Below are 63,646 nucleotides of genomic sequence, written 5' to 3'. Positions count from 1 at the left end.
GTATAATAAGGCTTAAAACGTCATAGTATAGTAAGTCATAAAATTTTCAAAAAAGGTCATACTATAGTATGTTACAAAATTGTCAAAAAAAAGGTCAGAGTATAATAAGGCTTAAAACGTCATAGTATAGTATGGCATAAAATTGTCAAAAAACGTCATAGTATAGTAAGGCTTAAAATTTTCAAAAAACGTCATAGTACAATAAAGCTTAAAACGTCATAGTATAGTAAGGCATAAAATTTTCAAAAAACGTCATAGTATAGTAAGGCATAAAATTTTCAAAAAATGTCATGGTATAATAAGGCTTTAAACGTCACAGTATAGTAAGGCATAAAATTTTCAACAAAGGTCATACTATAGTATGTCATAAAATTGTCAAAAAACGTCATAGTATAATAATGCTTAAAACGTCATAGTATAGTATGGCATAAAATTGTCAAAAAACGTCATAGTATAGAAAGGCTTAAAACGTCATAGTATAGTAAGGCATAAAATTTTCAAAAAAGGTCATAGTATAGTATGGCATAAAATTGTCAAAAAACGTCATAGTATAGTAAGGCTTAAAATTTTCAAAAAACGTCATAGTATAGTAAGGCTTAAAATTGTCAAAAAACGTCATAGTATAGTAAGGCATAAAATTTTCAAAAAACGTCATAGTATAGCAAGGCATAAAATTTTCAAAAAAAATAATACTATAGTATGGCATAAAATTGTCGAAAAAGGTCAAAGTATAGTGAGGCTTAAAACGTCATAGTATAGTATGGCATAAAATTGTCAAAAAACGTCATAGTATTGTAAGGCTTAAAATTTTCAAAAAACGTCATAGTATATTATGGCATAAAATTGTCAAAAAACGTCATAGTATAGTAAGGCTTAAAACGTCATAGTATAGTAAGGCATAAAATGTCAGTATAGTAAGGCAAAAAACTTCATTGTAAAATAAGGCTTAAAAACGACATAGTATAGTAAGGCATTAATAGTCATAGTATAGTAAGGCGTTCAAAACATCAAATAATGTCATATTAGTGTAAGGCATAAAATTTTCAAAAACCTTCATAGTATAGTAAGGCATAAAATGTCATAGTATTGTAAGGCGTAAAAACATAAAAAAAACTTCATTGCACAGTAAGGCATAAAAATGTAAAAACATTTCATAGTATATTAAGGCATTAAATTGTCAAAAATGTCATAGTATAATAAGGCATGATAACATCAAAAAACATCATAGAAAGGTATAAGATGTCAACATAGGCAGAGGGAGAACATGCAATCTACACACTGAAGGCTTGCCCCAGATTGGGGTTTGAACTCATAATCTTCTGACTCTGAGGCAGCAGATCTGACCACTGCACCATGATGTTGCCCCCATGGCATAGTAAGGGATAAAAAGTCATAGTATAGTAAATCATTAAAAAAAAAGTCAGATAACATAATACTAGTTAGGCATTAAAATGTCAGAAAACGTCACAGTATAGTCAGGCATAAAACATCATAGTATAGTAAGGCATAAAAAAACATCAAAAAACATCATAGTATAATAAGGCATAAAACGTCAAGAATATAACTTCATTCCAAACATAGTGTGGACGAGTTTACTCGAATATTGGTAGGGACAATTCTGTCCTCACAAAATTTTGGTAGGTTCATGTCCCAACCGTCCATATGCAAACCCAAGCCCTTGAAATAAACATGACATGTAACGATCTCCAGCAGTATGCATAACTGCAACCTATACTCTAATCTACTTTATTGTTAGCAAGACCAAGAGTCTATAGCCACAACATTAGCATGGCCTGTTAAGTCTAGCAGTGCTTTGAGCTAAATGGTAACAACATGTTAAAATGATAATGTTTTACCAGAGTTGGTGGCTCTAACTCTGGGGACCATGAATACCTGAACAAAATTTCATGGCAACTACTTCTAAGACATTTCAGTGTATAAGTGCTTACATTATCTTCATGATAAGGCTTGAAGAAATAACACACAACACACTTAAAGTAGTCATTTTCATATATTTGTATATATTCATATATTACACATTTAATACAGGCACAATGAGAAATCAAAGTAAAGACAAAAAGTGGCTGAGATATTGGTAAAAATGTACAATTTATGAGAATCATTTACACAATTTTGCTCTTTTTAAACTCTGTTTAATAGAACATATAAAGACAGGAAGTGAAAGTGACCGAAAAAGGAGCCTTGAAAATTTTATTTTGGAAGTTATGTGGGAACAGCAAGAACCAGCTTGCTAATACTGAATATAATAACAGAATCTGTGTTGTCTTTTTTTTCCTTTTTTTTTTTTTTTCCTATTTTTAAAAGCATTTGGTTCATTTTACCAAAACCATTGATATAATTAATTAAGAGAAAACACAGAGTAACATGTTGATTTCTTGCTGTACAAATGTCTGGTGCTACAATTTCAGGATTTCATGTAAACTCATTCATTTCAGCTACCTTTCAGCATTTGGCTGATTAAAGTTCAGCGTCAAATGCAAAATTTAAGTTCGACAGACAGTAAGTGTCTGGCTCTAAATTGTTATTAAAGGATTGAGTCTTAAACCAGGTACTAGAAGAATCATACAAAAGATTAAAAACATTAAAAATTTGATGATTACATATAATTACCCTGGCCAGATATGATGACTGAAATCAAATGAATCATGGGTTTCCAACAGCTTTCAAGTGAGACAATAAAAGAATTAAATATGGATATGATTTTAAATCACCTGTAGCTACTAGAGCCCTGTTTAATAGCACTGAGGATAAAACATAAGCCTGATGTGAAAGGTTGTTTCCTTAAAGTCTTATTTCAGAGGTCAGTTGGCCACATGATGCACAGTGTATGAAACTCCTGCCCTTTTCAATCACAGCTTCCAGGCCACTTATTGCATCTCCAGACATCATCACATACCAACACATCAAGGATCATCGCAAGGATGAGGTCAATGAAAACATGTCCTGCACAACAGAAAATACTCCATCTGGAAGTACAACAGCCTGGACAGCAGCAGCCCTCATTTAGAAAAAGACAAGAATAAAGCACCAAGAGTGAAACCATTCATTATCTATATCTGCTTGTGCTGTTTATAGTTACAAAAGGCTGAAAAGTATCCCAGCATGCACTGGGTCAAAGGCAGGACAGGTTGCTTATCTATCACAGGGCATTGGCAATACTGTGTTACAATATCTAACCACAGTCAACAACACTGGATTACTCAGTGTAGAGTAGTTGTGATGAGGCATTTCAATCATTAATTTGGCCTTCTTGTGCTACTGTTCACTAACATCATCTACTGCACAGTGAGTGTATGAGAGGTTGAGGTCTATTGATGAGTATTGAATAGAAAAAGACAATAAAAAAAAAAAGAGTTCAATGATCAAACTCAACACAGAAGGCAAACATGACTAATTCGTTTCTGGAAGACAGTTGGCTTTAAAAAGAGGAGACTTTTTCCCTTCAATATCCAAATAAAGGTGTAAAAAAAAAAAAAAAAAAAAAAAGACAACTGGCACATTGTTGGTGCTATGCTCATTGACTGTGCTGTAGTATACAAAAAAAGTAGAGAAAAGTTAGATTCAGGCACATTTCTCCATTAGTAGGGCACAGAAGTATGATTAAAAAAACTGCCAGTTAAAAAAACAAAGGCTACAAGTTTTGGGGTAATGTCCCTTGATTTCTTTTTTTTTTTTTTTAAAGCATCTAACATTTGACACAACATTTTACAGTCAAGATTTCTGAGCTTTTTTTTTTAAATTTTTTTTTTTTATGAAGAATAAAAATTAAGGGCTTAAAATGTAAAAAAAAAAAAAAGACAAGCCATGACCAAATGGAGAATTTACAAGGGGAAAAAAGTTCAATTTTAAAAAGACCACACTGATCACAGACCCCATTTGGGGTGATTGTTAAAAAAAAAACTCCATGCATTATACCACAGAGACATGTAGCTTAAATCTGGAAACCCAAATCTGGATTTTTTTCAACATTGATGCACTTTTGTTGCCTATTGATCCACAGTATAAGATGAGGCACTGAGGTCAGATTTTTGCATTTGTTTGAAAGCACTTCAATGTTCTTTTAAAGATCAAGCTTGTGCCATAAGAGTGTGAGCGAGGATTCACACCGTTTAAGACAGATTCACCTTCATGGCTTCATTGCACATGATCAAAAACATAAAATTGTGAGAAGAAAAACTGATTTGAGAGCTGAGTCAGAGCTGGTCAAGAAGAATATTCAGTGTTATTATTTACAGTTCAGACGGAGAGAGAGAGAGAGAGAGAGAGGGAGGAACCTTCTCTTCTCTTCCACACAGATATGGGTTTGTTTGATATTCATTATTGGCTCTTGAAAAATGAGTATAAGAGGAAAAAGAGCGTCTGAAAGATTGTTAGTGCACTTTTTTTTTCTTTTTTTTATGATTTCAAATACAATATAGATTTATATCTAATCCATAAATTGTTTCTGACTATACAAAAGTGAATTGATCAGAAATCATTATTAGACTTCATATCTACACAGTTCCTGAAAGCTCATCTTAGTTTTCTTTTATTTATTTTTTTTAACAGTGTTCAATACTCAGTGCTGTTTTATTGTAGTGAGATTCTCGCCTCCTGGGGCAAAGCACAGCTGATGGATCCAGAGGTTCAGGAGGCGTTGCAGAGTTGACAAGTTTTGTGTTTTTCTTTCTTGAGAACCAGAGTGGTGGGTCACCTCAGCAATCTGCCATGTAACGTCCTGAAGGGAAGAACACAAAGGATGTAATTCCAGTTGTTGATGCATTAAATAAACCAGAGTCTGGTGTGTGTGGATGATGAAGCAGCCTACAAACCTGTGGCAAATCTTTTCTTGCTGAGAGAGAGTCTGTATCCAGCCCCCTGTAGCTCCATGTCCACTCCGGACAGGGTGCTTCCCTCACTCATAAACTGCACTGCCAGAGTAGAGGGGTTTGATGGACCGTTTGACAGCTCAAACTTGGCCCTCAGAGATCCGGCTCCTGGGGAGCAAACAAATACACTCAAATTCCACTGAGTGATGCAGCTCTCTTCCTCACCATCCACTATCAAAAAAAAAAAATCCTTACCTTCATTTTCCGACTTTTCTGAGATGTCACTCAGCTTCCACAAACACTTATTCTGCTCTGAATTCCTAAAGGAAGAGACAGAAATATCACCTTAAGCTCCATCTGTTTACCTCAGACAGAAATGTTCTTCAGGGCTTCACACTTCTGATACAACGAGCGCCAACATCTCACCATATGGAGTTGGGCAGAGACTGCATGTTGGTGACTCCTCCGTCGACGGGCACTAAGATCTGTACGTTGCTGAGCGGCCAAGGAGAGAACATGGAATCTGGGTTGTAGCGGTAGTCGACCCTCAGGTCTGTTGTGCTCGGTGTACACTTCCAGTACACGGCCAGGTTTAGAGGAGTGGAATGGATCCCGTCAGACAGCACCTGGACGCAGTAGAGTCAAATTGTCCAAATTTAAATATGAACAGCAATTAGAGCAATTACAGTGATTTTCTTAATATCCTCCCTCACAATGAGACTATGTAACCATGGCTAGAGTGTAACACAGCAGTCTTTGGTTTGCTGAAAACAAATGTTTCTCCAAAGCTTCCTGGAAAGCTGCTTGAACACCAGCTGTTGTCCAGGACAAACACTAATTCTTCTCCCATCGCAGAAAAATTTACGGATTTCTTTTTACACTTATATTTAATCTGTTCCTACATTTCTTGATCCACCTAATGTAAAATAAAACTCAATATTTATTTATCAAGAGAAAAGAAAAAAAAAAAGTCTGGCCTGATTATGGGGTGGCAGGACCAGGACGGCCTTTAGTGGTTTGTGAGGTTGTCTATGAAACTGGAGGGCCAAAGCTTGATGCTTGATGACAGCGTGGCCAAACCAGCTGAAGAATCCCTGACAAGATATTTAACCCCTGCCTCTTCTAGGGCTGCAGCATTTTCCACATATCAAAATCATCCATGAATTAGAAACATTAAAAACAGTTACAAATACCTCAAATCTCCAAGAGTTTGATGATTTGTTTCATACATCCAGTGAATACTGACTAAATAATGCAGAATCACTGCTCTTTCTTCTCTTGTCTCACTCTCAGTGGCATCAGCTAGTAATGACAGGTCCTGCTCAGCTCATGATGTGTGCAAGACGTTCAATATAGTATCACAGACAATTTGGACTCTCTACTTTACACTTCCACAGTAATATTTCTTATGCATTATTATATTAAAGATAAATATAATAAATAAATGATAAATAAACAAGCAAGTTTGAAGAAGCTTTTTTTGTTTGTTTGTCTTTTCCCAAGGCCTTTTTACATTGTGTGAGGCTACATGATTTTACATTTTTAACCCAGATTATCACAGTAAAACAAATGAATGTAATTCCAATCAGGTCCCAGAAAGACCACACCACAAAGTTAAAAGTATTGGATTATTACACAGACTAGAGCTGGAGGATCAAATAAACTTCTGACAGAACACAAACAGAACAATGAAAATACTGTGATATCTTTTCTCCTTAACTTTGGTGCATGGCCGTCAAGATAGTGAAGTACTCTAGAAATCATTCTTTAACTGCAGTTATTTTATCTGGATCATGTTCCGACCTGGTATTTCAGGATGTCCACGTTATAGTAGGAAGCTGAAGGATTCTGATCTGAGGCTTTTCTGAGGTAGGACGTCAGTGCTTGCATGTTGAACCAGAAGTCCTTGGAATTCGAGTCACTCTGGGAAGGATCACTAGATAAAAGACAAACAGTTAGAAAGAGAGACGCACGCACGCACGCATACAAGGAATAATAAGAGGCTCAATTATTCATTGCGCTTCTTGGCTTTGTGTGTAAAGCTCAAATAGCTTGGAAAAAATGACCGTGTTATATCCAACCAGCTACTAAATCATGAATTCCACTTGATTCAATTAGTCTAGCCATGTGGTCTATGGACAACCGTGAGGAACCAGAACGAGAAACATTTTTTAAAAATAGAAACAGATGTCATCTTTCTTTAATTTTTGTTAAAAGATGCAAATTTGTCACATAACGCTCGCAGTTTTAAAACGGGACCAGAAACTTTCACTGCATGTGAGGTAAAATATTCACTAAACACCTTCGACTGAGACAAAAGAGGTGAGAGATACAATGAAGTGTGTTAAATGAAGCAGCTGTTATATAAAGTTTGCTGTTCTTTGCTATTTTAGGGCGAAGTATTTCAGAAAAGACATGGGCTGTTGAGAACCTGGCTGTTAAAGTCTGGTGGAAAATACTTCCCTGACAACTTAATGATGGGTTTATGTCAGATTACTAATTGAATTTCCTCTCACTGACGCAGACTACATTTCCTCCATCCTTGCTCGTATCATCCCGTCCAAATCCCTCTTTGACTCAACCACAAGTTATCAGCTCTGCGAAGGTCTTCAGTTGTGGACACGCCTGTTTGTGTTTTAGCTGCTTCACTGATCATGTTTTCCTGGACACCTCACCTGTATAAAAGCTGTTGGTTGGGTAGGATCTGCTCCAACCTGCTGGTGTTCTTCAGTTTGAAGGTGAGGACGGCCGGGGAAGGGTTGGTGGTGAACACCTTGATGATGCCCATGGGGAACGACAGAGTCATGTCTCCTGTGATCTTCACAATGCACCTGTGGAGCGCAGCCACATGAATATGAATTATGTGTTGAGGGGGGTCTCCAACTAATGATCCTGTCCATCATGACAATTTTTAACAAATGTCCCATTAGTTTATAAAATGTCACAAACATAAAATTCTAATTGCTTTTTCTGTCTGAGTAACAGCCCCATAAACTCACAGATGTTCAATTTTATTCGATTAGTAATTATATGAAATAGAGGAAAGCATTAAATCCTCACATCTGAAACGGAAACCAGAGAATGTTTGGCATTTTTTTATTAAGAAATGACTTAAACAATTAATCTGTTATCAAAATTACTGTTAATTTTCTTTTGCTACACTTTTCTTTTCATCACTAAAACTGAGTACAAAGCCACATTTGACATAGTTGATCTTCTTACGTACCGTACTTTAGCTCACTGATCCGCTCTTTATGTAAAGTTTTAACCTAGGCCGATTTAAAGTAGATATCCAACCTGTTTTAGACTTCTGCTTCAATCTAAACACTTTGGCTTTAAGTTCTAGGTGTAACACATCTACGCGTTTGTAAGTCTTAATATATATCTCTATGGTTCTACAGTCTAATATTGATCCAGTTTCTAAACGAGAAGAGTCTTCCTTCATTCGGGGTGCAGTCGAGTGCTGTGGTGGTTTACGGCCCACAGCGGGTCTCAACCTCGCACCGTGTCTCTACTGCATTGCTTATGAAATGTTCCATTTGCTAATCCCTGCAAAAATAAGCTTTTTTTTTTGCACAGCGGCAATTTAACAGCAGTTAACTAATAAAAGGCTGTATATTTTCTCTGCCCCAGACTATAATCTGCTCCATGTAGGTTATCCACTCTGAAAGAATGGTGTCAGACTAACGCAAAACATTCCACACATGCAAAGCGAGAGGGAGATACACTCTGCAAAATACGCAACCTGGGTCTAGTGTACGTTGGCCGGGGACCATGAAGTACAACACCATGTAGTGTATAACTTATAGCGTCATATGTGTTATTGTTTGAGTTCAAATATGGACAAAAATGTGTATGCGTGCAGCTCCATGTCGGGGGCCTTTGAGCAGCAGGAGGTCATGTGAGACTCACTTAGTGGGATCAGCTCCTTTGAAGTAAGCATTAACCGACTCTGTGAAGGCCACAGCAATGGGCAAAGCATCCTGGGATGCCAGGGTCACAGGGCTGGGACCGCGAGACGTCCCTGAGAATGAGAAAGGCACAAAGATTCAGGTCTGTTGACTCAGCTGCAGATCAGACTCTCATAACACTGGGCTCCAAAGCTCACATCAGAATTAGGCGGGTTTGATCATGCAAAGATGCATTATATAATTAAGACTATTTCATGAGGTCAGTCATTCATACATTGCAAATCAGTACATTCTGTTACTTTTCAAATAAACAGAAATAAGATACAGTTTTAGAGCGCTTCGTGCTACAGCTGCTTTAGTTATAATTAAGTACAATTACACAGAATGACCTCAGACAGCATTAAAACTAAAGTTAACAAAAGACGTAGCAGTCATATCATTCATTACTTCAGTATTGTAACAAATAAACTGTTAGAAGTTGATGCTTCTGATCGAAAGAAAAATGTGAAGAGGTGACAGTGAAGAGCACACAAGACAGAGAAATGCAGTCACTGCAAAGCAAAAAACAATCCAGTTGACCATCCAGCTCATTCAACTTGCTGCTGTTAGTTTCAGTTAAATACAGAGGAGAGTCCTCTTGTATGAACTTCAACCATACCTGCTGGTGTTTCACACCGCTTCTCAAAGGTAGGCAGCTTCGCTATGAACACATCATCCTCTTTACGCCAAATTAAAAGGCATAAAAGAGGAAAGGAGGAGATAAACAAACCCAGAGAGCACAAATGTGAGGAGAGATGATGCTGAGCACAGTTGTAAGCTGTTTCCTAAAACGTGTGATGGTGGCAGGTGAGACCTAAGCTGACGAGGCTGATACGACTGCACAGAGATGAACAAAGAGCTAACAGACCCTGATGATGACTTTCTTAAGCATCAGTGAAATGTATGCACAGTAGAGATGATGACTGTAAGCACCGCAGCAAAGGAGCGTCTCTAAAGGGAGACGAGAGGTTGGAGAAGGCAGACTCACTTTGGCTTAGGAGAAAGAAAGGAGAGAGGGAGAGCAGCTCTGGCTCTGGGGAGGAGAGGGGGTGAGCAAAGGTGAGCTCAGCTCCTGCAAGGAGAGGAGTGAAGCAAGGAAGGAGAGAGGAGTGAGGGAAGAGGGGACAAGGAGAAAACAGCACATTGTGGTGCAGAGACAATGACATGTGGCACATTGGTGAGGAGCTGAAGAATAAGGAGTCCAAGAATAAAGAGATTCTCTGCACACAGAGGAGGCTGAGGAAGCTTACCGACGGTGGGGGTGTTGCCAGCGCTGAGTGAGGCGTTCGATGACAAGGAGGAGGAGCTCTCTGCCCGGGCGAGTGGTGCACTGGGAGGAGGACTGGCGTTGGATGTTTTGGGTGGGCTGAACGGCCGCACCTGAGTGAAGGGAGTAGATCAAACAGGATGGTATTTTTAAGTCAGAGTAGATTTTAAAAGCAAATGTTGAGTTGCACTTATAGAGAGGTTGCAATTACTCACAATCTCATTGATTCCTGTGAGTTTTCCAGTGGGGAGTTTGGGCCTGGAGGAGGGTCGTGGTGGGGGCACCAGGGCTCCAGCTGTCAGCGGGGTCGTAGGTCGGTTCGGTACCGGCACTACACAAGCAAACACATGTAAGTTTTACTGGTTAGCGACAATTTAACATTGTGAACAGGAATCAGTACAAGCAAACATGTACGTACACAACTAGGCTTCACTGCAAAACCATCATGCATCAAGAGCTTTAATATGTAAACCATGACAGCAAAACATCAGACAGAAGACAGAAAAATCATAACAGGAAACAAGAAAAACACATTCCAAATTAAATTTCACAAAAAGAAACTCAAAGAGAAACATGTTGCAAACCAGGCAGTGAGTCAGATAAACAAGTCTGCAAAATAAAATAATGAAAAAACTAAATAAAAACACACACAAATAAGTAATCGCCAACTCCAAATATGAAACTAATGCACAAAAATAACAAGATAACTCAAAATACACAAATCAAACTCCAAACCTCAGGCATAAAACACGTCTCTGACGTCAGTGATCATGTTACCATTGAATACTTTGCTTGATGGAGCTGCAGCCATCGCCCTATCTGTAATTCCAGCGAAGACATCAGGGAGACCGGAGCTGCCGTCCTCTCTGCTGCCCGGTGCTTTGCAGTAGGTGTCAGCAGAGTCATCAGAGAGGAAGCGGCTTGACCTGCAGGGGCCGGACTGCAGCCTCTGGAGCTCCTTCACACTCGGCCCTGAGCCCTGACGGCGAGCTGGAGCAAAATTATCACTGAAAGCGATCCACTGGCTCTGGGACCAGGACACAGAGGAGAAGGAGTCGACGCTCTTTGGAGGGCTGCCGGCGACCGGGCTTTTGATGGGGTCGACTGGCTCAGTCGGCAGGGTGATGGGGGCGCTCTGGGCCCGCGCCGGTACGGGCTTGAGTGCTTGGAAAGCGTTTTCTGGCGAGTCCCAGGGGGAGGATGTGGACGAAGAGAAAGAGGAGGCATCTTTGGATGGTTGGCTCTCTGCCAAGGGAGGAGTGCGCTCCCTTTGTGTCACCGGCTCAGCTGAAGGAGGTGATGTGATTGACAGAGGCAATAAACATCACAAATACGAAGTATAGACAGTAACCCCTGAGACATTCAGTCACATATCTATAGTTCCAGTGAAATCAGAAAGCATCCAGTCAGCAGCAACTTATCATCTCAGACTGTCTCAATATACATAGAAAGCCAATTCAAAAAGAACGAGTCAATATGTGAACGACTTCATTCACAGTTTACAAAATAAAAACCAACACTAAAATACTAGACTCATACTATTGGTGTTTTTTTTAAACATTAAAATTAAAAGTACGTATTAATTATTAGAATTTGGGGTTTAATGACTACAAACACAATTATAATCAGCTATGGACCAACATATCTAAATCTAAATAAATTTATCTGTAAACTAACACTACGGCATCAGCAGTCACAGTGTTTGGAACCAGACGGATGAACCAGCATGACATTACTGAGTGTCAGATCACTGGGTAATGTTCAGAACTGATCTGTATTGGGTGACATATAAATAGTGCACCTGCTTTTACACGCTGAACCCTGTATCATATACGGAGGGAGCTGAATGAGGCTCTTTAGATTTATGATGACTTAGCCTGATGTCTCCTTAAGACACCGTTTCCTCGTTAGTGCAGGAGCTAAAATGATAAACTAACTTATCTTACTTAGTGTCTAATCCACCAATGCAAACACTGGTACAAAGGCAGGTCGTATAAGGTTTCATGCCTTCCATGATTTACATTATCTTTTCACATTTAAGCTGTTGCACAACAATTTCTTATCAGAAGCAGCATCTACAACATACAAGCCCCTTGGGATAACATTTAATTGTGCAATTAAAATTTTATACAGGAATTAAATATATCAAGTTTTGATCATTTCATTAAATTTGCTGTTATTAAACTCCTTCATAAATCAATTTTTATTTTAGAGGCCCATCTATGGAAGAGCACTGCAAACTATCTTGGACTATAAATGCTGTGGCATGTGGTATTGGTTCATGCTAGATAATAAAGTTAAAAAAAAAAAAAAAGCCAATTTATGCTATTATACACAACATATTGTACATGTCCATCATATTGATTTTGGTTTGTTTCAGCTTGTGGCCTCTCTGCTGATGCTGTCATGACTTTTCAGGCTGTTCTTGACAGATCAAACAATTCTTAATCGATTCTACAGTTTTGTCTCACATCGATGCAGCAGCAGTTTGAACTCGATGATCTTTCCTGTGTTGGATCTCTTTTCGTTTTCTCATGCTGCATTGCTGATTGCCAGACTTTTTATAGCTGACAAAATCTGCTGACTGGCTTTCAACCAAATATGAACCACCAGTGTCGCTGTCTGTAATTGTACTGAGTTATAATGGTGTTTTTGTCCTCGTTACTCTGTGTAACAATAGTTTTAGTGTCATGTCCTTACCGGATATCATGCATATTGTGCAACCATAATGTATCCTCTTATCAACGACATACAAATCCTGATTTTAGACATGCAGAAGGACATGTCCTGAAAATGTAAGTATGTTCACACGCATTTAAAATAAAGAATTCTCTAAGGTTTACATAAAGGCAAACAAAAATTCATAAACATAAACACGATGCTAAACAGTAGCTGATGAATGCTTCAAGTTCTTTTCATTTAAATCACTGTGTGATGAAAGGGGCACACACATTTTACCTGATGCCTCTGGCAGAAAGACGTCTGAGTCATTCATCAGAAAAGATGGAGATGGAGGGATTGAAAGGAAAACAGAGGCAAGGTCTAACGAGAGAAGTTAAAACAAACACATCAAACCAAGAAAACATCGAGTGATTCCAATTCAGACAATGACGTTGTAATAAAACAAAGTGAAATAAAATTAAAAAAACATGTAAAACCGAATGAAAATGTACCAAAAATAAATAAATAAATAAAAATCAGTGAACCCAAAATAAATAAATAAATACAATAAATACAATAAATGCCAAAATCCATACATTGTTTCAGTCTCTGTTTCATTCAGTCAGAGTTTAATCTTTCTAATACCTCACAGACTCGACTTGTTTCATGTGTCATGTGTGCATTTGGAGCTGGTAACACTGCCACACTGTACACAGGGAGATTTAACAGGCTGTGCGCGGGGACTTAATTCCCATCACCGTATCTTAATCAGGGCACTTTTCGATGCTCTTTTGACTTTTAAGTCACGACCTTTGACAGTAACAAGACACTGTTTGACAACATACGTGCCAGAGGGCTTTATAGCCAACCCTCTGACCTCTACTAGGTGCCAATTAACTGTGGATTACGCTTAGCCTAGGCAATGGGTCACTGCTAATGTCACTCTGTTTAAACACTGGTGTCATGCACGTAAAGCCGTGAGAATCACACTTGTTGTGCAACAAAAACCTCAAAAGTCAAATGCCTCTTAGAGTAGTGCGACTATAGACACTTCAGGAAGATGTTTAAGGAAAAAGAAAAGCTGAGCTACTTGAAACAAACTGGGGGGAAAAAAAAAACCTACAAACTGGGATAGGAAAAGGCTGCTGTTTTAATTCCCTAAAGTCCAATATTGTGTTGACTTCAGGGGTCAGTTCCTCCATCTGGGACTGCCCTGAGAGGAAAGGCTTCCAACTGAGAAGCTTGGAAAAAGAAAGACAGGGGAAGGGAGACTATATACTGCATAGAGAGATGGTGAGATCAAAGAAGTGAAAGGGTGAAAATGACTGCATCACCGGCTCAACTGAGTGAATGAGTTAAAATCAGCATGCTCGTTCTTTAAAGTCACAATCCTTCGGACCTTTGTTTTTCCTCTTGGTGTATTTACACTCCATACGTCCCTCTCTGAAGAGTACAGTAGTTTTTATTGGTAGCAGTGAAGTCCAGCCTTCAGACTGCCTACCTAAGCACAAAGGACTGACTGAAAACGATGGATGATGTAATCAAACGCAATTTTATCTCATTGGTAACAGCCTCACTGTTCACTCTTCACTCTCCTTACACCACATCAGAGCTGTTTTCACTTACTGCCAATGCAAAACCAACACTTCCCGCTGCTGCTGCTTCATATTAAAAGTGTTCAACTGGCTGAACGTTGAAGCGGTGTAGTTCATCACCAACTATGGAGATTCACCAAAAATGCATTTTGTTGGGGCACATTTCTAACAGAAGATCATCTTTTACTTTTGCAGGTGACACGCTGTGCAACTACAACTCCTCAGCAAAGTAACTAACTTGATTGTAGCATGAAATCAGATTCAACTGAAGTTATTTCTGACTGAAGTCTTACGGACTACAATTTTAAAGGAATTCAAGTGACCACTTGTTGGTGAATACAAAATTTCTTGACAACACAAAGTAAAGATAAAGGTAAAATCTGAAATAGTGGAGAGAGGTATGCACACAGAAATCCAGATAAAACATATTGATGTTACCTGTTGATGATGACACAGAGGAGGAGGAGCCTGCTGCGAGGGTCGGGCTGAACGGGTCCAGAGACAGAAGGTCGTTGTTAAGTCTGATAGGGGAGAGAGTGAGTCGAGTCAAACTTTCTTACACTTTCAAGCAAATAACTGCACGATTTTCCTCTCACAGACTATTTAAAGCGCATAGATGCAGTAAACATTAAAAAAAATCCTTTGAACATTGAACAGACACGAGTTATAAATAAAGTTTTCACGTTTTACTCTAATACTCACTCGTACGATGTTGGCACTCTGGGTTTTGCCAGTTCATCACCTGCAGCGAGAGAAAAACAAACACAAACTGAGACCCAGAGACCTGCACTGGGCGATGACAGCAAATACACTTTCACAGCAAGTAAAAAATAAAATAAAAACCCGACACGAGAGGTTTTCACCATCAAGTATTCAAAGACATTTGCCAAAAGTACATCACACCTTAAACCAGAAATATAAACTGAGGTTTTGATGGAACAAGTGAGAACCACCATCTGCCATGAAAAATCATAGAAATGTATTTGCAGTAAGATTTAGGTTTAGATACAATATATTTCTTATTTCTGCCTCTAAAACCTTACTGCAAAAACGGTTAACTCAACCAGCTAATGTGTTTTTAATGCGGTGGTAACACTTTACAACAGGGGAAGAGGTGATTTAGCAGCTGAAAAATAAAATCAGGCATTGCTTTGTTATTTTTGTGCCCCTGTCTAAAGTGTTACAATAAATTGCTGAGATTCATATAAGCAGAAACTTAAGCACCAGAGGTAAGAGGATGCAGCTGAGAGGACCCAAATTTACAACCATACATGTAAGTAAATCCTTCAAAATAGGATGCTGAACGTTTGCAGTGAGAGAAAACACAGTGTCAGTGGTGTTAGCTGGTGTCAGCTGGCTGCAGCAGCTGTGTGAAAGGCTCCTATGAGGGGACAGAGATGAGAGCTGTGGCAGATACTTTGAGGGGAGGGGGGGGGGGGGGGGGGGGGCAGGGTTGAAGGGTAACTACTGTAGTGAAAACATACTCACCAGGACCCTTAAAGCCTTAGAGCTTAATGTGGATACTCCTGTGATCCCTGAGCGTACGTAGAGTATACATCTATCAATGCCATTACCTTGTGTAAATGGATCTCAACTCAAGAATGTGAAAACAAGTACCATTTAGCATCATGTCAGTGCTGAATGTGAAGGTTTTGAAAACTTTTAGCCCATAAAAAAGAGACCCTCTGGATTTAAAGTGTGTGTTTTTTTTCACATGTGCATTAAGACCTCCTGGAGCATGATAGATGACTGTCAACACAGTCAACACACACTAAACTGTGCCAGTTTGCAGAAGGGAAAAGATAATTTCTGACATGTCAAAATACAAACAGCTAATTAAGCAATTAATCGTATTTGTACCACAGAAGGGAAATATCCCTCAAGCTTACATTGACAGAAAAGAACAGTTATTTACTTTTTCCTGGGATATGTTGGTTTTGGCCAGGTTTCTGGATTTTCCTTTTTTAAAGACAACCTCTTTACAAACATCCCAGGCCAAGAAAAACGTAGCTGAGAAGCTGTACAGTCAAACCCCCCCCCCCCTTTTGCAGTCATCCAGCAACACACAGATACAGAGAGGTCAGACAGAGAAAATACTCACTGGACTGGTTCCTTCGCATCTGTCCCTGAAAACAAAAACAGACATTAATTAATCAAAGACGCATGCGGCCGAAACTTTGCCCAATTTGTTAGAAAAAATAAAAAAATCCAAAACAAGACTAAAAAGACTGACACGACAGAAATGTTCATTCCCAACACAGGACACATAAAACTGACCGACACGCTTTTTAAAGAGAGAAACCAAGTATTTTAAGGGTCATTATGTGCAGCTTTTGGAAGCACAGTCCTTTTTATATGTCCAACAAGTTAAAACTTTAAGCCTTAACAAGTGTTTATGTAACAATATTTAAGATTTAAAACATATAAAACAATGAAAATAGGGTAAAAAAAAAAAAATAGCTTTAAGGGGTTGAAAACTATATTATTAATTATTCCCAGTGGCAGAGGGAATTTTCCACTTCAGAGTTAAAGACAGTAAATCACAGGACTACTCTCGACTTACACATACCAGACGTTAAATGTAGGGTGAAAAAATTCAGCAGCGCAAAACCGTGCATCTAAGCCCGTACAACGATCAGTCAGGGACAACAGAGCACGTGCCCCCAACACTTCACCAACTTCCTTCACAGGGACTTTTCTTTTTTTTTTTTTTTTTTGTGGGACATAAATCTGCCATGTCATGCTGTGTAACATAAAATATGCAAGATACGCTCTTGAGGGCCACCAACCCAATGGAAACTCGGAGCATCAATTTCAATAAAGAACTTATTCGTACGAGGAGAATGGTTGGGGGGGGGGGCTGTCGAGGGAGGAGGGGAGAAAAAGAAACAAAATGGGTTTAAGGAACATAGCAAAAGCGTTTAACCACCGTAGAGCTGTGAGGCCAGGGTTTAGTCCCACAGGCGCTAAGCGGCAAATGGGTTCAATTACGGCTCTTGCTGGCCACACACACACACGACTTCCATTGCTATTTCAATAAAGGGAACACCGTGGAGGGCGAACCAAACAGGAGAAGAAATGAAAAAGACAGAAAAATGAGCACTGAGAGAAAAAAAGAAAAAAGAAAAAGAAAATCTCTCAGTAATTCACACCAGATGATGCAAGGTTCGTCATCACCTTTAACTTTAATCCAGAACTTTCTGTGAATATGAAGCGGTGGAAGGATATGAAAAATCAGTCTGAACAGATAGAGCGGATGGCAAAGTAATGTAATGACTGTTCTGGTATTTAAATGCAAATCAGTCACACACACAAACAGTGTTTTTTTTCGTACTTTTAGGATGTGAAAGTAATTGTGGGTTTGAGTCTCAACAACAACTGAACCCAAATTGCAGTGAACAGAGTCAAAGGTTTAAAAGAGAACATCTTTCCTCCTGAATCTTGTTACATTAAATAGAAAAAAAACACATCCTCTATAAACTTGTAACTTATCTTTATCATTAATTCCTAGGGCGGAAAAAAAAGAAAACATTTGTAAAAAACTAGGCAACTAACCCCATAAAGTATTCATAAATAACCACAACAGAGTTCTGTCTAGAACAAGTGGGCTCCAATAAAACCCAAAGAGTGAAAGCAAACAAAGAAACGAGGAAAAAGAAAAAAAAAAGAAAAAAGAGTGAGGTACAATGCAAACAGTGAGGAGGAAGAGTGGTGAAAGCAGGGGAAGGGAGAGGCTGAGGGGGAGAGGGAGAGGGAGAGAGAGAGAGAGAGAGAGAGAAAGAGAGAGAGAGCCAAAGCCGGGAAGAAGATGCCGTGACATTTGTTTAATGTGCAGCCGGGGAGTGCAGCGGGTGAAACCCACTAGACCCCATTCGCGACAGTGAGCGTGCCCTCTCAGCCGCTCCACAACACCATTAACAACAACAACAGCTCAGTGCACACACACACGGTGCATGTTTGCACACAAGCAGTAGTGGTTTTAAATTTTAATGGCAGTGGCTATTTTCATAGAGCAGCGGAGAGTGATTCAGAGATTGAGTGATGGTGAGGGACAAGGAGCTGAATGAAGGGCTCCATGTCTGAGGTCACGGATCAGCGTGTGTGTGTGTGTGTGTGTGTGTGTGTGTGTGTGTGTAGCCTGCAGACCACTGCCGCAAAACATTCCCTGTGAGTGCACAGTGTATGACTCTGCAGTAAAGGCCAACAACATCAGATACTTAACTCAAAAATTATTGTTTCTGAGTTCTTGATATTTTTTCTTTAAAAAAAAAAAAAAGAAAAGAAAAGCGTGATCCCAAGGTTGTTCAACATGAAACTGAATTCCAAGTAAAAACAAGACATGAACTGTGAGCAAACAGGAACCTTACTGAATCAGAAGCCAATCTGGCATAGGAAATAAATTGGACATAACACATATGACTTTCCAATGTAAATAAAATAAGCTTCTAGAAAGAGTGACTAATGGCAGACATCTACAGGAGGGATGGTGCGGCCGGTTAAATGGCGTTCCCATCATCCCTAACAGAGGTTAGACATTCTCCTGTTGCCCTCTAGTGTTGCACAGGCAGAGCAGACTTCTGGTGTAGCAGAGCTGGACATCAACAGGTTTGTGTTTGGGAGTTTTAGTGTTTGGTATGTTTTTAGTCTGTCATGAAGCCATACCGAGGTCGAGGGCGACAGGATGATGTTTCCAATGGAGGCTTTGAGCTCGTCAATGGTGGCTCTGTTCTGGTGCGTGCCGTTGTTTGGCTGAACGGGCTTGATTTCTACATGGAACTTCCTGGGTTCATCTTCATCCTCTGAGTCGCTGGACGAATAGAAGGAATTCTCTTTGGCATGTGAGCAAAAAACAAAAAAAGTCAAGGAGACAACAACTACAGAGCAGAAAAAGAGAGAGAGCGAGAGAGAGAGAGAGAGAGATCATCCACAAGTCCGGTTTTGTTTAGTCTTGGCCTCAGAGTGCAGACGGGTGTGAGCAGAAAAACAAATGGCAATAAAATCTTTGATGTCGTCCAAGCTGGACTGAGCCTGAGAGTGAGAACAGCATCAGGACGAATGGAAAGGATATCGTTTTCATTTACTTCTGGTCTGATACAGAAACCCTCCGCATCGACCTGGGGGACATTCTACAAAAACACAAGCAGAACAAAGTTATGTTTAAAATAAATGTAATGTATGTGTATGCTTTATGATCAAATTTTAAAGCAGGGAAATCTTTATATTTAAAAAGAAATGTATCAGCACTGTGCTACAATAGTTTTTTCTTTTAAAATTATATTTGAATTGACATTTTCAATCAAATATTAGACAAGAAATAATTTCAACCTGCTAAAATACATGTAATATCATACAATTCAAAATAGGACAAACTATTACCTGTTGACTTTTACCTGTAGTTGGTTTCAACCATGTTTGTCTCTCTTCTGTCTCATGCTAAATTTGAAAAAGTCAAACTTTATAACTTTATTAAATGTATTATTATTTTAGTGTAGATCTTGTCATTTAATCAGTGCATATAATTTATAGCATGCTGTATATAAAGTATCTATAATTATATTACAAACAAAATGGTACACAGTGGAAATATTAGACATAGAATCACTTAATTCCAGTATCTACACTCTATTCACACATAAAGTTTGGCTAATACTCATCTGAACTAATGTCATCATGTTCAACAACAGCTTAGAACTTGAATTTTCAAATTAAATATTTATATATGTTACTTTAGATACAGATATATACATGAATAATAATACAAGAGGGGGTAAAAAGTTTTTTTGTTGAAATTCAGTGTTGATAAAGATTTAAAAAAATATAGCTCTGATTATTAAAAAAAATATTTTCAATATCTGTTTTTATGAAATATATTTATCTATTTTGATTTACAATGAAAAAAAGTGTGAATATGAATATTTACTTTGTGTGTATGTGTGTGTCTGTGTGTGTTAGCTTGCTTACAGCATTCTGGATGTCTATGGCCCCATAGTATCCGGGGGGAGCGCCATTGGCAGTGTTCTACAAGCACAAACACAGAGAGAAGAATGAACGAATGAGCAAATGTACTAAACAAACAACAGACAGACAGAGAGAGAGAGAGAGAGAGAGAGAGAGAGAGAGAGAGAGAGAGTCACATTTTTTTCACATAGTAAAACACAAAACTGAAGAGAACAAGGATCTTTTCTACCTCCTGCTGTTTGAAGTCAAAATAACATACAAAGCTGAATTAATATAAACACACAAGTATCAATTGAATTAATAAATTCATTAACTAGTTTTGGTGGATACTCACAGCAGCTTCAACTTCTGTAGATTCCCTGGAAGACAAAATGGTCACATAATGATAAGTAATTGTGTTTTTTTTCTCTGAAGCAGGGAAAGGAAAAAAAAAGCTGCATAAACTGTGATGGTGGACAGAAGATGAAAAAGTCTTCACTCACGTCGAGTCTGTGTCCTTGTCTTTCCTACGACCTGGGATGCCGAACGGTTTTCGCTTTCTGGGTTTAGCACCTTAAAACAAAAACAAAATTTTTTTAATTGAGTATAGAAAAAAAAAACTTGGATTACACATTTAAGGCTTAATTTAGGCTTAATTTAGTGTAAATGTGAAACTTCTCTTGTGTGTCTTTAATTTTGTAACAAGACTCACCTTCAGTAGCAATAGCTGTATTGCACTCCTCAAACTCAATGGGTCCTAATGAGACAAAAAAAATCATTTAGGTTCATTTAGCACGGAAAGGGTCAACGACCTCCTGCTGTGAATGCTGTGAATGTACAGCACGCAATAATCACACACACACACACACACACACACACACACACACACACACACACACACACACACACACACACACACAGCTCTAGCACACACTTTGGCAAACACACAACATGCAGTCTGGCGTGCCATACAGAGAGTGTATATGAACAAGGGCTGGGCCGGTCCCAGAGGGCAGACAGGGTCAATGGCGGAGTCAACTGTGTGTCTGGTGGCACTCATAGAGTTGTGACACTCCCTCTTGGGGACGCAAAGCGCTACTCTGTGAGCACAGACGCCTTTCCTCGCAGAATCACACACACAAAAACTCCACCTGGGACACACGAATCACCACAATCTCTGAGCCAATTCTAAATCAGCGCAGGAGCCTCACAACAAACAGCAGGTATGAACTGAGCTGAAACTAAACCTGCCCACGCGGGACACGCAAAGTCACTAACCCTATTACAATAAGACAAACAAGTCCAAGATTAAACGCAGTGAAGTGTTTAAAGCCACATGGACAAATCTGCTCTCAGGCTTAAGAGATGCCCTTTCCTCCCTCTCTCTGACATGCAAAGAAGAAAGAGCCAAAAAACAAACAATCCTGCACACACAGACACTCGTATCCTGCTGAAAGAACGTGGATCAACACACTGAACCAACAGATCGTCACATCTACTCCAGCTAATCACCATGATATCAAAAAATAACATTGCTTTTGGTTATTTGGATCCGTCGTTCATATGATGAGAACAGTGAAAAACAACAACGTTCACACTTAATTTAATGTTCATCAATTATACACATTCACCTCCGAGGCCCTGCAGTCGGATTGTCACGCTTCAAGTGTGCCCCCACCCACCCACCCCCCGGAAACATTTATAGAGGCTTTTCAAAGGGGCGGCGCTTTAACATACACATGCTCACACAAACACACACACACACACAAACACAAACACACACTAAAGAGCTGTAAGAAAACCAGTGGCAAGACATGCGATGTGTGTACGTGTCAATTAGTGTCAGTATGTGTGTGTTTGTGTATGACGTAATTGACTATTAGAAACTCCAGAGCTATATAATTAAGCAAAGTGAATCATTAATTAATTTAATTATAAATGTAAACACACACACACAAACTACAGTATGTTTTATTTCTACGCTCCAGTATTAACGTTGCAGTTACACGGCTGTGTGACAAAATCTGGCAGCTCAACAGGAGACAACACATCTTGCTGAGATGCAGTTTTTTAAATGATTTTTCTTAACATGTATGACCTGAAAGACGTGTAGTCTCAAACCAGAGACAGACAGATGTACTGTATAGAGCTAGAAAGCTTAATGGCTCACAAGATGAGCAGGAGAGAGAGAGAGAGAGAGAGAGAGAGAGAGATGGGGCAGGACCCTCTGGCAATATTTCCGATACACTAACATGCCTTGACCTGAAAACAACAAAGCTAATGATATTTTAACTCAAAATGTATACAGTAGCGGCGGTCCAATGAAGTCTCCCCAGAGGACGCCAGTCGTGAGCAGAATTGACGCATTGTTTGGCGTGTGCAATGCTGAGTGAAGCGCAGGGAAGCGGCGAGTCACGAGAGGCATGCATCACGCCAAGTGAAGTGGATAAAGTACACCAATGACCGATCTACTCTACTGTGCAATATCGGGCCTCTTCACCGCCGGCGAACACACAACACGGAGCACGAACCACTGTTTGTGTGCGTGCGCGTTAAGAGAGTTTCATGCCAATCAAAACAAAAATTGGCATGCTTGTTCAAGAACTTTCTCTCATGGGAGGAAGTGAGAGAGACACGCAGACACACTCACACACACAGACACACACATAGACCCGTAATTTCATCATCCCAATTCGCTCATTGTACAGACATAAAACAGGTAAGAATGTCTGAACTCATGAGGTGTATCTTTTCCTGGAGAGGAAGCTCATACTCATTATCTCATCTTTCATTAAATCTATCAGCTGTACATATTGTCAAACAAAAGTAATTAAAAAAGGGACCCAGAGAGGGGGGAAATTACTGGAAAATTACACATTGCATTCTTTGTTCAAGCTCTGGGATGTTTAACAAATGCTGTGGATCTACGTAAGGCCAAGGCAAAGCAGGAACTCTTTGCCGCTAGCGTCCCGCGATTGCATCTGACAATATTTATGCACACCAACTGCAAAAAAAGTCTAAACACCAGACACATGAATATTACCTAAATCTGGGCAGACATTAGGAACTGTTTAAACATCTCCCAAACAGACAGACGACTTTGTTTATACAGGGGAAGATGTTTCTTTTCTTTCTACTCTCTGTGAGGGAAGCATGCAGTCACGCATGAGCGGAGAATGGTTTTTTAAATTGCATATGCTTCACATGGCACTGGGAGTGGGAGAGGGGTGGAGGGGGCGGTGGGGTGGGGGTCTTGCGTGTCTGGCCCACCGCCAGTTGACAGCTCAGCTGGATATCGTTGAACACTCCGAACCCCCCTGCCTCGCAGTGTGTCACTTTGGGATTGTTTCCGCAATAGAAAGTTTATTCAACCTCTCTCTCTCTAAAGGCACTGGACCGGCCATCCGTTCAGCTATTTAATCAGGGGACAGACAGGTTATTTTTCTGACAGGCCCGGGGCTGCTGTGCAATCCCTAATGAACAGCTTGATACAAGAGGAATTTTTTGACCGTTTTTTAGCCTCAATTAATTCTGCTGTCCAAACAAATGAAGGCCACCACTCCTCGGACGCAGCGTCTGGACACAGGGGTCACCATGTGTGTACACACAAACACAGCAGAGGTGAAGCCTTTGTGCCTGTGACCTGACGTAATGTAGTACAAGTACAGGGACTGGGGAAGTGATTGGTGTTTAAACTGTTCACATGCAAATTTCACAGACTAATTAACAGCTGATTGCTTAAAAAAAAAAAAAAAAAAAAAAACAAGCTCAGCAGCTACTCCACTAACTGCAAGAGTTAAGTCACTAACTTATGTGAATGAGCTGTGTGTGTGTGTGTGTGTGTGTGTGTGTGTGTGTGTGTGTGTGTGTGTGTGTGTGTGTGTGTTGTGGTGTGTTGTGTGTGTGTGTGTTGTGTGAAAAAAGAGGAGGTGAGGGCGTGAGAGCCAAAGGAGTCTGAGCAGTGTTTCCCTTGATTGATTGTGCATAGCAAAGTTTACACAAGAGTCATTGTTGAGCTCTGACCTCCTCAAAAGGTTGGTTCTGCCTGCTTAGTCTGCGAGCACAGCAAAGCCCCCTGTGTGTCACATGCTTACTGGAATGCCAAGCCTGCCTACCTTTACAGCAGATTACTATGATTGACTCTGATGGCCCTCTCCTACTTCTAATTGCCCCTCTCTATACACCCCTCCCATCCCCACAAGGCAGGAACAGGCAGAGGACCGATTTATTTACACACAACGCAGGCACTGACCAACACTGATTATTAGAATGAAGAACACACACACACACACACACACACACACACACACACACACTGTAGTGACTTACCTGGTCTCTCCTTTCCCGTTCCTTTGCTCTCAGCCAGTTTCTGTATTAAACTCTCCACTGAGGTGTTTTCAATGTTCCTCACAAATTCATTATGGAGCTGAAAAATCAAAAAGAACAAATCATGTTGACTGACAGGTAAATATGGCTGAACAAGTTCAACTGCAGCGCCTTTTCTTCTTTCTTCTTGACCAGGGCTGTGTATCATTCAAAAATCTTCAATATCCGTACTGACACCGATTCCTTGATAAATCCATTTTAACAAGAAGAAAATTACGATACTCATTACTGTACGAAATTTTATTTTATTTTTGAGCCCGGTCTCTTTACACACTTGAACATGTTTGTGTAAATAAACAGCTTATTGGCTCACTGATGAGATTTACTCATTTACTCCTTAGGTAAAGAATGACATGGCATTTTTCAACCTTCAATAGTATCAAACCATAAAAGTATAGTTCGACACCCGGCCTTAGTATTGACTCAGTAAATTGGTGATCAATACACCAACAGAAAAAAAAGAAAGACATTTTTTTGAAAATGTAATGATCGCCAGTCGCCTCACTAAACAAAAGTCAGATAAACTCCATATCTAAGTGCTGTCAGCGCAGCCACATCCAACTTCACCTTCAAATATGGAACAACACTGAATAAATATTGCAGTGTTGTTTTCCAGTGCTCTGAACCTGACTGAAGAATGAGACACTTTCATTCTGTTCACTTCCAACTGAGCTATTGACTTCTTTCCTCAGGTGATCACTGCTCATTGCGCACAGCTTGTTGGTAGTTTTTTGGTTCTGTAACTCCAATAAAATGTTTTAAATCTATTATCACACGCGCAGGCCTGTATCTGGTCAGCTACATTCGGTGTATGCTGTGTTTATGGACAATTTAAAGCTGCAGTATGTGAAATCTTTTAAGCTGGAGGAGCCTTTTTTGATTGATTATGTTGCTTTTGGTCAAAGTTAAACAGCCATCTACTGCAGTCAGGAAGTGTTTTTCCACTTGTATTAGTCTTTAATGTACACACCAATATATTTGCTTTTTTGCGACACTATAATATAATTTACTGCACTGAACATTTCTCATTGTAATCGATAAATATGTTAACTGTCAATCCCTGGTTGGGTGAAATGCAGTTAGGTAAGTCAGTGTTCAGTGAGCCAACATTAAATTTATTGTTCTGCGCTTTTGACTTTCAAACTGTCAATTAAGTCAGGAGATTTGTTGTGTGATGCACAGGACGAGAGACAAACGCAGCCTGCTGTACTCTCCCTGTAACCTCCACTGCTTTGCCTTTAGTTGATATTTATAACATTTATTTTGTATTCGGCCTGTGGAGACATACTGTACTTTACTGTCACTCTATAGTGTCAGGTTGAATCATTGTTGTTGGCACTGTGGTCTGCCCTTTGGGCTGTATCAGAGGAAGGATAGTGTTTGTTTGCTTGTTTGTTTTGGATGTGCATGTGTGCTTGTGTGTTTACTGACGGGGAAGTGAAAGCGATGTATAGGCATGGGGATGAAGAGTGGTGGTTGACTGTGCCGTCTCACCAAACCATTTAGATGTGCGTGATACTGTGAGCGCAGAGCGGGCTCCCCTATCAAACAAACACACACGCATACGCACACATATGTGTCTGCCCCCCCCAGGCCCCTGTAGCGAGGTGGAGTGCATTAGCCTTCTGTGCCCTGGCAGGAGAGGATGTTGGGGGGGAGGGTGATGCGGGTGAGTAGGGGGGCAGCAGGGAGGTTGCCACGGTGAGGAAGTATGCTCACTGCAGCACACGCGATCTGTCAGGTGCTGCTGCCATGTTGGGGGGGCACTAATGTCATCAACCTGCATGCCCTGCTCGCCTCTTTCTCTCTCACACACACACACACACTCAGACACACACAGACCTCGTACTGCGAAGACCTCTTTCGCCCACATGCGCGAAACATGCATCTGCCTTCAAGGGATCCTCACTCGCACACAAATGCTTACTTAAAAAAACAAACACAGCACGCACACTGACAGACACACCTGCCCTTATGTGAGTTTAAAGCCCTCTGCACAGTGAACAACATTCTGCACTTCTCTCGGCTCAAATAGACACTTAATATAACTATATATGGTATTTTTCTTTCTTTACACACTCACTTTTTCCCTCTCATCCCTTCATTCTAGCACTCTTATCCCTCATGCCCACTGAGCTGGTAATGGCTGAGCCTTGTCTGCAAGCTTGACATTGATACTTCTTGATTTTAGTGACTCTTTCAGTTACAGGTGCCCTTTGCTCAGGTTTCACTCACTGAACATCCCTGAAAGTCTCGTCTCTGGTAGTTTAATGTCCCTGGACTGACAGCACACTGGGCTCGACTGTTGGAGGAGCTACGTAGAAGACAAAAACAACATTTTCGTTGAAGTTGTTGTTTTGTTGTTTGCACAACTGTCAAAGTCACTGCTAACCCCACTGTTGGACTGATGTGGCTGCTAACAGACATGTGTTGTGTGATAAACTGACAAACACGGACCCACCAGCCATTCCTGTTCACCTGCCAGCAAGGAACATAACTAAAGGGGTTTAAGGCACGCAGAGATTCATGCTACCCCACCCCAGATGTGCAAATCTGTTTGCAGGCATCTCCAACCATGCAGTAGAAGTCACTAATGCAGCGACAAGGACATGATGCGCCACCAACATCCCAAAAAAAATGAATTTTATAATGTCTACAGGGAAAGTAATATCTACATTTAAGCGATTTAAACATCAAATATAAATGAAAAACTTGCTATTTTTTCAATGAGTGCTTGACTTTCTAACGGAACAACTAATAACATTGTCAAAGAAGTCAAATCTGCAACATCTTCATCATCCATCATCACAGTATCTTTGCACAATTTTACAGCGTTCCTTTTTTAGTCTGATTGCCTCCCTCTGAGTCATAGATATGTCTTGATGTGAAAAAATATTGATTTTTGCTTTATTGGCAATAGATTTACTATGACTAACTTTAAGATCATTCTACATCTTTGAACATCTTTGATTATCGAGTTGTTTTTTCCCCACTCAAACAACTCTATCCACTATACACTATATATATATATACATATATATATATATATATATATACACACACTATATGCACTCCCTTCACACACACATCATATTCACTCACACATGACTGAGAGACGTAGGTCCTGTTTGCTTTAGCTGGCTGTTACTCTGCTGTGGTGAAAACTTTTCTGTGATAGTGGGACTTGTTGCTCTTTCAACTCTACATTTTGATATTTAAACTTTGACATTAACATAGCTTTTCTAATCCTTTATTATTACTTTTATTCTAATTATTATTGGTGCACATTAGCCTTTTAGCACATCCTCTTGGGTATGCCGCCCCCCACATTTTACTGCACATCCTGAAAATAAATGCAACTAGGTGAGAAATCAATCTTTAAATCTTGAATCTTGAACTATGGCTGAAAGTTTTTATAACTGTTTGGCCACTTTTTGTTAAATATTATAACATAGATCGTATGACATTAAAATGATAATTTAAGTATATTCAGTATAACTGAAGAAATACATCAGTTAGAACAGCAAGAACAATAACTAAAAGTTAATATTACAGTATATACAGTATATACAGTTTCTTGCTCAAAGAAAGAGACTGAAATGAAATGTAACACAAAAGTCGATAAAATTACTCCAAAGTACACAGGGATTCATATCTTCTCTGTGTTATGTGTGTGTGTGTGTGTGTGTGTGTGTGTGTGTGTGTGTGTGTGTGTGTGTGTGTGTGTGTGTGTCTGTCTAAGTGATACAGCTCTCATAACATTAGATATTTTAAATATAAAAAGAAGCACATGTATGTTTTTGTCTGTTTGCTTTTCAGCCTGTGGGTTTAGAGACTTCTCACAATGTTGCAGAGTTAATCCCAGTCTCCTTCACCCTCCTCTCTGTCATCCTGCCTCACCCTTATGTTATAATGGTATTCCCAAACTCCCTCACAACTTGGTGTGAAGACTACTTATCACCAAAATCACAACTTCTTAGACTGATTCTGACTTTCTGGATTGGCTGGAACGACAGGCCACTTGTCTTCAAACAGTATTTTAATTTGGTTCAGCAACAGGCAGCAGCACTGCACATCTCCTGCTCAGAAGCAGGAACTGTGAGACTGAATAACCTGCGGTAGCCTGTCGCTCCACATTCTTTCCAACTTGCCGCACGAGCTGCAGGCCGGAGCGAGACGCTCTCACGGTGGAGCTGCGTCGCCCTCTGTGGACGATGAGGGAACTGCAGCAACTGCTTTCGCACAGAGCAGCCACAGATTAATGAGAGCAGAGCAGCAGATTGTAGTCAGTCCTGAGTTATTCTGTGTGGCACTGGTAAGTATGATTGCTGAATAAATAAATGAAAAGAAATCTCTGTTTCACGTTAAATAGTGATTAATATACTTGTGAACGATGTTTGAAAGCCTTCACAATTGGAGTTGATCAGACCTGCTGCCATTCTCTAAAACCTAAACACACTCTTCCAGAAACAAACGGGCCCATGCAGGACTTCTAGCTTTCAGACACAGCATTTGGCAAATGTTTGGACTTGTGGAGGTGTTTTAGATAGGCTGAGAGGGAGTTTTGATCAGTTTTTAATTGCTTGGCATAAAAGGCTGAATGGACCATTTCCTGCTTCTCAGTTAAATGATTAGTGAGATCAAAGACGACACTAATTGATATGACACACAGTGAACCCAATGAGCACAGCCTCACGTCAACAAGACATCTACTCCACCCACAGGAATGTCAGAGAGTATGTATGTGCGCATGTGTGCATAAGTGCATATGTGTGTGTGTGTGTGTGTGTGTGTGTGTGTGTGTGTGTGTATACTCACCTCTCCTATTTGAATGTGCGTTTCGTCAACAGACTGTGAGTATGACTGAATGATCTCCTTCATGTGGAGAATGTGGCTTTCTTCAATGTCCTGGAATTTCTGTAACACAGAGGCAAAGGGCCGTCATGGCACAACGATGCAACAAATCACCCACTCAAATTAACTGCATACTCACAAATCTGCATCACAGCCTCACGGTGTCATTATAAACAGGCATGAAAACAAAAATAAGTTAAGGATGAAAATGCAGCAGCCAAGGAAACTTCACTTCCTTGTTTTGTCCCTGCTGCTTCCTGTGTGTCTGTGTGTCTGTTTGGGTGGTCTATGGCACTCACACACACATTGCTTCTCTTACAATTATTCTGTTCATTTCATTTCTGGCTCTAAGCAGTAGTATGTGGTAGATCACGGCCTTAAACGCTAGTAGTTACTTCCTGGGCTTTTGGGGGTAACCCAAGGAGAATGAGCATAAATAATCAGAAACTGGAAAATCACAGTGTGGAGGGAGAGGAGCCTTTCTTACCACAAAGAGCCACTCACTGCTGAATCTACACTACAGAGACGTGCTTCTGTCATTCACCACAATAAGAGCCAGCAGACGCTCACACACAGACACACCCACCCACCACCAGACAAAAGACTGCACACATGTAGGAGCCCCAGTGATGTCAGAGAGCACATGTGTTCAGTGTTTATAACGCATGTCCACATGTGCCGAGTTTGAGATGAGCTGTAGACTGTGATCCTGGGGCAAGCAAAGCTGCAACGCCGCTTTCTCCCAGGGGGAAAAAAACAAAAATGCCGGGGCCTAACTGGAACCATTTCTGGTGGCGGAGCTGCTGCGGTGCAGGAGGATATGGAGGCCAAAATCTGCTGATCTGATTTTAATTTGGAGTTTATCTAATCAGCCCTTCAGATGGATCCAATCAAAGGTTTCCACAATGATTCCATTGCAGAGGAAAAAACACAATCTGGAGATGATACAGGGCATGAAACGTGGAACACACACACACACACACACACACACACACACACACACACACACACACACACACACACACACACACGAGACTGACATGTTACACAAGAAAAGTGTTGCATACCACAGCGACTGACAACAGACAGAGTTTGTGAGCACATATTTCATTCAGGCGCACGCACGCAGCACACAGAAATTCAGTTATCACAATACCTGTGCAGTTTCTGCCATCTTCTGTTCAAACTCTGACTTCGCTGTGGCGTACTTCTCCACATATGACTTGTAGGTCTCTGTGGCTTTTTTGGCTTTCACTCCAGCCTGCAAAGTACAAACAGACAGATAAATGGCTATCATCAGTGTATATACTGTAGACAATGGGCCTCTGTTTTCCCAGATCAACTGACAAATCAGCAAAGGAAACCAAACTCCTATTCACATTTGAAAGCAAGAGGCTCTTTGGGGTTAAGGTTTCTGTGAAGACTGGAGTGTTAAGGCACTTCATCATGCCTTAATAGCATACCATGATTATGTGGGCGTGTGTGTGTGTGTGTGTGTGTGTGTGCGTGTACGTGCGAGTGTGACCTCCCACCTTGTCCACATCTCTCTGGGTGGCCCCCTCTTTGCGGAGGCGCTCCTGCTCCACAGTTTTGGCATTGTAGATCTCCTTGGACTTCTGCAGGGCCTGAGATGTGGTCTGGATGTTCTGGACGGCCTCCAGGGTGGACGCCACCTCTTCTTTTGTCTGACAACACACAAACGTCACGTACAGTTACTCAGCCAACAACAGGCTAAATAATAAGTGCAAGTGTCACCCATTGCTCTATAGTTTCAACTTAGCATAATACACAGTCAACACTTGTCCTGGAATACCCTTGTTTATTATGTGAGTTTGGAAAAATAAAACACAGTGGTTCTTCAGTGCTCCAGTAAAACACTATTTCACTTCCTCAGTTTCATTCTCCAGCATGTGACACAGAACTGTTGCACACTGCAGCAGGAAGTGATTAAAGCTATGCAGCAGCTATTAAAAATGGATCCAACTGAACAGACTGCATTTGTCCCATTCTTACAGCTCTTCATATCAACTTGAACAGGAAGGGGTAAAGACTTATAACACACAGTCATGATCTAATGTAAACAGCACTGACATAAGCAGAAGAAAACTAAACTGGCAAAACCCTAAATAATGTACAAATGATGAGCACCCACTCCAAGATGGGTGTTTACTTTTTGTTATCTGCTCTGCTTAACTACAATGTACATTGTGTCTGCAACTTAGCCAAGAAACACAAAGCAGAGAGGAGCAGCGCGTGCAGGGACGAGACAGAGAGAAACTGTAACAGCCACTTTGTCATGCTGAAAGCACAAACAGAACTCCAACGCTAATTCCAAGCTTCTATTTTACTTTGTGTTCTGTGGCTTCATGCATGAGATATGAGCTGATGGTGTGTCTCAGTGGGGAGGAGACATGGAGGAGTGAGGTGTAGAAGGAAAAGCTCCATAGAATTACACTACACACAACATTTTCTCATGCTGGGATTAACTGAAATATTGTATATTTCTTGTGGAATATGTAAAAAAAAATAGATGACAATCGGGTGAAGACATCCTTGTGATGCCTGTGTGGCAACAGTGGAGCAGCAAGCAGCAACAGTGGAGCAGCCTGTGTGGCAAGCAGTGGAGCTACTTGTGACAATTGGAGGATAAATCTAAATGTGTCCAAGCCACCAAGAAGCAAAAACTGGCATAAATGCTCAAATTTGAATTTGTGTCTGATTTAACACTTCAGTTGTTTTTTTTACACTTCTTGTATTTAAAATTTGAGTAATTCAGCTTCTTTTTTTTGAATTAGAAAAAAGGGGTTTTGTAGATTTTCGTTAAAAAAAAAAAAAACTGTATTGGTACCAAAACACATATCACAAAAGTATCTAAATTTGATCCATCTGAATGCCACAGCTTCCTTTATTCTCCATCTCTGTACCTTTTTGTGTGCTTTGGCCTGCTCCTCCACGTACTTCTGAACCTCTTTTATAAGCTCCTGTAGTTTCCTCACTAGCTCCATGTGACAGCTGGCCAGCTTCTCTGTCGAGCTCTTGAACACATCCCACACCGGAGCAAACGTCCTGGGATGAAGGATGACAGACACCTCAGAGGTTAGGACATGGCCAGACCTTCTTCCATTAAATTCACACTGGTCTTTCATTTAAAAAAAAAGAAAATAGACAGACGTTTAGACTCACCCAAGCTGAGAAAAGTTGCCAGCTGACTTGGCAAGTTTGGTCATTGACCTGGCATAGGCCTCTTCAATAGTACTCCTACGACAGAGCGAAAAACACAACACACACAGACATCATTAAATCATTAAATCACACTTTGATTTGAATTAACAGTGTCACATGTACTGCATTGTATAGAATGATAAAGTTTTTCTGAAGTATTTTCAACTAGGCTATGGCTCAGAGGGGCCATGCCACTGAACAACTGCAGATCCCAGCCAGAAACACCCACTTAGAGCTTGCAACATAAATGTTTGACCACATGCACAGTGTGTGGCCAAATAAGTGTGGTTTGGCTTGTGATTTGTTCATAAACCCCATGTTGAAGCTGACAGGGTATGAAAGTTAGTGTTTGAAACCCTGCTTCTCCCAATTTTCCTTTTTATTTCTTCTTTCTGCAGCAAAGTGACAGGAATAAAAAAAATAAAAAAAACTGCAGCAGTGTTATACTGCAAGCCTGAATTATGCATGTCTCATTTTGCCAGCCTCTCTCTGCAGTCACATCACAGCAAGAAGGTCAGCCAGGGGGAAACAGGACACACACACACACACACACACACAGAGACACACACACACACACACACACACACACAAATGTCCCATGGAAGAAGAGGGAAACTCACACACAGCACAGCAACAACACAGAAGATGGCACAAGCTAGTATTGCACTGTGGGCTGAATTCCCACTTCCACATCTTTGCGAGCCCAGAATGGCAGTTTTCATTTTTATACTTTATCATGTTGTAAATACTTCCAGAACTAGAGGGGCATTCAGAGAGCACAGACATCCGCAAAGCCAGTGTCAAACAACATTCACCAGACTTCAGAGAAAAGATTTTTTAATTCCTAGTTAATGATCCGGATCTGGCCCAAAATGTAATGGGTTGCTGGTCCATGCCCCATCCCTCATCCCCCAAATCAGTTCAGTACTTTTTGCGTAATCCTGCTGACAAATAAACAATAATAACCATTTAAAAACCTGGTGTTTATACTTCTAAACCAGGACTTATGAAAGCAGTTTAAAGTTTACATGTTGCGTTATGCACAAGAGACGCACACAGATCTTACACAGAAAATTATAATGCTTCACAGCTATATTAGTCACATCTTTCACACCTTTTGACTTCATAGTTAGACATGTACACAACCACACTTCTTCTCTAAGTCAACTTTGAGTTCTTTCTAAGAATTGTTTTCCTGTTAATGCTCTTGTATGTTGAAGGTTGTAGTTCATGCGAGTTACTGGGGGGCCACATAATATTCAGGCCTGAACTCCGTTTCCCAAATGCAACTTGAGGCTGATTCTAGTCTCATTCTAAATCTGTGCACTAACATATTCTTAGTTTGGCTTTCATTCTGTGTGAGCAATGACACTGTTTTGACCACAGATGGTTTTCAGATGAAGTGACCTGATCTGAGGTCAAAGCATTGTCAATCAAACCGTTGACCACAGATGGTCTTGAGGGTAAATTCTTGACCTTGGAAACAGCAGTTGTTTTTTTTTTTTTTTTAATGAAATAAATTAAGACAACTGAGCCATCTCCATGACAACTGATCACACTCTGTCTGCTGAGGAAGACTGAAGTCGTGTCCCAAATTCTTATTACATACTAATCGAGGCAGAGTTGGAGTATGTAGTGTGTTCACATTCAAAAAAGTGTGTAAAATACAGTAAATTTTTGAGTGTGTTGTTGATAATCACTAATCTGCCACAATACAATAAACAAGAACAAAGAAATGGTGGCGCTGCTTACGGACGGAAAAACTGAAATTTATTATGGGTGGTGCTGAGGCAGCTCCAGAAAGATCTTGGAAAACAAAAAATAAGTAATAAATCTTAGGAGAAACACGCTGATGTCTCTTTGTGAAGTTTACTGGCAATGGCATGTGTATTGTATTATTTACTGTTAGTATAAAGTGGTGAAGTATGTTGATTTTTCTGTATACTAACTGCAGCATTTTATGACAATTGTGTGAGATGCAGTTGAGCGAGTCCCAAAAAGCTAATACATGAACCTGGAATTCAGATTATTTCGATATATAGTCTCTGGCACTTGAATGATTGAAATGTCAATCATATCCACTTAGAATAAAATAGGAACTGAGAATCAGAAGCAGGGTGCAGGTGTTTTTTTGTCTCTCAGTGTTGGTAAAAACAGCTGCTATAGATTTTAGGAATGTGTGTTTGTCTCTGGAAGATTGCCTATATAGTCTTAGCCTTAAAATGCTTTTAGGGACCTGCGCAGTGATTGACATTAGGGCAAATATCCTGGGAAGACATTAACACAGTGAACAGTGCTGTTTCCCCCAGCAGAGGGAGCCATAGTGCTGCTTTTCAAAGGGGAACGACCATGAAACATCACTCGGTCTGTGAACTCAAGAGGCAAGGTCAGTCTGGAAGCTGCCACAACAGAGTTATGATACTTAATCTTCACTTGACCTTCTGTCTCCTGGTCAGTGTTGCACTGATTCATTTGTATATTACAAACAACCACATCTCTGCAGGCTGCAAGGAGAGTTTATGTTTCAGCAAAGTTAAAAGCTTAATGATGATTTATTCTAACAAAATGAGTTTAAAATGGTTGATCCAATCACAGGGATGTAAATGTGCTAAAATATCAATATTAGCCACATTACGTGACTTCATTACTTATTCATAAATGTTTTCCGAAAAGTAAAACTCAATTAACATAATGGAAAGAAGCAGATTTTCCGACCATCTTTAAATAAACACAGCTGACCCAGGACGTCAAATCCGACTGAGTGCATCCCTCAAAGTCAGGTCGACAGTGGAATCCACAGTTGAATTCCAGTGGTAGACCATCTATCATGCAGTAGGTCATGAACACACACCTCTACCTCAGTGAGGCCAAGAATTTGAAAAGAAGCTATCATTATGGTATTATCAAGCTGTTGACACTGAAGGTGTGTAACATAATACCAGGTTACAGGTTGTTCCAAGTTTAAGCTCCTTCGACAAAGAGGTTAAGTTTGCACAACATACAAACTGATTTACCTACTCATGATGTTGCCCTTATTAAATATTTTGTTTGATACACTAAAAAAACTACATTATGAGGCTTTTGAGACAATTTGCTGCTTTTCTTTGTCATATATCATAGTAAACTAAATGTCTTTGGGTTTTGGACTTTTAAGACAACATTTTCACACGTCACCTTGGATTCTGGGAAGTTTCTTTAGGCATTTTGACACATTTAATAAACAAAACCATTAATGAGTTGTTCAAATAACAGAGAGATTAATTGCTAATGAAAAAATTGGTGTCAGCCCTAGTTAGAACGAACCTGGACGTCTCGAGATCAGTAGCAATTAAGTCTAAAGTCTATGTCAGTATCAGTCTCAGCTAAGCCTTTGGTTGTTGTTACAAGGACAATACAAGGAACAGGAGCTGCAGGTGTCGACGTAGAAATGCCAAGAAAACCACAAGAAAGGAAAGACACGTACTGAAGAACTAGACACATTATTAAAAGGTTAATGAGTGATGTGCTGTATGTACTAGATTAACTTGTTGTTAACCTCTTCAGAATAAGACTAAACTGATGTGTGTGCCACCACTGGGTCTTACCTTTCTCTGATGAAGTCTGTCAGCTCCTTGGAGGAAATTTGACCATGCTTCATGTTATGGTAGAGCACATCAAAGCCATTATTTTTTTCCCCCTGTATTTCAGAGACATAAAGAGTACAGATAGATCAGATAGCAGAACAGGAACCATGTCGAATAAACTCAGTTATGGATCACACATTACCATTAAGACTTTTCCTACAAGCAGCATTCTCATTGTCTGCACATCTTCCAGCTGCATCTGCAGCAGCCTCTGGTCAACCATACACATCCTGGCCATGTCTGAGCGGGATGAATGTTGAATATATTTGAAATGACAGTAGGTTGGTCTAAGGCTAGAGTATATAAAGTAAGATAGCCAGACAACTGGCGGTCTGTGTTGCCGTCACCATGCCACTGAGTAACAGTCTCCAGTTGCACTGATGCTTTAAAAATGCAAACAAACCTCTGAATAATTCATTTGAAAGAAAATTTACAGGTTTGGGTTAAAGAAAATGTTTGATTATCATAAATAACCGACTATACACTATAATACTACTACTAATAATAATATTAATAATAGTAATGATGGTCATTTAGTACTGCTTTTTCAAAATACTCAAAAATGGTTTATATGGTCAACAGGATAGAGAGAGAAATAAATAAGATAATGAATAAAACATTAATTGAATCACAAGCAAAAATTATATCAATGAATTCAAAGGCTAATGTCACAACAATATAAAATTGCTTAGAGTAACTTACTCTCTTACTGAATTACCTCCAGTATTAGAGATAGAACAAAATATATCAGCTATATCTATATTGGCGTATTGCAGATATATTGGTATCAGTGTGTCAGACAGTAACTGCAGAATGGAAATGCCAAACAAGGCTTCATTTAATTTAGAAACAGTGTCACCATCACATAGTTTGTCCAGCAGAAAGTGCTGACAAGTGGATTTTTTCAACTGTGACATGCCGCACTCATATGTATGCAAACTGCCAAATATAGATAGAAGTATCACCCTCATATATCCAGTGTATGTAAGGCTATATCCCTATAATATCCCACTCATCCCTATAATGACAGACTCTGTCTCAATCAAACAGACAGCCTGCAGAATCAGAAAATAAACTTCATTTATGAACTTTACCATTAGATAGACTTCAGTTGACCTTTACTAAAATGACTTTGATGGAGTTTTGAAAGTAGCTTTGGTCCTAAAAAGCTGTTTGTTTACATTAGCACAGTTGACAGGTCAGGCCAGCAATACTGTGCTCTGCAGCAGTAGGTGGCCTTCACTCTAAACTTTGCTGTTGACACTTTATTCTTGATACAGCTTCAATTCAAAGTCTCTCAGTTATTTCTGAGAAGAGAAGATAAAGAAGATTCACTTTACTTCCTCATCGGCCTCCATTAGGCTGTTGCTTCAGTGAGAGAGGAAACATACATATCATGCCTTGTGGCAAGGAAGTGCTCTTGTTTTTTAGGAGGCAGATTATCTGACAAAACGGATTTACAGAACAACTGTCCATCAGAAAACAATAACCAGTGAATTCATGGTTTTGATTGTGATGCCTTGTAACATCTTGTTAGGCAAATAAAATATCATACATTTTGTTAATCATAATCTAGAGGACTGAAGCACTACCTCTACCCAAAAGTGTCAAATGAAGAGGATGAGGAAACCCATACTTTCACTAGAACATAGGCTGAAGTTGATATGATAACACCTCCACTGAAGTTCATCCTCATTCTTGTGACTGTCACAGATATTTCCTGATTCCTGGAGCAATCCACTGTCAGCAGTTTGGTGGTTTTCAACAGGCTACAACTTCAGCACAGTTTTAGCACACAGGGTTTAGACTTGTTTTTCCACATTGACAAACATGAAAGGTCATGAAGTTTGTGTCATAATGAAACTCAGAGCTAGTTACAATAGAATTATATTTACAGAGCAAATAGACATTAAAAGAAAAGCATCCTTCTCAAGGCTACAGCTTTGGCCTACATTTTACCCCAATGAACAGACCACTGAGATGTGTTTCCTGTTTTAACAAGATAACCATAAAAAAAGTACAAGTTTAATTGTTACCCCGCCTGCAGCAAACAGCATGACATGCAAACTACTGCACACATTAGATGTCAAGACAGGAAGGTGAGACACAGACACACATAATGCTTACTCCACATTATACTTGCACTCTACTGCCTAAACTATAAGAAACACAGAGTAAGGGAAACATTGACAATCAGCCAATCAATCTACAAAACAGGGAAGTGACAAAAGTGAGTGAAAACACACACACACACACACACACACACACACACACACACACACACACACACACACACACACACACACACACACAAACGGCTCCAAACAGAGCAGAACAGCAACAGGAAGAAAGTCCATTCTGCGCAACAACTACACTCAAGAAGAATGTGTTATCAATGAATACAAAGAAAAATAAAAAACAAACACAGGAAAGAGCTCAGGGCGTTTTTGACTTTTCACCAGGTTACAATACTGGAATTGATTCTGAGGGAAAAAAAAAATTATCCTTACAAAGCAAGAGCCAAGAATGTAAAGACGTCACTTTAAACAAGCCTGATATATGTGATTTATAAGTTAATTACACATCTCTAATTCATCTATTAGCTAAATTAGGGCCGTGCAACCACATCCATTTCAACAGCGGCAGGGAGAAGTGATACCAGAGTTTCTCAACGTCCTCGTCTGGAGACTCATTGATGAAAGCCCTCGTACTGGCTGTTTAATATTCCAACCACACAATTGTGAAATTCAGAAGTACTCATTATGCTTGGATTTAGATGGAGAGGTTTTTTAACCCTCTGCCCCACCCCAGAGGGAGGACAACATCCTGAGAGGTTAGCACACATGTCAATCACGCTTAGTTTGAGCAATAGCACAGTGTGGAGCTTGAGGCAGCTTCCCACAGACTGCTGGAGTTCATAAAAAAAAAAAAAAAGGGTAGAGAGTGAATAGTGCCAGTAGTCCAATATCCAGTCTGTGCCAATATCATCACTCACAGAAACAGACCCCAACATGAACTATGGCTGTGATGCACGGACTACAGGGGACTCAGCGTCTCTGTGTGCTCTAGGCTGAAAAGAAAGAAAAAAAATGTAGGTAACAGCCCAGCTACTAGACATCTGACGTCACGGTTGGACGTGAACCAAAGCTCATGCTGGGAAGAGTGGTCTCACTCATAAGCAGTTAGACGGAAAAAACAGGAACCTCACTTACTATTAAATGCAGAATTTAATATACAGCAGTAAACTAAGGCTTCAGGTTATAGACTAGTTATTTAGACTGAATCCGGCCTGTTCTTTTCCTGGAAAAAAAAAAAAAAAAACACACAACTCACTGACTGAGTACTGCTGAAGGTTCAAGGACCTCTTCAGTGAAGTTATACAACAGTTAAACATGAGTGAAAAAGCTTTGACTTTTGATACTGCCACCTGTTTCCTGAAGACAAGTCAACCCTCTCATTTCTAATAATTCCTGTTCCTGTCATGTTTTGATACGCCTACTGGAGAGTTTATAGATAATTCAGTCTGGATTTGGATCGGCCTGTTTGTCGTCTGATAAAATTAGAGGAAAAGAACATTTTTGAAAATCACTTCACTGTAAATAAGCCTTTTAGACCGCAAAAACTACACTACACACAAACACTACTTCAAGTCTGGCATCAGAGCTGCAAGTTTAAGTTGATTAGTCAATCAACTGAAAATGAATCAACAGCCATCTGTATAATCAATCATCAATTTAATCGTTTTTCAGTCATTTTTCAAGCCTTACCTTCTCAAATTTCACATTTTCTGTGACTGGTGTGATAGTAAACCTGAATAACTTTGGGTTTACTCAAGAAAATAACCAACAGATTATTTGCTAACAGTCAGTTAGGGTTAGGGAAGAGTGGAGGAAACCTTATCTAGTCTCATATCAGCATATGCATCATATATATATATATATATATATATATATATATATATATATATATATATATAGCACATAGCTTTCTCATCAGGCCACAGTTTATTTTGTCAATAAAAGACTTCAATAAGCAGAGAATGAGACACAGGCAGTGGTATAATGAAATGGCTCTGTTTAATCCACGGGTTATAGAGCGCCATGACTGCAAAACATACCACACACTGCTTCCAAAATATAAATTCTATTATGTTTTCACACACAAAAACATCAGTGCAACTACGCCGTAAAATCAACGCACAAAAGAAACTGTTACATTGCTGACACCCTTAATCTTAAATACCACCTTAAAGGACAGTTAAACAAAACCACAGTGCTGCAGTTTATCATGTAACATCTGCCGGGCAGAGGAGGACAGGAATTCACTCTCTCTCTGTTACAGTACAATACCAGTTTCAATATCCTGTGTGTGGGGAATCAAGTGTTTATTGCCTGACAGGCAGTAATGCAACCCATGACATGGAGAGACTCCTGGTTAGCTGCTTCTAACAACAAGGGATAACTAAGATGAACCAAGCTTGAGAGTCACCGAAAAACTTTCAGGAGACTGATTAACACTCAGCTGCCAGTATTACATCTAGTAGTCCAATACAACAATCCTGCAATAAATCCTCAATTGTGAAGATTATAAAGTTCAGTTTGAAAGTGTAACTGTTTCAGAGAGGTGATGATTATTAAACTATATTAATCATTTTCAAAGATGTCATTTTTGTTGCTGTTAAACTGTGTTGTATCATACAGAGAGGTGTGATTGTCTGCATGTATTGAAAGTTAGAGTAGGTCAGAAAACAACACTGATTTCCCAGTAAGGGTGTCACAATATACTGGTATTGATGATAACTGTGGTATTTACAAAAATGAAATATTGATATAGTGTTAATAACAAACATATGATAATATCCTGATGGGAGATGTTAGACCTTGTTGATCTTTTATCAGTTCATCCGGTTGGCTTTTCACTATCCTTTCAGTGTAATTGTTCTTTTTGTACAGTTAAGTTTGCAGACTCCCTCTCTCTCCACCTCCCTCCACTCGTATTCAAGTCTGATTCATTTGCCAAAAAAGACAAAAAAAACACCCAATAAAGAAAATAAAAGATTAATCCGAGTGATAGCAATGACTTTTTAAAGATGTTTCTATACACATCGCGATAAATACCTTTCTCTGGAATTCTTTTTGGCATCAACAATCATGTAGTGAAAATCTGATATCATGGTAGTCCCAGGAAAAATGTTTTCTTCTGTTTCACTACACGTGTGTAAGAAATTACACTAAATAGCTATCATTAAATACTTTATGTGCTGGAAGCATGCAGAAAAAATAATTGCACATGCTTCATACCAAGAATAAAGACCTACATCAGTGTTAAAACACATTGGTATGCAGGCTGCAAAGTGGGACTACTTCAAAAACAAACCTGTTACTATTAAATTGTGAGCAGAAATAACAAAAACTTCTCTGTCGTGGCTGTTAAAGCTAAAGTGCTGTAGTGTACATAGTAATGCATTCATCACATAATGGTGCAAAATGTATCATACGTTGGTTAAATGTGTTTTAGGAAGTTTAACTTTCAATAATTTCCACCAGCGACTGACCAGGAAAAATATTAAGAAGGATTAAGAGTGTGCCAGCTGACATGACTCGTCAGCTTCTGAACAAATGTTCAGGTGAGAGCAGTAGAGAGACGTATGAGTGAACACCACTGAGGAATTTGGGTATAGCTAAACAAGAGACCCTCTCTCCAGACAGAGTGTAAACGGTGGCCTGGTGTGGCCTGTAGACCCCAGAGCTCTGGGCGGGTAGACAGCAAGATGACATCAGAGTGTCTGTCCTGGGTCATGTGACCACTGGGGTCTGGGAGCGGTGCACTGAGCTGTCGCAACTCATCAGTCCAACAGCAACACGCGCAGGCTGGGCTTTGTTTGTGTTATAAACATAAGTGTACAAGAGCTTGACCATTACTTTCAGTGAGGGATGTGATATCAAGTTGTACTGGACAAACCCCCGAACAGGTTAGTGTCTCACGGCTTATGAGTCATTTAACCACCTCTGAACCCACACATAGGAGTTCATGAGAGCTGGTGGTAAAAGCAAATGACAACAAACCAACATCAGACAGGATTTCAGTTTCAAGCAAAACCCAAAAGTCAATGTTGACCAAAATCCTTTCACCCTCTGTGAACACTATAGGAATCACTGGTTCTCATGGCTCAAACTCAGCAAGACCTTCCTCTGAAGACAAAGATGGAAAGCAATATGGTAGCGGCTCTGTTTGTGTATTTGAGGCTCGGTTGTTGAAAGGGGCTGACTGTTGAGAAATGCGTCATTATAAAACACTGACCATCTCTTCTTCTTACTTCAGTCTTTGCTGTGTTATTGCTACACTTCACACGTCTGACCATGAGTTTGTGCAGTGAGTTGTGTGAGAACCTATTAGACCACACACACACATACAGTACAGACACCAGGGAGAAGACGGCCGTCCCGGGGCTGTTGGCTCTATCAACACTGTTTGCTTATCACACTGCCATCTTATTTTCCCATGACAGGCTTGAGGCGAACAGACTCCACATTAAACATAAGCTCATCACAGATATAGGGCTGAAACTAGACCAATAGTCTCTGGTTCTACTACCTGCTGCCATCCTAAGCCACTGACTGAGGCATTTAAGTACAAGTGGGGACAGTGACACATGGTGCACTTTTGCTATGAAAGCTTTCATCCACAGCGAGCAGACCTACTCATGCACATTTAACACACAGAAAAAAAAGGGAAATGAGACGTGCAAGTAAATCTAGAGAGCGGAAATGTTGCAGCCAGTGACCAATCAAGTGCCACAACTTAGACTGAAAAACAACATGGCCGTACTATGTCTGGCTGCTAATTCCAAAAGAACTTGTTTATTCAGCTGAGGAGAGAAAATGTCTACATCAGAGATTCAAGCCAAGATTGCATACAAGGAAAAGAATCAACAAAAATGTCTCTACAATGATTACACAGCAAAAGAGGACAAGCTGAAGAGAGGTGTCCACTTTTGGACAGGGTGCAAAAGTAAAACTGATCGAAAAACTTTTCAAATCCAACAGCCTAATGTGTGTGTGTGTGTCTGCTTGTGGTGATGATTTGTAGTCAAGTCAAAGAGAAATGGATGCATCTCCTAATGCCAAGTGTGTCGTGTGTGTGTGTGCCCTGCATGTTAAACACACAGCTGATCTTTGCCATCACTGGATTCTCTTGTGGCCCACTGCAGGGCACAAAGGGCAGATTGAAGAATCAGGAGCGGCTCAGCTCTCCTCTTTTCCATTTAGCTAATGATGAAGTCTCCTTTAGAAAAAAAAGGCTTTAGAAATTAACAGCACTCGCTTTGCTTAATGCAATTTCATTCCATATAGTTTATCAGCTTTGTAAGCAGGACAGCTGAGGCTAAAAACTAGGGCTCTATTTTCCCACTTTTGTGAAGATAGAGATACTTAATGAATGAAGGTTATTTCTAGCTGAGGAACTGGCTGACATGCTTTATGTTAAAGATGTGCCTTTTGGAATCATGAAATTTAATCCAAGTACCACATTTCCAAGAACTGTAAGTACACACAACCTTTGAAAAATAACAGAGCAAAGCAATAACACATTTATTAGCATATATCTCTCCTATTCAATCAATCCAGCAAACCTACTGCTATTCACCAAAACCACTTGATGTCAAAGTGGAAAACCCCAAACAACGACAGTACAGCATGTACACCAGTTCAGATATGATTCAGCGTGATTAAAAACACAAAACATAATCCACAATGTCTGCAGTGGTTACAGTGCAATACATGACCTTAGGCTAGAGCAGTAGTCCTAATGAACTTATGGCCTGAGCTGTTTTCACTATTGATAACACTGTCTTTATGGCGTTAGTGTTTTGGAAAAAAACAAGCAATAAAAGACAGGTGAAAGACAGACAGGTTTGTGAAGGCAAAATTGCGAATGAAATTTTAACTTTTACTTTTCAACCTGCCATAACAAAGCCACGTCAAATAATTATCGAGATAGAAATGACCTTTAGGGAGTAAATAGACAACAACTGTACACAGTGTAATAGTGAAATACCCACAACAGCAGCAGCTACACTAAAATATGAGCTAAATGTTCAACACAGTACGAGGGTGAATTCGTGTTTTTAAAGCTGTTCTCCAACTCACTAAACATCTGGCCTCTCACTGAAACTTTGTTACGGAAGAAAATGACGCGTACGGCCAACGGCTGTGACTGACAGCCGAGGCGACCAATAACATTCTTGGAACTGACCATCAACATTCCAAGCTAGCCCGAGACGGCCAATTAGCGGGAGCGGAGGGTGGAATCTTGGAGGTTTCAAGTTAGATGGGTTCACCGAGGCCCAAATCCCGGGGTGGCAAAATAATAATCGCCGAGTAAAATTAACGATGGCCGGGGAGCTGCTGACCGGTCAGTCTGGCGGCACCGGACACCGCCACTTTAACAGGAGCTAGCCGAATAATTAGGCGACTACCTCTGCAACGTGAATAGCACTTGATTCCTAGCTGACATGAACATGATAGGGAGGGAACACCGCAAGAGAATAAGGAATAGCACCGGTGTAAACACGGTGAATAAAAAGACACCACCTACCCAGAAATTCTCTAGGAAGTAGGGCGTTATCATCTTGTTTTATTCCTCTTCGCCGCAACTCTTAAATCTGTTGTACTGCAACTTTTAAAGCGTAAATCATCCACCGTCCTCCCCCCGTTTCTGTTGTATCTGCCTTTCCCCGTTTTCCTCCCCTTTCTTCTCCCTCCCCACCTTTAAACTCCACCTCCAGTCGGCTGTGCTGCGTCTCTCCCCTACGGTTTCTTGCCGTTGAAAGGCAGACTTCTGGAGGACTAAACAGCGCTACCAATGGCGGTTAAAGACACCAGACAAAACAAAGCGCTGTCGGTGGGTAAAATGCTGCTTTCATGTGCTTCAGGTAAACTCCAGCACTCGTGTAGACCAAACATGTTGCAGCGGTATATTGGGCAGGATAAACCGTGAAGTCATCGAGAAATTAATGTTTAAACTTATTGAAAACAGCATAAACAAAAAAATCCGATAGACTACAGCAATATACACAATATCTGCGACGTAGTATGAAATTATGTGGTTTTAATGTAAATTCCAGGCTAGTTTTGGGAACACACTTTGTGAAAACTGCTCCCTAATCTTTTTTTTTTTTTTTTTTTTAAAAAACGTGTTTCTTTTATGCAGGCCCGTACACTAATTAGTATGTTTACAGCTTTTGTTAATTATACCTATTGTTCATAATCATACTTAATTTTAGATTTCCGATAGAGATTGTGTACTTTAAGGCAACGCATTCCACAAATAGTGCTAAAAAGGAAGTCAAACATGAATGCATAGTAAACATTCAGGTGTAAATATTATGGCAAGTCCGCCCCTTCGCATGCAGCATTGTGTGCTGCTACACTGTCATATTTGCTAAGACTCTATTAAAGTTACTGCACACTTAATGGGTCCATCTTTGGAGAGAAATCAGTACTTGTGTGGGTGTAATCCTTTAATATGATCAACACAGTTCGTCGTGTTTGGTCAATTTTTCTAGGTTGGGTTAATCATCATGTTACTACTTGCTACAAGCATTTTAACACATATTCAACATTTGATCATAATCATACAGAGGACCCACAAACGCAACACTTAAATCTAAGTTTGAAAACTGATAAACTCTGCTCAAGAGTCCTGAGCCTCACTGATAAAAGATAGTACAGGCCACTGAGGCAGCAGTTACATTCTTCCTCTAACGAGTTTCCTTGCATGTTAATAATGAGCAGCTGCAGAAAAAAAATACATGACAAAAACCACATACTAATGTAAACAATTTATTGGAACAATGTACAGATTCAAGCAATGGTAACCAGTCACACTCACTATATCATCTTACAAATATTACAAAATTACTACAGTACAATATAGATTCTTTGCATGATCCAAAATATTTGGTGGCCCCAAAAGTTTTACTTTTTTTTTTTTTTAAATTCAGCAGCTTATTAAAAAAAAAAAAAAAACTCAAACCATGTCTATCAAAATGATGTTTCTGCTTTTAATAGCAAAAATGATGAAGGCATATAGTCTAATCAAGTTTGAAGGCTAAATGAGAATACAGGAGTTCTTTGACTAGACATTCCTCAATATTGGTGGGTGCTTTATAAAATACAAATTTTCAATAAAGCTTCATAGAAAGTCAAACTCATATTTGCAAACATCATGTTTATAACATTAAGTCCACAAGTTGTCAACCTATTTCTTTTAAATCAGGTGTTACCTGTTTCTTTAGATACAGCATACTGTATATCTATTGCAAAACACCAACAAAACCTCAAAGTACTTGCTCTCAAGGCATTGTGTACACATTACACTAAATATTTATCGTAGTCTGATAACAATCACTTCTGACGAAAGGTACATAAAGTATGTGCAAGTTACCATTTCCAAATTATTCTTTCCCCCCAGCGTTGCAGTTGTAATCACATTTGACAGCTAGCTGTGTTGCACACATATAACATTAATGTCAATTAACACCCATGGTTACCCATTTCTAATATGAAGGGCTAGAGTTTTACTAATCTTTAGTTGTTGAGAGGAGATGGATAAAGGCGTACACATCGGGGAAAACAATAAAAACAAATAACACTGAACACAGACAACCTGAGGTTAACACATAGAAAACACATATTCAAGTAGTGAAACACAACTACAATGTATAGCAGCAGTCGAGTCAGAAATACAGCACAGCAATGGTGGGGGATTGTTTTGTGTGTTTTATAGACCTACACTCTTTCAATGAAAGAATAACAGGACTGTGTACACACACCAAGCCGTGCTTACTCTGTTTTTTTGCATGCCAAACAGCTGGAATGTGACAGACAAAAATCACTTCAAAACACAAAATGATGTGGCACATACAATTAATTGCCTCTGTATTCCATGATGCATTATACTCTATCCTACATTTACCCCATTAATATTAAATCAAAGAGACCACTTATATATTTCACATTGCTCAAAGTTTTCTGACACTAAACTACTTTTACAGTCTAATAACCCAATTGCATCAAGTTACTTATTACTAAGTAAATGCATTTTTTTAGCAGCAATACTTTGTTAATAATCTGTCTTTACACTAGAGTCATATTCTGAAGGTTTTGGCTACATCTTTAATTTCAAGCACTTGCAATTTAATATTTAAGTGCATGTCATGTGCACCGCAAAAAAGTTAAAATACTGCAGTTATTACTCTGGCCAGCAGAGGAAAAATGACTGGCTGGGCATAAAAAAAAACAATAACAATAAAAAAAAATATCCTCCTATCTCTCCAACCCATCATGGAATACATTCAGCCTATTTGTAACTTAAACACTTACACGCTTTATAAAATATAACGTCGCAAAAACAAGACAATAACATTGTAGTTTCACAGTATTTAAAAACTATACATCCAGCTATGGGGCGAAAGGTTAGGGAGAACACTCCAGCAAGATTTAGTAATTAAGTTCTAACTGTCCCAGTGTTGCAATACCTAAGTGGTTACTATGTACTTTTAAAACCTTTAATTGAAGCTCCCCTCCCTCCCATAAACTCCTTCCCACTATATGTTGGGGTGTGAGGGGCCACCAACATGCAAGAGATGAAAGCATCCAAGTACCCCACAAAACACAACCACCCAAAACATTAGAACACAGTCATCCTCAAGATCATGCTTTTAGCACAAGAAGCCAAACAACCAATAACAAAAACTTCAGTACATTGAGAAATGAACATATTCAACATTGATTTTGAAGGACTGCATGGTTCTGACAGCCAAAGTCACTAAAAATCACTAAAGACAGGATTTGTGTCATTGTGGTTTAAGTCCAAGAAACAAGAGATAATGGCCGACTCACAGGGTGTTAACCTGCATGCTTCTCAGTCATTTTTCTTTCACGAGGCTCAGACAATGTAGAGGATTGTTATCATCTAAAGCTTTGATATGTCTGCTGATGAATGTCTATGTCACATTCACACCACAAGACCAAACTGAGAGATTCACTCCAACATTACATCACAGCCAAGATTTTACACATTGCCTAAATTTGGTGTGTAAACCCAGTCATGCTACATTACAGCTGATTGCCGTAATTCTCTGGTAGAGGAAAAAAAAACAAACAAACAAACAAATGTACTGTAAATTGATAAATTACAAGGTCAAAGAAGAACCTTATTACAGGGCAATGACAGCTGTCAAATGCAACACACATCACTAATATTCTACAGCTTTTCACAATGATACAAGCATGCTACCTATTCCCAGAAAAGCTGCTCTTAAAAAGAAAATCTTGTGCTCTCCAGTGACGTAATTAACAGCATTTGCCCTGTTAAAGAATAGGAACACTGAAATTATCTGATAACTATATAGGTGATAACTTATTCTTCATGATACGCAGCATTATAAAATTATTTTCTCCAGAGATGGATCCAATACGATGCATTCTTATCATAGGATGCTCATTCCTTAGCTTTGAGCTATCTGTGTACTTAGAGAAAATATCTCTTGATTTCACTCGGTCAATTGAGAACAGTCTTCAGTTCGCCAGGTAGAATTCTGTGTCATTAAACTACCACATGTCATTTACCTGACTGACATGATTATAAATGTGTATCGACTCTGAAGACCATTTTCTGCACTAGCCTTTCAATATGTGAAAATTCATCATCTAACTAAAATGAAAGAGCAAATGCTTTACAGAGTTTTGCAAAGTTTTCTCCATATTTGCTTACGATTCTTTTCAGTAGTTTGGTGACAGAAAATAAAATGTTTTGGGGAAAAAAAAAAAAAAAAGAAAAAAAAAAGAAGAATGTGATAAATTTCATTATTTTGGGTTGAGATGTGATAACATGAAATTTCCTCCCACGATAAGGTTGTACTGCCAGTCCCTTTCCCCCTTTGCCTGTGCATAGGGGCTTTGAGCACTGCAGCTCCCACCTCCCTCCCACCCCGTCCACCAGGTCGGGGAGGGGTCCGCACCCCTTCCCTCCCCTGAGCAGGCAGACCCTTCCCCCCAGTAAAGGGTAACATGTTCCCTGGGTAAAAGAGGTTCCCTATTTTGTCTCCCATTGTGAATGACCTGTGCAGAGAAAAAGAGGCATCATTAGAGTGCAGCACAGTCCTACAGTGACATTTCTTTTACATTAAATATTGAAATAAGCACAATTTTCAGTTGATTTTCTACGACAGCAAATGATATCACAGAGAAAAACTGACCCCAGTGAAGAGGCACCCTGCTGTGGAAACAGTTACACCCCGTAAAAGGTTGCCAGCCGTTCCTTCAGTGGCATCGGGAACTGATCTGAGAATCGCCTCCAGTTGTCCTCTCCCACCTGGTTCTTAAACCCGTGAAGGATCTGAAATCAAACACCGGGAGAAGTTCATACCAAGTTATAACGGAGCGCTGCATTTCAAAATAGATCTTGTGCATGGCAGGGTTATTAAGAGTGTCAACTGTAGAGGCTGCCGATCCTCCACTGGGGGGCAGATAAGTGAAAGAATAAACAAATGGATGAAGACATTAGTGAGTCTTCTTCTCGAACCATGAAGTGCTTTGTATCTCAATTTTATTTAAAAAAAAAAAAAACATTTTCAGCAGTCATTTGAATTATTTATTCAGCTTTTACCTTGTAGAACATGTCTCTGAGATCATCCTTTGGATTTACCCAGGAGGCCACTGCGTCACAGAAGAATATAAAATCCTGTTCCAGAGAAGAGAGGTGAGGCAACATTTCAACTTCCAGACCCATCAACAACATAATGACCATCTTACTGCTGCATCTCACCTGCACTACACCTCCCGGATTTACACTGATCATAGTGCAAATTCCTCTGAACGCAGAGTCTTTCTCCTCATTGTCTCTTATATTTCGTAGAGAGGTGCACCTGACAACAGGGACAGCCGAATTTAACAGGAGACACATCACGAGTCCTCAGGTAACAACTTTAGAAACGTGAATAAATCTGCTAACAACTGTCACTATGAATGACTAACACTAACACCTATATATGAATCAATAAACTAACATTATATGGGTGAGAAATTAACAAATATACCATATTTACATCCTACAAATGTAATGTTAATGTGTTATCTTATCATGATCAATACTTGTCTTCCTAATCAGTATATACATATCATACTCTATGTATACATCCATGTGAGGAGATAATAGTGTCTATCATGACCTGAGATAACAAGTCAAGCATGCACACAAAACAGATTAAAATAAAACAAATCAAACATTTTTCTTTTACTTTTAAACACAACTACTCTGAGCTCTTTTAACTTCACTTTTGTCTGAGCAGTGTGTTCAGCAAAACCTCATCTTATAGCACCTTGACAATAACATTACTTTTTTCGACAGATTGACTAGAGAAGGTCATTGGGGTCATTTTGGGACAGGCACATGCAGCTGGGTGACTACTAAATGAGAAAGGGATTGAGGAATGCTCTTTTGCAGCAAAGACTGCATCCTTTCTCTGTTGTTGAACCAGCAGGCATGTGACAAAATCTGATCCCATGCATCTTTTAGGTTGTTAGCGACAGTTAACAATGACAAAAAACTAGAAATTAAACAAATTAATGTATAATACATGAAGGTGCTACTGAGGCAAAAAACAAATCACAAGTAGGACCTAAAAGAGGACAGGGTTAGTCACATGGTTGGCAATGATTACAAACTGATAAGAAAAAAAAAACAAAAAAGAAAAAAACAACTGAAAAGACTTCATCTGAGAAGGAAAGTGAGAAGTGAGGAGAGGAGGAGAGCAACAGGGGAGAAGAAAGGGAGCAACAGGAGACAGATGAGAAGATAGGAAGAAAGCAGAGAGAAGATGAATTAAATAAAAGATTGAATAATACACACCAGGGTCTTATAAACTGCTGTAGCATGGGTGCCACCTCTTGAGGACAAACGTAACCAAGACGACCAATTGTTATTGCTAAGGTAACGCAATCACGGTTACACACCACCAAACGCCAACCAAGACATGAGCAATGAGGAGGGGAGGAGAAAAATAAAGAAAAAACAAACAACTCAGAGACATAAATCAACAGAATCTGTGTATGATAATAAACAGAAGATTTCACTAGTGTTGATTATTACTGCCCCGTCAATCATGGGGAGGAATGTAAAATATGACACTCTAAAAAAACATACAACACGTTTAAGGGAGAACACATTGACAACTTTGACAGGACATTCATAGAAAAAAGGCAAACAATGGCATCTGCTTTCAGAAATCATACGGCTCAAACAGCTGCTCAAATCTACTATGAGACTGATTGAAATTCATTAGCTTGATTTATAGGTCTCAATGTTAAGACACAGGCTAGCTAAAGTGCAGCATGTGTATGTGACTGGCCTAAACAAGAGCAGTTCACTTGGGTTTTTTCAGAGATTTCTCCCTTAAACTCACAAATGTTAATTTTCCATAAGAAACATAAATGTGTTTTTTTTTTTTTTTTTGTTCTTTTGAAAAGAAATGACAGATTACTCCAAGCCAACTACATGGAGGGAGACTAGTATCCAGCACAGCAGGTTCTTATGAGGCAGAGAGGAGGGAGGACCTAAGTTTAAGAGACACAAAACTATGCAACATTCTCATTAACAAACAGGCATTTATGAACAGTCCAATGACACATGCAGAAAGCAGATGGTATGCTCATTAGAGTAAAGTTCAGTGCAGGATCATCTGATCGGAGACAAAATGAAAAGTGCTGATGCGCACTCTCCAAGAATTTACTGCCATACCCACCTTTAACTGTGGCGTTACATGGCTGTCTATTTTAAAAACAAGTTCCACTGATAAACTGGTTGTCTTAGAAATCTCTAAGACAGACATCAGATTTACACACGGCCGAAACATCCGGATTGGGGTCATTCATTTGTATCTTTCTGGTTCACGTGTTTTCAATTTTTACATTGAAAACATGCAACAACTGGTGAAAACATTCACAGGTATGATGCAAACATTAATAGGTTCGTATGAAACTAGACTGGCATCACACAGTTGTTTGGATTATCATGTATCCTGCATCAAACATTGGCCATTCTTAACAACATTTAACATCTATTGGCAGATATGCATCCACATTTAAAGAACAGTAAATAAAAGCAACAAATAAACTGACAGCAAACAAACAGGAACACATCTACAGAGTCCCTAGTTTTTCTTTTAATTTTGGGAGGTTACACTTCACCCTTGCATGCATCTTTTTGACGACAGGCTCTCTGACTCATCACGTTATAATTTCCAATTCAACTAGTAAACCCAAGAGCAGAGTGTAACCTTTTTCTTTGAAGAATGCTCTAGGTTAGGTGCCCTAAATTTAGTCAGTTTAAGTGTATTCTCAATCATTCATGAGTAGTTATTGTTTAAGTGTTCAGTAAATATGTCTGTGTCTTGTGGTAACAGTTAACTATGTGAGGCTGTGAACTCACCTATCTATCTCACACACTGCCTGTGCTTTGCATTTTGTTGTTACAATAATATTCTACCTCACCTGATGGTGACAGTCAGTCCACATTAGTTAATTCCAAGAGTGGGCACTTACATGGTTCGCTTTATTCAAGATTGTCAAGAATCTCACACCAGGGCCCAGCCCTGTGTTTCATTGTCTTTTATCTCCATTTGCAAGCCGTGCTGCCAGGCTGCAAATCAGTGGAAGAAATTTTTTACATACTTTGGAGAAACCAGCGAAACCTGTAAGGCTCACGGCTTGGGAATGTTTTTGGACAGAGATTAAAGGGCAGGACAGGCACTCTAGTTAGTGTGGTGAATCCTGGCTGAATGGACCTGAGTGTGTGAGCACCTCCCTGTGTGTGTGTGGCCACCTGGCTGGCTGGCTCAGCACTGCCACCGAGTGGTACCTGTATTCTCCAGTAGAGTCTTTGGGGTGTTGGGCCTGTTAATGATCTCCACCAGCTGGTGCAGCACCATGGCAATGTACGGCTGCATTTCAGGCCCTGAGGGTGTAGGAGGAACAAGAAATGTCAGAAGGAAATCTGTTGAATATATAGTGTAAATCACATATTTTGAAAATGTGTTAAAAGTGAGGCACTCACCCATTTGTATAGATATCTCTCCAATTGCCCATGTTGCATTGTTGCACACTGATATTAACTCTGGGTTTAAATTAGTACCCAGTATGGGCATAAAATCAGCTGGAAGAGGGAAAGTGAGTCAACTTAGCAACAGACTAACAACTTATTGCGAAACACTGTCTGAGAGTGAACTGCACAGAACATACCGATGCATGGTTTGACATGCTGGAAACAAGCCTTGGTCAGATCCCCCAGCAGAGCAAACGAACTCTGACGAACTTCAGGCATTTTGTCCTGAACAGTTGGAGAAAGAACAACAACAGGTGAACAATGCAAGTGACTTTATCCGTTTACTTTATCAGACAAGGGACATGTGATAGATGGATTAGCAGTGTTTCCCACACAATTAGATTCTATTTGTGGTGGTATCTGACAGGGCGTGGAGGGGACTATCTTAAATGAATGTAACATAATACTGTATATAAGAGGCTTCACAGAAAATATTTTAACAGCCAAGTACTTTGTGACAAATAAATAACTGAATATATACAGCTGAATTGCTGTTGTGCCAAAAAAATAACAACCCAATGGATGACTACAAATTGTGATTGGCCAGTGAGCCTAGTGCCATCACATGGAAGCAGCACGCTCTGCTCATCCCAATGACACACACACACACACACACACACACACACACACACACACACACACACACACACACAGACACAGACACAGAGAGAGAGAGAGGGCCAGTAAAGATGTGGACAGGGACGGTAAAAACTTTATGGATTTTTTTTATGGCCCACCAGCTGCCGATTTTTCCTGGTGCTTCCGATGGCCAGTCTGACTATGACAGACGAGTCTGTTATCAATGTGTTTGTGTGAGAGGGCGAGCGAGCGGGGGGGGGGGGGGGGGAAAGGGGGCGGGGGGGGGGGGGGGGCAACGAGGCTGAGCAGTGTGGCGGTCAATGTTGAAATTGTGGCGGGCTGCCACAAATTAATCATGTATTAATAATGTATGGGAAACACTGACTTTGACTGAGCTCTTCACCTGCATGCACTGGTACATGAGAGTGAGGATGTTGCTACGAGCAACCAGCTGCTCAATGGTGCCTCCCAAACCCTCAGCCAGTCCACTGAGAAGATCCAAAGCCACGATCATGAAGTCTTTGTCAGGGGCCTCATACTGGTCTGGCTGTGACTGGTGAAGCTGGAAGAGTGAAGGATGACAGTACAGAGGGTAAGAGTTACCATTAAATTAACATGACTAACTACTGGATGATCAAGTTGTTATGAAGTTATGGAGTCGGTTCTCTATCCTGAGACTAAATTTTCCCTTTAAAAGTTGTGGCGATTAAACATGTAGTTAACCTGCACATTGAGCATTCATTAATTCAATTTTTCTCCACTAGGGGGCAGTGCAACAAACAATAAACATTGACCTATTCTTACCTTACAAAGATGATATGATGAACATGTAAGCAAACAATTTCCAATACACACATCCAGCAGACACAGAGCAGCATTAGCATTCATTTGTAGTCATGCTCGTGTCCACCTGACCTGATCACAGTTATTTGATCCATTGTTAAAGCTGCTCTAATGAATATTGCATTAAGTTTAACCTGGTTGTGTGGAAGGTAGAGTCAAAGACTTTCCTCTTTTGCATCTACATATAATAATAAAATGTAGGGTGAGAGTGTGTGTATGTTTGCACATTTGAGGGTCCTACACTCACCATGGCCTGAGCGAGTGTCTTCTGGACTAGGTTGACACAGCGTTGGTACACAGGCTCACAGTAGGGCAGGAAGCCACTCTGCAGGGCTGTGGCTACTGACGACAGACACTGACAAAAGCAGGCAGGTTGGGAGGGAATATACAGTCAGTGACCTGATGTTTTCATCATAGAACTTGGACTAACATCACTGACGCACGCAGTAACCGCACATTAGACACTCACTTCTAATAAAGGGAAGAGATCTTTGTCTTCATCTTTCAACTGGTTCCATTTCTGGATTAGTGGAGGCATCAACATCTGGATATACTCCTAATACATGACACAGACACAGTATGCAAATAATGAGTGAAGATAATTACATACATTGATGCATCCATTCAATGACTGTAACATCTGATACACTTACCACAACCAACACTACAAAAGTAAAATGAGGAAGATGGAGTAGTCTGTGCTAATTTTAGAAATGTGAAGTGAAACAGAGTCCACATTTCTGTTCTGCATACCGGTTTGTTCAGATGGTGTCCCACTGAGTCTGCCAGAGTTCCTATGGCGTCGTAAAGAATTAGCAGATTTTTGTGCTGGTACTTGCTGAAAGCGAACACCAGTGTGTCCAGGATGAACGCCAGGTAGGGCACCAGCTCTGTGCAAGCCTCCTCCTCCAGAGTGGCAAAGGCACTGGTCAGGAGAGATTAAAAGGAAACATTGTACACCAACTCCAGATGAAGCGCAGAGTTCCTAATGTGCTGTAAAATGACATGGCTTTACCTGCAAGCGGCCTCCTGCACACGCTTGTTGCTATCCAGAATACGTTTGAGCAGCTCCGTCATTAGGGGCTTCAGGTAAATATCTGGGGGCTGGCTGACAACCCAGTGGGCATAGCGGCTCAGTGTCCAGCAGGTGATTGAACGCACCAGGGCCTTCTTGTCAGACAAACACTGGATGAGATGGGGAATGAGCTCAGGCAGATATGGGATCATGCCCTGCATGCAGCCTGTAAACAGGGATAAAAACCGTGTCAACTCTAGCAGCCATTTCCTCTGATTCCAAATTCTGAGGAGGACCTTACTCCCAATGCTTTGTCCCCACTTTTTCCTTCATCTTTCTCTTTCTCTTCTTACCTTCAGCGATAGCCCCCAGCACAAGGATGCCAGACTCTTTAACTACCCACTCTGGATGGAAGAGCAACTCTTTGAGAAGGGGCAGAATGTGCAGCAGCAGATCATCCCTGAACACGTTGGCCAACACGTCCAACGCTGCTGCTGAGCACTTACCTAACATTTGGAGAAAAGAAGAGAGACATACAGACAAACACAGAAGTGTGCAGACAAACACACAGACATCACAGGTACCGTACACACAAACACAAAACAAGCAGTCAATACACTTATCGTTTCCTGGCTCTCAATAAAGAGAAAGGGAGACAAAAGTTGGAGAGAGATCTAGATGTTTCCATGTGCACAGGCACTGAACTCACGCAGGTTCCAATCAGAGATAGTATCATCATCATCCAGTTCATCATCCTCATCTTCCTCTTCCTCGATCCCATCGCCCTCATGCTGCTGGGCAACTGTGCGCGATCGGTGGAAGCGTGGTCTGATGTCTTGCTCATTGTCGGGAATGGCCTCGTCTTCCTCAATGTCGCCCTGATGAATGTGCGGGATGAAAGAGGTGTATGATGCAACCACATTAGTTTTGCTTGGACAACAACAGTGCATTATTTGTGTATGAAAGAAATTATCGCCATCAGAATGAAAGTTCAGTCTGAATCAAGTCGGATTTTCCATTGCAGTCATATTTGTAACCACATCAACTTCTACAAATGTTTGTGGTAAAATGTATAAATCCCACATGTATTTGTACACAACACAGTCACATAAACCACTTCATTGAACGGCGTGACATCCTGAGTCATGGTTCAATTCATCGTCTTATCTACAGGTACAAATAACAGGCTGCACAAACTGACCTTGAGCAGGATAATGTCAATCTCAGAGTACTTCATCCCGTTGACAAGAACCGGAGTGAGCCTGGAGCGGAAATCGGAGGAAAAATTATGAGAACAAAGGGCAAGGATAGGTCAGGGCCCACAAGAAATCACTCACACCTGATTCCTGCTGTGGGCACAGTTTCATGTGACAGTGTGGTGACAGATGTTATGGCTGAGGTCAACAGCCAGGGTTCTTAATCAGCTGTCCCGAGGTGAAGAAGAAGAATATCAACCTATGACAAGGTCCTCAGTAACTTACTGCCAAGGTTGTTATGAATCAACAGCTCTCAATATTAGCACTAGAGTGTCAGTCTGTTTATTGTGTGTGTGTGTGTGTGTGTGTGTGTGTGTGTGTGTGTGTGTGTATTCTTACTGGGAGAGGTGTCCACACAGCACTTCCTTACACACCGGCTGCTCCGCCAGAGTAAGCCAGAACTCACAGGCCTCCAAGGCAACATTTTCATCTTGGTCCTGAGTCCTCTGTAGCATGTACTTGGATGATTAAGAGAAATGTAACATTAGATACTGTACGTTACACTTTTATGTTAATCTTATACACAAAATGGAATATTTCAGTCTAAAAGTACAAATGCAACAACATCTGCAGCCCAACTGCAACACAAATACCACACCTGTCCACAGGGCATCATCAGGACTGTATCATTAAAGGATTGGTTGTTTTTGTCAACAAATGCCATAAAAATGTGTCAAAAATATATAATTTCATTTTATTTTTAAAAGGCTAAATAATTTACTACAACAGCTGGGCAATATAGGTTTTTGAAAGAACATATTCTTTAACAGTGTTTAAAGGTCTATGGTGCAGAGGACAAAGCAATCAGGGGTTGCATAGACAGACAACATGAGTACAAAGGATCAATTCATTTTCATTAGTCTTTTATAAGAATTGTTGACAATAAGAAAAATATAAAAATATTCTAAATTAAATAAGAAAGTGTGACTTATCCTTAAACTACATCTAATTCTTTTCCTTTACACCAGTGTTTAACTGGGCCTCGCTCTTATTTCCTCCCCAGCTTCACTCACCTCTATGATGTTATGCATGTGTGGCAGGAGACGGTCCAGGCGAACTTCCAGCAGCATGACTAGAGCTCTGCACACATTCTTCCTCACTTCTGGTTCGTCATCTGTTGCCAGAGCAAACAGGTTCTACAGGAGGACAGAAAGGGTCCAGGGTCAAATGTCTTGAGTGTGTGTGAAACAACTACTACCACAACCACTACTTAAAATAATAATTGTACATCATGCGAGCTCCTGAACAAACATGAATGGGGTGGGACCAAGTCCATGCAGTAACAGGTCCCATTGTATTCTCTTGTGATATAAATACACTGGTACCAATCTCGTGTCAAGGTTTTATTTATTGCTGGCTTTTTAATGTACATTGTATGTTTTATGGCAGTTTGTTCGGTTTAATCTAGATTCAAGTTTCCATTTGTCATTATTGCAGACATCTTATCTCTGTAGCTGCTCCGCTATTCTACATTTGCCACTTTATTACTGCTTGACATTTTAAGAATGGAACATTTTTACATGTTGCTATAAAAAGCACCAAAACTTTAGATGTTTTGTTACACACTTTATGACAATATTTCAACAGAGGTTCATGCAATGAAGAAATATAATCTAATTGTGCTTCTTGCTTTTCAAAAAATAGATTTATTTTGCTGTTTTAAAGGCGTTTACTCTTTTAAATCTCTTATGGAGATTAGTCAGACAAGCCTTTTGTTCCTTGTTATCTCTTCTTCCCACCTCTAAATATGAAAAATATATCCAGCAATAAAAGCAATTAAAAAGAAGTAAGAATGATAAAAACTGATTGAAATAGCCAAAATTTGAAGACTTCATAAAATCAGCAGTAAAACCAAATCACGACTTCAGCCTTTTCATGAGGGAAGTTAAATTTTAACAAGGGATTCAGAAAAAAGCTACACAATGTGCCGCCATGATTTAACATTAGGGTTGGAACAGACACAGAGCGGCTTTATAAAGTAACAAGCTCAGAGGTAAACCTCAGACAAAATCTCGCCGCAGTAGCTATTATTTGCTGAAGCAGGAAGAGGAACAGTTTGTCTACATGATAATTGTGTACAGATGGCAATGCGTAACAGTCAGACTTGCCTCAATGAAAGGGTCGATGTGCAGCATAAGAGCCTGGGTCCTGCTGATGATGAACTGATTGACGCAGGCAATGGCATGAGACCTGCAACACAATAACCATCACATAAGAGTCACACCAGCGTGTTTACCTCACATGTTGCACGCTATGAATACAGCCTCTGTTTTTCTTCTTTGCCCCATTGCCACTAATTTAACCTCCAAATATGAGTAAGTCTTTTATACAGTCAACAGACATGCTGCATTAAAACAGACTGAGACTTTGACTGTACTGTACTGTACATTTACATAGACCTTTAGTCTGTCTTCTACATATAGCGTATGTGTGTGATTAAATTATTAAATTATTAAGTTAAGTTGGGTGCCAGATCATTTTGTGTGATCAACTGATAATCATGCATCATCAAAGCCATAAATTTAATCAATGAAAAAGAACGAACCTCCCCTGTTAAGTTCAACAAGCATGATTAGCAGATAATTACAGTTAATAGAAACGGAAAGTATAAGGAGGAACTTTGTACCTAATCTTAGGACTGCTGTGTTTGAAAAACTGTAAGAACTTGGGGATCATGATGTTAAGAGGACGATCCAGCATGTCACTGTCCAGGATCTCAGCAGAGTCTTCACAGATCTTCTGCAGGGCTCCAAACGCTCCCTGAGGGATGAGCAAAGACAACAAAGAAAGTGATGAGAATTACACCGTCCAGACAAATTCTAAGACAGGATTTCACAACTATCAGACAGTTATTCCCCAGCTACTAAGATGCTATGGCTACATTACATTACTTTTACTCCTTTGGCAGATTCTTATATCCAAAGCGATACGTGAGGAACACCACTAGAGCTTCAGTTCAGTGGGAGACCTTGGCGTAAGTACTGAGTACTAAATCTATTCAATCAGTGCAAGGAGACTTAATAATAATAATTATAATAAGTGACATAAGTGATTACTGAAAGGAATTTATCTCACATGAAGTCCCCACAATGCTGTGGAGGTTGACTGAATTTAGATTTCCATTTACCTTTTTTGTTTTGTGCCGACATCCTGTTGTATTTTGCCGTACATTCCAAAAGTATTTTAAATATATGTTCATATTTATTTGCTCTGTAGTGAACAAATGTCATATAAGCATTTATATAAAATATGCACAGGTCATATAAAATGTTACAACGATTGTATAAAAAAATGTGTTCAGCCTGCCAATCCTCTCCTGCTCTAATAACCTTCAAACAGTCAGACTTATCCAAAGACCAGCGCGCGCACACACACACACACACACACACACACACACACACACACACACACACACACACACACACACACACACACACACACACACACACACACACACACACACACACACACACCTCTTCCTTAATACTAGCTGCTTGACGGATGGTTAGTATGCATGCTCACGATATGCTGCAGACTCCAGTGTGTCTCACAAAAATGCAGTGTGAAGAGCAGATACAAGAAACAGCACAGCAACTGACACTGACGCCGTCTGAAATGTGTTTCCATGGAAACTGTTCCCATGTCGGCATTGCTTTCAGATGACAGATACAGAATGGTTTCAGAAAAATGTGGAGGAGGGTAAGGGATGAAATAAGACGAGGAAGGTTAAAGCTGATACTGTGTCAAGGTCACAAACAGGAGAAGACACAGTGTAATTAACTTGATTAAAATGATTTTCCCTCTGAAGTTCAGATTGCTCACTTGCAGGAGAACAGCCAGTTTAAATGAACAAGAAAATAAAATAACTGTTCCAGAGCCAGCACAGGTGATTTCATTTCATGTTTGGAATGACAAAAATGTATTTGAGACTTGCTGGTGTTGAAGCTCTGAAATAAAGAAGTACCAGATTTAAATTTGATGAAGCTGAGTGGCACAATAATTCCAGATTAGGCTGAATGAATTGTTTTGTGGAAGTTGAACTACAATTTAAATCCATTACTCAACTGACGCAACTATTTTGAAATGATTGAGTAATTTTTCAAGCAAAACTGAAAAATAACATGCATTTTAGCTGCTAAAATTTTCTCCGTTTTATACCGTTGTATACTGAATAATTGTCAGGAAAAATAATCATAAGATTAATTGATAGTTAATCATATATATGGTAGCAGCTTTAAATCTTCCAAATAATACAAGAACAAATCCAGTCGTTTCATACCAAACAGAATGCTATAATAGTTGCTTAATTTTGTCAAATTAATGAATGAATAATGACAACTCAGCAATTCAACATCAGATTTGGGTTCTGGAGACACTGTAAAGTACTTAAAGCAGCTCCATTCTAACTGAGCCCATGTGCAAACGTGAGGAGCAGGACAGAGCACCGCTCCCACTGACGTCAAAATGTAATATAGGTGTTTGTGTGAGTGAGTGTCAACAGAGAAGGGCAAAGAAATGGGAGTGGCCTTCAGACATTCCAGTGACGCCGAAGCGTCTGAAGTGTAATCCTCCCTTAAAGTCCTGCTATGGACGGTCATTAAACGGGAGAATGTAAGTCACGCAGATGACAGCGAGCCAGGGCAAAGAGAGGTATGTATTTAGTCAACTAAACAGCCCCTTAAGACTCCTGCTCTGGAAGCTTGAATTACGTTACTGTTCACATGAGCACTGAGGTGGTAAAGCATTTTCATACATGATCATTTACCCTTTGGAGTAGCATCAAACTTGACCCTCACAACACCATCGCAACCACTTTCCAAATGCCATTAATCAAAACAGTAAAACTGCTCTCGGGCAAAACCTATATAAAGCCACCCACCAACACTGCACTTGGCATCCAACACACCTGCTCATGTCTTTTTATAGAGTATGCAGAGAGGGGTACAGTGTGGTGGCACAGGGTTCTTCCTACAACTGCTGATCTTTGACCACAAACAAGACAAGACGAGCCACAACATTAAAACCAGTTACTGGTTTTCATGGGTGTATGGTACAGCTGCATCATGTCACCAAGGCACTGAATATTTTGTTGTATATACTGATAAAAAATAAGCAAATGAAATACCTCAACTTCAGATAACACATTGCTCAAGGCTCACAGCTACACACCACCATTACACCATGTATCCAACCGTCTTTTTCCACCCAACATCAGTAGACATTATGGCTCAGTGTGAGACTGCTCTGCACTCATATGGGGAGGGTAATTCAGGATCATCAGGAGGATCATCTTACATAAATATAGATAAACTATAAATGCATAACACAGAAGACATTTAGGCGGGTCAAAAGGCCTGAGGCCAACGCATCGCAACACTTTTCTCATTGCTTAGATTACAAAATGCACATGGCTCCAAAACCGTACACTGGCAGCCACTAAAAATATCCCCAAAATAGATATCAATGTCCAGCTGGCAGTAATGGTGTAGATTATGTACGGCAATATTATGTCTCAACGGCAATAGTCAACACCTTCAAAGATTTGTTTGGCACACTGAAGGTATTAGCTGTGTGTGGTACATGAACAACGTCTGCTGTAGAGTTAGCAACATTCATTCAGTTGAGACAGACATTCAGTTTAGCTTTTCTGAATAAAATATGTTTAAACAAGAATAACCAACTACAACTAGTTACTTCAGGAAGCCGTCCAGAGGGGGTTATTTTCACCAAACAAAGAATATACAGTTATGGCTAACAGGACATGCATTTTAATTGACATCATCGTGTGAGACCAAACAGAAGGAATGGTTTGAAAAAATTAAGTAAATGAACTACTCTGTATTGGGTTTGATAATGTAAGGGTTGGCATGTGGGTTATTATAGAAAATAGCACATGTTCACACATATCCACAGAACCGGGATGAAACTGTCTATTGCCCCTACATCTCGAATTCAAGTGTCACCTAATCCAAGTGTAATAGCTGAAATTAAATTGTGAAGTATCATTATTGCCATTGGCATTAGTGGGAAAATTTGCCTTGGAAAGAAAAGACTAGTCACAACACTGGTGACCTTTACTGTTCTATCTCAATGACACTCAACATAAACATGCCACAAATTTTAAACTTCATAATGATTAACCAACAATAATAAAGCATTTTAAATGTATTTTTCCACCTTTATGCACAAGATTAGTAGATACTTTTTTTTCATCCAGCACCAAGTTAACCATCTTCAACATCAGACGCTAAGAAGCTTTCCAGCCTCCAAGCTGCTTTTCAAAAACATACTGAGTCTTATGAGGAGTTGCTACGTTTGGTCACTGTCCAGTGTTAAGCCTTGCACACACACACACACACACACACACATACACTTCAGGATCCTCCGCAGTAAATAGCTGACCTAAATCTCAGCTTCTGAATGAGCTTTATAAGAGAGGCGGGCTGTGGTGCTACAAAGAGAGGCC

The 63,646-nt window shown here is 39.9% G+C and overlaps 2 protein-coding genes across 4 annotated transcripts in view; both read right to left on the bottom strand.

The window, feature by feature from the left end:
* Positions 1-3,794: 3,794 nt before the first annotated feature.
* Positions 3,795-45,059, bottom strand: fcho2 (FCH domain only 2). Of its 2 annotated transcripts, XM_022744032.1 has the most exons (27): positions 44,920-45,059; positions 36,286-36,377; positions 32,663-32,737; positions 32,404-32,545; positions 31,012-31,164; positions 30,636-30,740; positions 29,444-29,542; positions 24,569-24,665; positions 20,952-20,996; positions 20,743-20,812; positions 20,595-20,619; positions 20,264-20,320; positions 19,679-19,735; positions 19,371-19,428; positions 18,965-19,140; positions 16,404-16,428; positions 15,005-15,044; positions 14,741-14,823; positions 10,262-10,377; positions 10,030-10,159; positions 8,742-8,853; positions 7,505-7,660; positions 6,633-6,765; positions 5,256-5,455; positions 5,085-5,149; positions 4,833-4,997; positions 3,795-4,738 (listed from the first exon to the last, which is right to left on the bottom strand). In XM_022744032.1, exons 1-27 carry the CDS (start codon positions 44,950-44,952, stop codon positions 4,716-4,718), a joined length of 2,532 nt encoding a protein of 843 aa, XP_022599753.1. In that variant the 5' UTR covers positions 44,953-45,059; the 3' UTR covers positions 3,795-4,715. The 2 variants fall into 2 exon arrangements, with proteins under 2 accessions (XP_022599753.1, XP_022599754.1); XM_022744033.1 differs by lacking the exon at positions 19,679-19,735.
* A 4,111-nt stretch (positions 45,060-49,170) lies between these two features.
* Positions 49,171-63,646, bottom strand: part of tnpo1 (transportin 1) — a 19,366-nt gene continuing 4,890 nt past the window's right edge. For both annotated transcript variants that reach the window (XM_022744030.1, XM_022744031.1), the window contains exons 6-25: positions 59,807-59,940; positions 59,289-59,370; positions 58,194-58,316; positions 57,520-57,638; positions 57,126-57,186; positions 56,634-56,802; positions 56,278-56,430; positions 55,925-56,150; positions 55,663-55,834; positions 55,379-55,465; positions 55,157-55,264; positions 54,470-54,628; positions 53,625-53,712; positions 53,440-53,538; positions 53,245-53,340; positions 51,238-51,313; positions 50,155-50,254; positions 49,996-50,070; positions 49,586-49,725; positions 49,171-49,448 (exon numbers count right to left, since the gene is read on the bottom strand). In XM_022744030.1, the coding sequence (XP_022599751.1) occupies positions 49,618-49,725; positions 49,996-50,070; positions 50,155-50,254; positions 51,238-51,313; positions 53,245-53,340; positions 53,440-53,538; positions 53,625-53,712; positions 54,470-54,628; positions 55,157-55,264; positions 55,379-55,465; positions 55,663-55,834; positions 55,925-56,150; positions 56,278-56,430; positions 56,634-56,802; positions 57,126-57,186; positions 57,520-57,638; positions 58,194-58,316; positions 59,289-59,370; positions 59,807-59,940 (2,235 nt within the window). In that variant the 3' untranslated portion in view covers positions 49,171-49,448; positions 49,586-49,617. The remainder of the gene's footprint in view (positions 49,449-49,585; positions 49,726-49,995; positions 50,071-50,154; positions 50,255-51,237; positions 51,314-53,244; positions 53,341-53,439; positions 53,539-53,624; positions 53,713-54,469; positions 54,629-55,156; positions 55,265-55,378; positions 55,466-55,662; positions 55,835-55,924; positions 56,151-56,277; positions 56,431-56,633; positions 56,803-57,125; positions 57,187-57,519; positions 57,639-58,193; positions 58,317-59,288; positions 59,371-59,806; positions 59,941-63,646) is intronic.

This window comes from Seriola dumerili, unplaced genomic scaffold (assembly GCF_002260705.1).
Source record: "Seriola dumerili isolate Sdu_G_001 unplaced genomic scaffold, Sdu_1.0 BDQW01000074.1, whole genome shotgun sequence".
In the NCBI taxonomy this organism is placed as follows: Eukaryota; Metazoa; Chordata; class Actinopteri; order Carangiformes; family Carangidae; genus Seriola; species Seriola dumerili.
The sequence above is the reverse complement of the archived record's forward strand: the minus strand, read 5'-3'. Positions and strand labels throughout refer to the sequence as shown.

Coding starts and splice junctions, on each gene's coding strand:
- fcho2 (XM_022744032.1), bottom strand. CDS start 44,952: ATGATAACGCCCTACTTCCTAGAGAATTTCTGG. Junction 7,661..8,741: donor AAAGGAGCTGATCCCACTAA/GTGAGTCTCACA, acceptor TGCGCTCCACAG/GTGCATTGTGAAGATCACAG. Junction 4,998..5,084: donor AGAAAAGTCGGAAAATGAAG/GTAAGGATTTTT, acceptor TTTGCTCCCCAG/GAGCCGGATCTCTGAGGGCC.